Below are 72,089 nucleotides of genomic sequence, written 5' to 3'. Positions count from 1 at the left end.
TACATCTATACATTTTTCCCTAATGGTCTGCTCTAGAAGATCTTGGGCAGCAACACAATGATTTAAGTTAAGCTGCAAAAACCTTAACATTTCATTTTACGAGCAGCTTCACGGTAAGATGGGCACTTGAAGCTGCCTGCTGAATGGTCCGTCTGCTTTTCACCTTTCCGGATGCAGAGGCTACATTTTGGTGGCTTGGTGCATGCTTTGGCACTGTGACCCATCTCTCCACACCTGAAACAGGCGCCCTTTAAGTCACAGTCGCTGCCGCAGTTTGCTGCCATATGACCGTAATCGAGGCACTTGAAACAGCGTTTAGGCTGCTCCACGGCTCGGATACGGCAAACTACCCATCCTATTCTAATTTTGGACAGCTCGAGCAGAGTTTTAGCTTTCCCAATTGGAAGAGCAACCGTAGCTCTTTGCTGTCCACCGAAAGCTGGCCGAAGCGATTTGATAGCCTCAATGGGGAGTGAGCTATCCTTCAACTCCACCCTAACTGCCTCCAAGATCTCCTCTTTGGTCGCTAACTCATCTAGATCGCGAATCTCAACTTGCGCCGATTCGGTAAGTGTTTTAACTACCGCTCGGTCTCCCAAGGCCTTGCCTACAGCTTCGTGCAGAGCCTCAGCGCTATGCTCCGGCTTCCTACTCAATTGCAGTAAAAGGTCCCCCTTAGCTGTCTTCCTAATGCCTTGAACGTCGCTGCTCAGATGCTTCAAATTTGGGTCGTTTTTAACTACACGAAGCATGTCCGCATAGCTGCAACCCCCTACGCCTGAAATCGCAATCGCGTCAGTCCTGGGACGTTTTTGCATAGGCTTTCGCCCTTTGACGACTGTCCAGCTGCTCTGGTTTGTCTGTCGAGCGGCCTGGTTTGAAGTTTCAGTTTCAGCTTCTTTTAGTGACTTGGGTGCCTGGCACTCAGCCACTGGAGCCTGGTTAGAAGTCGACGGCTGCGCCAACACCCTCTGTTGTTGCTGCGGCGATCGCTGCAACGAGGAACGACGCGCAAAAGCTTGCAGCTCGTCCTCCATCATGGCATCCATTTCTGCTCCGACTACCACGGCGTGAAGCCTGTAGTGGGCAATGGCTACTACTATAATCTGAGTTTACAACCCGCAGTAACTTAAACTCAACTTGACTACAGCGAGAGCCCGAAAGTATGCACTACTTTTAATAACTGCAACTTCACTCCAGCAGCTAGGTTGCTGTCTTTGCTAAGGCTTAGCAACTCACCAACGTTAGTGAGCAGCTGATTGCCCGATGCAATTTCCAGCACTACTAACAGCTGTTAGAGTGAATGCACCTGATTTTTCTTATTGCGCAAGTGTGACGCCTAAAGTAACAAAATTTACGCGCTCACAAAAGACAAGGAAAGGAAAGAAGCCCTGACGCCAAAACACTGACGCTATCGCCCCCCCTCTCTTGCACCTCCGAATTATACCGCTTGGGAATTCCACGAACCGCTGCGCAGTAAGTCTCTGGTAGTTTTTTGAGGTCGCTGGGTACGCCGCGCCCACAGCAAACACGTTGACTTCAGTTCTTTCCACTTTCACAGGGGAAAACACAGTTCAAGCTATTGTCTACGATGGACCACGATGACATCGACCGCACTCCGTGAAAACGCAACTCGAACTCCTATGTGTGTGTATGTGTTTGTGTATGTGTGTGTGTATGTGTATGTGTGTGTGTATGCGTTTGTGTATGTATGCGTGTGTGTGTATGTGTGTCTGTATGCGTGTGTGTGTATGTATGCCTGTGTGTGTGTGTGTGCGTGTTTCTTGTGTAAGCTGAAAGACGCGAAAAATTATTGAAATATCTATTGCTCCAAGGGTTCAGGGGATCTCGTAGTCGAGCAGTCTCGACTAGAGCTTTCTTACTTGTGTTAATTTTAATATTATCACGTTTTTTCCTTAGAGCTCTTTCTTCCTAAAATAAAAAGTTTACTATCAGCTTATCTTAGGTAAATCACTCACAATGCCCAGGCATAAGCATTGGCATACGTTTTTGCTGCTAATGATGTGTTAGTGATTTCTCAATTCTATTCTTATTTTCTATTTTTGGCTCTTCCCTTACTCTTTTCTTTTTATACCCTGAACCCATTGAAAATGGGAAATCAGGGTATAATGGTTTTGTTAAAAGTATGTAACAGGCAGAAGGAGGCGTGGCAGACCCCACAAAGTATATATATTCTTGATCAGGGCGACGAGCTGAGTTGATTTGGCCCTGTCCGTCTGTCTGTCCGTCCGTCCGTCCGTATGAGTGCGTCGATCTCAGAAGTTACAAGAGCTAGAGAGCTGAAATTTGGCATGCATACTCGTGAGTACCATACGCAGTACGATCTTGCTTTATTTTTTCGATAAATCGTCCGATAACTTTTTTATCGAGAATAATCGAAAAATTGATTTTGTTTTTTTGGCCTAATTTGAACATTTTTGGACCTGGAGTCTTCAAATTTGCGTTGTATATAAAGTTAATCGGTACAAAGATTTTGTAATTTACAGATTTTGGATACCACGCCCCCTTCACCCCCAATTTGTAAAAGACACATTTCAAGTACTAGAGACTTGGGCTTTGGAATGTACACACATATTCACCATATGATTACGCCCTAAAAGTTTCATTAAGATCGTATGTCTACAAAAGAAGTTATTCAACAAATAAATTCTCATAATATTGCCCACATTGCAACGCAGCCCAAGCGCAGTCGCTGCTTACTGCGCAGTTAGCAGAGCGCAGGCTTATGCGTGCGTGTGGAAGCATGTGTATGTATGTGTGCATAAAAGAAGTGCAGAATGATTAGAATATCAGCTTGGAGGGTTCAGGGTATCTCCTAGTCGAGCAGTCTCGACTGGAGCTTTCTTACTTGTTTATTTGTTATCATCAGGGTATAATGGTTTTGTTGAAATGTATGTAACAGGGAGAAGGAGGCGTGGCAGTCCCCACAAAGTATATATACTCTTGATCAGGGCGACGAGCTGAGTCCATTTGGCCCTGTCCGTCTGTCTGTCCGTCTGTCCGTCTGTCCATATGTATGAACGCGTCGATTTCAGAAGATATAAGAGCTAGAGACTTCAAATTTTTTTTAAATGTCCGTAATTACAGCGCGCATATCAAGTTTATCATTAAAAATCGATAACCCATCCCGATCTTTTTTTATCGATTAAAAACCTCATCGAAAACCAGTTATAAAATTATATCTTCTACACCTTTATTGCTAGAGTCTCCAAATTTTTAGTGTATGCTTATATGCAATTTATACAATTTCGGTTTTTGTTAAAATTTACCCCCCACCCTTAAATTCACCCCCTCATCCTCACTTTTGTAAAAAGCGTATTTCAAATACTAGAGACTTGTGCTTTGGCAATTACATGAATATGTTATAATCATAATCTGGAAGTTTCATGAAGATCGTACGTCCACAAAAAAAGTTATTAAGCAATTAAGTTCTCATAGTAAGCGCTCACTGCCGCCCATGCGTGTTTATGCTTGTGTGTGTATATGTATGTAAATGTTTGTGTATGTGTGCGTGTATGCGTGTGTATGTGTGTCTGTATGCGTGTGTGTGTATGTATGCCTGTGTGTGCGTACGTGTGTGTGTGTGTGCGTGTTTCTTGTGTAAGTAGAAAGACGCGAAAAATTATTGAAATAGTTATTACTCCAAGGGTTTAGGGGATCTCGTAGTCGAGCAGTCTTGACAAGAGCTTTCTTACTTGTTTTTTTTTTTAAGCCAGCGATATCCACCAACATATTCGCATACACGCGCAATAATTGACTCTCGTCTTCATGCACCTCTACATTAGCGTTCACTTGTTCATTCGCTCGCATACTTATATACATGCATATATGCGCAACCATTTATGCGCATATGCGCGTTCATTTGATCGGTTTCTATTCTCACTTCTTCCGCTAATTCGCTAATACACACAGGCCGGCCGTTACAACGGTACCGGCTAACCCACGCTACCATTTCGTCGCGCTTTTGGTACAGCACGCGCCATAAATTTAGAATGTTCGCGTTTTCTCGACCAAACTACGGGGAAGGGTTTTATATGTTAGAATTTTTATATATTAAAATTTTCAACTTTCGACCTCTGACTGTCGGCCATTAGACGCACCGCGCACCGCCCTGGGTACCTGCTCGGGCGCCACTTGCAAGGTAGTAAATTTAAGCCGGGGACAGACTCAGTCTTCCCAGGGTGTACTCACAAGAAATTTATTGTTGAGCCGCTTTATTTTCATTCCTTACTTAGTTTAACCGCACTTAAAAATAACTTTCACAATTTAGTCTTGACCTTTTCCACCGACCCGCAGCTTCCGCTGCTCGATCCCGACTACCTATCCCTTTTCCTTTTGCCTTGCCCAAAGCGCTCGGCATCGGCGACGCAACTCTCCGCTCAAAACTCTCCGCGCAGGGTTGTGCCGCCGATCGCTGATAAATCACCAGCGCTTTGGGCGGCATTTTCAAATTTAAATTTAAATGGCATTTCAAACTTAAACCCTAATCGCCCCACCTAAATCTTAACTTTAACCTTATTTAACTAAAAGCTATATATACATTAAATTCAATATTAACTAAATGCTAAACAATTCAATTCAAGTCATTCAATAATGCATAATAATACTAAACAATAATAATACTAATAATACTAAACAACTCAACTAAAAATCAAATTCAATATCAACTTAACACTAAACAATACAACTAAAAATCAAATTCAATAGTAACTTAATACTAAACAATACAACTAAAACTCAATTTTCACTTGTTATAAAAATCTTGCGAGGCGGTGATTGACGAGCCGCCTCACACTACAAATGCACAATATCAACACTTTGGACAATTGGACGATAAATCACAGAACTACAAAAAATTTTTCACTCATCTTTTTTAATAAAGCTTCCTGAATCATTTCCATAAAAAATATTGTATACTATTTCAAACACCCAAAGATTTACACACGTTAAAAGTAGAGAATCATTTCCTGCGCTTCTTCAATTTACCATGTAACCTTGAATCAGCTACCTTTGACCACTGACCAAACAACACATAGACTAGACATGTAGAGCAACGTTTTTCCGCAACATATGTCTAGCAGGTCCCGGCCAACTTCGTATTCGCTCGGCTTGGTATTGGCTGGCTCGGGTAATGAAAGATAGCACGACGAAATCAGTGCGCTCTAAGCACGCAAACGAAATGGTCATGCATGCGCTTTGCGTTTTTTGTCTTACTCTCTCTCTCTCTCTGAGGGCTCTCAAATCATGAAGCTCAGCAGCGCACAATTTTGTATGATTTGAATCGTAGGGTGACTATCAAATGGGCTATTATGACTTAATTAGAAATTTTTGACAATAATGAGTAAAGCTTGTGTATTTCATATATTGCAAAGCATTTAATAAAGTTAGTAGTGTTTTACGATAATTTTTTCGGTTGAAAATGTGTATAAAATAATTTAAATTATATATAATTATTTACGGATATAAACACAATTATAAACATGATTAGCAATAATAATATATAAATGTACTTATGTACATACATATGTATGTTCATACATAGTACATCTGTGTAATGTGGTTATGACAGTCCGTAAGACCGACCAAATGCAAATGCTAGGCTTTAAAATGGCTACAAGCAGCAAGAGTAACGAACGCAAGTCACAAATGCTCATACATGTGGCAAGGGACTATAAGTGTGTGTGTGCATGCCCGTCGCGAAATCATATTCTTTATGCGTATCAACGCTTTCATACCCTTCCCACGAATAACCATCGAAACGCTTACATGTTGCTTGCATGAGCGTGACAAACGCTTTTATGATTTCGGTATACCCTTCACTCAAAAGGAAAGAGCTGGGATCGTCGCGAACAATTTTCAATTTCTGTGCGCTGCTGCTATTTGAGAGGCCATAGAGAGAGAGATAGAGTGAGAGAGAGAGAGAGTAGGACAAATAGCGCATAGCCGTGCTTCATATAAGAATGGCACCATTTCGTTTGAGCGCTTGCAGCACACTGATTTTGTCGTGCAATATTGAAAAAATTTGTTCTAGATGTCTAGTCCATGTGTTCTCTGGTTAGTGTATGTACAAAGGGTATGATTTTGAAAAGAAAATCAAATCTTTGAATATCGATGCAAGCCTCGAACAAGAAATTCGTGCTCGCTGCTCTTATTTTGTGATTGAACTTATCAAGCAGCTAAAGCAGAGGTAACCAATTTGTCTGATTCTTCTACCGACCATTAAATAATTTTGATTTTATCTGCATTCTCCCCGACAATTTTAAAATTTTAAAAAACATTGACGCTTTTTCCGTTGACAAAATTCTGTCAACTAAAAAAAAGGAATCACAGAATTGTTAGAACACCTCCAAGTAGACAGAATAGCCGACATTGAGCGACAGTACTATGATATTAATCTAGTTAAGTGGGAGAACGTCAATGACAGCTCAAAATTTTGGAATGAAGTCTCTAATTACAAGGATTCTGGCGGCAACCTCAGATTCCTTGACTTGGCAGCTGTTGCCCTGCAAATGTTTTCATTACCATGGTCCAACGCGGAGGTGGAACGCGTCTTTAGCCAGCTTAACTCGGTAAAGTCCAAGTTAAGGAACTCAATGAGCCTAAACACAATAAACAATATTTTTTAGCATAAGGTAATATTTTATTAAGAGTGAAAAGATGATACCGATTTATATATTACTTTTTTATTTAATATAACACACAGATATGGTTTGCGAAGACTGGGCGAATGCTGCTATGAATACAAAGTTCCTCCAAATTATCTTCGCATGATAGGTACTAATAGGTCGTACGATTCTGAAAGCGATGCTAGTCGCAACGAATTAGATAGCATGCTGAAAATCTTGTAAATTAAAAAAAAAAAACAAGTAAGAAAGCTCTAGTCGAGACTGCTCGACTACGAGATCCCCTGAACCCTTGGAGCAATAGATATTTCAATAATTTTTCGCGTCTTTCAGCTTACACAAGAAACACGCACACACACACACACAGGCACGTACGCACACACAGGCATACATACACACACACACACGCATACATACACAAACGCATACACACACACATACACATACACACACACATACACAAACACATACACACACATACACACACAAGCACCCACGCATAAACACGCATGGGCTGCAGTGTGCGCTTACTATGAGAACCTAATTGTTTAATAACTTTTTTTATGGACGTACGATCTTCATGAAACTTTCAGATTATGACTATAACATGGATATGCATGTAATTGCCAAAGCACAAGTCTCTAGTATTTGAAATACGCTTTTTACCAAAGTGATGATCAGGGGGTGAATTTAAGGGTGGGGGGTAAATTTAAACAAAAACCGAAATTGTATAAATTGCATGTAAGCATACATTAAAAATTTGGAGACTCTAGCAATAAAGGTGTAGAAGATATAATTTTATAACTGGTTTTCGATAAGGTTTTTTATCGATAAAAAAAGATCGGGATGAGTTATCGAATTTTAATGATAAACTTGATATGCGCGCTGTAATTACGGACATTTTAAAAAAATTTGAAGTCTCTAGCTCTTATATCTTCTGAAATCGACGCGTTCATACATACGGACAGACGGACAGACGGACGGACGGACAGACGGACAGACAGACGGACAGGGCCAAATCAACTCAGCTCGTCACCCTGATCAAGAATATATATACTTTGTGGGGTCTGCCACGCCTCCTTCTCCCTGTTACATACATTTCAACAAAACCATTATACCCTGATTTCCCATTGAAAATGGGTTCAGGGTATAAAAAACAAACAAACAAAAAAAAATTTTTCAGCTTTTTTTTCTGTTTCTTCCATCTAAAAAAAGCTTTTTTTCTGGTAAAAATTTGGCAGCACTGATTAAGAAAGTTATTTACTTAAAGAGACAGAATTAAACAAGTAAGAAAATTCTAGTCGAGAGTGCTCGACTAGATACTACCCTGAACCCAACAAATAAAAATGATCATTTAGTATGGCTGAAATTTCAATTTCGATGTATTTAAAAATATAAATCAAATACCAAACTCATTTAATAAAATATAAAAATATTTTGAAACAATTAAAAAAGATTAATATCAGTTGCATCGATCGGGATTCGAACCGCGACTTCTCTATCGAGCGTCAAGCAGCTAACACACTAGGCCACCCCACATCTGCTAGTGGCGCTGGCAAAACTCAAATAGATTCACTGCTGCAGCGCCATCTACCAAAATTATACGAAACTAACTGCTGATGTGATTCTAAGAATCTGCTAGAATAACCAAACTATTAAAATACGCACATAAAGTATAGTTAAAATTTCAATTTCGGTGTATTTAAAAATATAAATTAAACAGAAAACTCATTTATGAAAATATAAAAATATTTAGAAACAATTAAAAAAATTAACAACAGTTGCATCGATCGGGATTCGAACCGCAACTTCTCGATCGTGCGTCATGCAGCTAACACACTAGGCCACCCCACATCTGCTAGGGGCGCTGGCAAAACTCAAATAGATTCACTGTTGCTGCGCCATCTACCAAAACTAAACGAAACTAACAGCTGATGTGATTCAGCGAATGTTTTTTTTGTAGCTGCTGCATGTGCGTTTGTTAATTGGCCAAATATTTGATTATTTTTTATTAATTTTTGACTGAACGGAATTTAATGAAACTTTCAGCATATGATCTACATATTATATTGAATATTTGAGAAATTAAAAAAAAAGAAAAATCATTCACAATTAGCTATAGTGGCATCTGAATTGAACTTGAATGTTTTTACTCGATAAAAACATAACGGGATGATTTATCGAATTTTAAAAGCAAACTCGACGTCCGCGCTGTATATACGGTCATTTAAAAAAAAAATTGAAGTCTCTAGCTCTTATATCTTCGGAAATCGACGCTTTCAAACATACGGACAGACGGACGGACGGACAAACGGACAGTCGGACAGGCAGACAGACGGACAGGGCTCGTCGCCCTGATCAAGAATATATATACTTTGTGGGGTCTGCCACGCCTCCTTCTGCCTGTTACATACATTTCAACAAAACCATTATACCCTGATTTCCCATTTTCAATGGGTTCAGGGTATAAAAAAAAAGACACGAGTCGATATGCTGAGAAAAGAAATACGAATTAATTTTGTCCGGGTGAACATGACGTGGTCTACCCAATGGCAGCATGTTGTCTTTTCTGATGAGAAAAATTGAATTTGGAAGGAACTGATGGCTTTAATTACTATTTATATGACCTACGCATAGAAGAACATTACACACGTTTACACGTGCTTAAAACTGCTGTTCCGCATTTACATTTACCTACTGCTACAGTAGCCATTGTTTTTTTATTTTAAAGAGAAATAAATGTAGTATAATACAAAAAAAAAAAATTAAAGATGAAGCTCTGATGGCTTAGCTTTTATTCAGCTTTGAGATTGAGTGTAAAGGGGGCGCTAACCAGATAGCGCGCAGTGTATCTTGCTGTTTACTGGAATGCTTTCACTAATTGGTAATATTTTTGTTACCTCGATCGCTAATTAAACAGTCTGAGGCTATGCGCAGGTAACTGAGCATTGGATAGTCGACCAAAAGTGGAAGTGATGGTATTCTCAAAATTTCAGTGACATCGAAGAACATCAAGGAAGATTGAAGGCGTGATCAGATATTTTATCCAGATACAAGGAGGATTCTTGAGATAAGGATTCTATCAAGAGCAACGGCCTCATAAAAGAATACACGATATACAGTTGCCCCCAAAGAAAGTTAATTGTATCTCGTGTGGAGACTGTGCGAACTAGCACCCGAGAGAATCCAGTCGTTATAAAGGACTATGTTAGATTCAAGTAATGCTCCGCAAATTAAAAATACCCAATGCACTATGCGCGATTCGACGATTTTTTCGGCATAAAGTCTAAAAATAAAGCTAGACTCCTTTTTATACCCTGAACCCATTTTCAATGGGAAATCAGGGTATAATGGTTTTGTTGAAATGTATGTAACAGGGAGAAGGAGGCGTGGCAGACCCCACAAAGTATATATATTCTTGATCAGGGCGACGAGCTGAGTTGATTTGGCCCTGTCCGTCTGTCTGTCCGTCTGTCCGTCTGTCCGTCCGTCCGTCTGTCCGTCTGTCCGTATGTATGAACGCGTCGATTTCAGAAGATATAAGAGCTAGAGACTTCAATTTTTTTTTTAAATGTCCGTAATTACAGCGCGCATATCAAGTTTATCATTAAAAATCGATAACTCATCCCGATCTTTTTTATCGATAAAAAACCTTATCGAAAACCAGTTATTAAATTATATCTTCTACACCTTTATTGCTAGAGTCTCCAAATTTTTAATGTATGTTTACATGCAATTTATACAATTTCGGTTTTTGTTAAAATTAACCCCCCACCTCTAAATTCACCCCCTCACCCTCACTTTTGTAAAAAGCGTATTTCAAATACTAGAGACTTGTGCTTTGGCAATTACATGCATATTCATGTTATAATCATAATCTGAAAGTTTCATGAAGATCGTACGTCCATAAAAAAGTTATTAAACAATTAAGTTCTCATAGTAAGCGCACACTGCAGCCCATGCGTGTTTATGCGTGGGTGCTTGTGTGTGTATGTGTTTGTGTATGTGTGTGTATGTGTATGTGTGTGTGTATGTGCGTGTGTGTATGCGTTTGTGGGTGTATGCGTGTGTGTGTGTGTGTATGTGTGTCTGTATGCGTGCATGTGTATGCCTGTGTGTGCGTAAGCTGAAAGACGCGAAAAATTATTGAAATATCTATTGCTCCAAGGGTTCAGGGGATCTCGTAGTCGAGCAGTCTCGACTAGAGCTTTCTTACTTGTTTTTCATTATATTACTAATATTTTACTTGAATTTTGGATTTTTATACCCTGAACCCATTTTCAATGGGAAATCAGGGTATAATGGTTTTCTTGAAATGTATGTAACAGGGAGAAGGAGGCGTGGCAGACCCCACAAAGTATATATATTCTTGATCAGGATGATGAGCTGAGTTGATTTGGCCCTGTCCGTCTGTCTGTCCGTCTGTCCGTATGTATGAACGCGTCGATTTCAGAAGATATAAGAGCTAGAGACTTCAAATTTTTTTTTTAAATGTCCGTAATTACAGCGCGCATATCAAGTTTATCATTAAAAATCGATAACCCATCCCGATCTTTTTTTATCGATTAAAAACCTCATCGAAAACCAGTTATAAAATTATATCTTCTACACCTTTATTGCTAGAGTCTCCAAATTTTTAGTGTATGCTTATATGCAATTTATACAATTTCGGTTTTTGTTAAAATTTACCCCCCACCCTTAAATTCACCCCCTCATCCTCACTTTTGTAAAAAGCGTATTTCAAATACTAGAGACTTGTGCTTTGGCAATTACATGCATATCCATGTTATAATCATAATCTAAAAGTTTCATGAAGATCGTACGTCCACAAAAAAAGTTATTAAACAATTAAGTTCTCATAGTAAGCGCTCACTGCCGCCCATGCGTGTTTATGCTTGTGTGTGTATATGTATGTAAATGTTTGTGTATGTGTGTGTATGTGTTTGTGTATGTGTGTGTGTATGTGTGTGTGTATGCGTTTGTGTGTGTATGCGTGTGTGTGTGTATGTGTGTCTGTATGCGTGTGTGTATGCCTGTGTGTGCGTACGTGCGTGTGTGTGTGCGTGTTTCTTGTGTAAGCTGAAAGACGCGAAAAGTTATTGAAATATCTATTGCTCCAAGGGTTCAGGGGATCTCGTAGTCGAGCAGTCTCGACTAGAGCTTTCTTACTTGTTTTCTTTTCAATTAGGCCACGCCATTTTTTTAGCCCCCTTTTTAAGCATAAACAAATCCAGATTTTTTTTTTGGAAATTTCTTAATTTATAGAGAAAAAAGTCTTTGCAAAAATGTTGATACTTTTCTGGCTTGATTGACAACTCACACGATATTGCTATTAATATATACTTGAAAGCTTCAACAGATCAGCTGACATTAAGGTATTCCCACAAAGAATAAATTGACCCCGCACAGTGGTTCCGCCAGAGGCCAAAAATAAAAAATATGAAAGTTAAAATTTTCCAAAAAAAACAAGTAAGAAAGCTCTAGTCGAGACTACTCGACTACGAGATCCCCTGAACCCTTGGAGTAATAGCTATGTATTTCAATAATTTTCCGAGTCTTTCAGCTTACACAAGAAACACGCACACACACACACACACACACACACACACACACACACACACACACGCACGCACGCACGCACACACAGGCATACATACACACACATACACACACACACACATACACAAACAATTACATACATATACACACACAAGCATAAACACGCATGGGCTGAGTGTGCGCTTACTATGAGAACTTAATTGTTTAATAACTTTTGTTGTAGACGTACGATCTTCATGACTTCAACTTTTAGATTATGATTATAACATGAATATGCATGTAATTGCCAAAGCAGAAGTCTCTAGTATTTGAAATACGCTTTTTACAAAAGTGAAGGTGAGGGGGTGAATTTAAGGGTGGGGGTAAATTTTAACAAAAACCGAAATTGTATAAATTGCATATAAGCATACATTAAAAATTTGGATACTCTAGCAATAAAGGTGTAGAAGATATAATTTTATAACTGGGTTTCGATAAGGTTTTTTACAAAAGTGAAGGTGAGGGGGTGAATTTAAGGGTGGGGGTAAATTTTAACAAAAACCGAAATTGTATAAATTGCATATAAGCATACATTAAAAATTTGGATACTCTAGCAATAAAGGTGTAGAAGATATAATTTTATAACTGGGTTTCGATAAGGTTTTTTATCGATAAAAAAGATCGGGTTGAGTTATCGATTTTTAATGATAAACTTGATATGCGCGCTGTAATTACGGACATTTAAAAAAAAATTGAAGTCTCTAGCTCTTATATCTTCTGAAATCGACGCGTTCATACATACGGACAGACGGACAGACGGACGGACGGACAGACGGACAGACGGACAGACAGACGGACAGGGCCAAATCAACTCAGCTCGTCGCCCTGATCAAGAATATATATACTTTGTGGGGTCTGCCACGCCTCCTTCTCCCTGTTACATACATTTCAACAAAACATTATACCCTGATTTCCCATTGAAAATGGGTTCAGGGTATAAAAATTGAAGTCACCTCAGAATAAACCATATTTTTTGGTGAACTAGTTAATTTTGCTCGGTTTCAATGGCTCTTTTTGCAAAAATTGTTAAAAGAGCGAAGAACTTGTTGTGCAAATGCACCCTGCATTGAGCTTGAAGTTAAAAGAAAAAGTAAAAGGGTCAATATAAACAAATATTTTAGTAAAACGATTGAAATCAAAATGAATATTGGAAAGAAAGGTATGTTATTTTATTATACGTGTTTAAAAACATTATATTTACTAATAAATCGTTTGTTTTGTCAGTGTCTCCATATGTGTTTTGTCGTCTATATTAATGATTTTCAGGTAAAGTTTTAATTGTGATCCCTCCTTCACCCCCTGTAGCGACTTTTTTTGTGGTATTTTTTTATCTTTTAAGATTATAAAACTTTTAAATTTAGCTGCCAGAATCTGCCAGGCTTCGAGGTAAAATTCGCAGAACATAGCCTCAAATTTAGACTTTTTTAAGCTTATGTGAATGCTTTGTTGTTTTGATTGTGCTGTTGAGTTATAAATGTTTGTAGATATGTTCCGTACTGTCCATTTTGTATTATTTTAACGATGTTTTAATTTGAATCGGATTGTTTTATTTAAATTTATGCGCTAGGCACTTCTGTTCATTGCGAATTTAAACGCATGTATTTGTTTGATTTGTGGTGCGCTGAATCCGGATCAAATGAAGAGAAACGCACAAAGGCTTGCGGTCTGTTTCACCGTAATATTGCAAGCAAAGGGTGCAACTTTGACCCCACTAATTTGAATAATTGCTTAAATTACAACTGCAAAAAAATATCCGGATTAAGGAGAAAATGTAACCGACCAAAAAAGCGTTGTTTTACAGCGACATTCAGAGTGGCTCTCAGCAAAAGAATCAATTTCAATTACAGCAAAGCTGGAAACAAATTTCTATGTTGATCGTGGACGTCCTAAATTACCATTTTCTGCGAGTTCAGCGAGAACCAAACGGCGACGAATGGCTAATCTCAAGAAAATGGATGAAACAGCAACTTCCGCCACATGCAGTGGGCAGCAAACACAAAATGAAGTTCTCTCTCTCCTAATGGAAACAGGCATGATGAAACATCAATACCTAATTGTGCGAAACTTCATCAACAAGAAAATATCCTATGAGTTTTTATCTATCTCTGCAAAAAGTAATTATGGCCGCTGCTTCATACAAGCGGAACCAGTGTGCCCCGGTACGAACAAAAATGTTTCCAAGTGAAGTGTTAACAACTAAGGAATAAACAAATTTTCTTCATATTTCATAATATATTTCTTTTACTTTACGCCACTTATATTGGAAAATCGCCCATAGTGCAATGATGAGAAAATATTCCAGTTTAAATCATAAACATACGGACGATCTATTATGGCGTTAAAATATGTCAAGGTACAATGGATTTCTTGATATTTATTTAAAATATATATAATCTTGTCCGATTGTTCGTATGTTTGAACGCGTCGATCTCAAAATATATAAGAGCTGCAGACTTGAAATTATTTTAATGACCGTACTACAGCGCGAATATCGAGTTTATAATTTACGCCCGTTATTTTGCTATCGATTAGATGCCAGTACAGCTAATTGTATATTGGCTTATTATACCCTGAACCTGAAACCAGGGTATAGTGGTTTTGTGAAGAGTATGTAACAGGCAGAAGGAATCATCGCCGACACCATAAAGTATATACATATATTCTATATTGAGTCGATATAGCTCTGTTCGTCCGTCCATCCGTCCGTATGAATGCCTAGATGTCAGAAGAATAAGAGCTAGAGAGCTGAAATTTGGCAAAAATAAAAGCTACAGGAGCTACACGACTACAAATTTAGCGTTACTGCTTATAAGACTACACATTACAAAACTATTACTGCAACTTATGCTACAAGCCTATGTATTACAAAACTATTGATACAACTTATATACTACAAACCTATATATTACAATACTATTACTACAACTTACATATTACAAATAATGTAAGGCGGTGGGGCCTTTCACCCACTCCTTACTTAACCAGGAGACGACCACGGCTCCTGTGGCCGCCACCGTGATGTTAAAGGTGGTCCCAGCAGCCGAGACCCTGAATCTATTTCAGCGGAGTCGCCGGACGTAAGCGTCGACCTCTCTCCTCAACAGCCTGATGATGTCCACGCTCAGGACCGTACCGGCCGGATGCACCCTCCAATTGAAGAGGACCAATGGGAGCATCCCCCGCTCCGCCGCGTCCTCGCTGCCGAACTAAGACGTCATGTCGGAATCCCAACCGTGGATGACTTCAGCCATTTCGGCCATGAGCTCCGTTCCCCACGACGGGCTCTTCGGCGGCGACGCATCCTTAGTTTCTCGGCCAGCTCGGATGAGTTCCTGGACGCCCGCACGGGGAACGTCCATAGTTCGCTGCCTTGGCCGAGCTGGCAGCGGTCCCGTGCAGTCTCTCATCCTCCGGTTGGTGGGAACTGGCCCTTCCATAATGTAAGGGCGGCGGCGTATGAGTCCCATCACCTGGGCCCGTTCGCCTGGATGCTCCGACGCCGATTTTCCACGGCCCCGGGTGTATACCGCATCGTCACCCGCAGGGAATTGTCGCGATGACCATCTACGGGGCTGGCATCTGCATGACGCAGCGGCGTCGGCTCTGCCTCCCGGTATCTGCGACTAGGCGCGGCTTCCCAGCGCGTCGCCCTGTTGTCGTCTCTCCTCGTCCACAGACCTCCTGGTGATGCTGCTCGCCCACCAACCTCCGCCCGTGCCACGGTTTCCGGGGGTAGGGTAAGGGACAGAGGGACGAAAGGATACCGGCTTCTCCACGTACGGCGGCGTTTTCTGCCCCCGGCCACTTCTACGTACACCGTCGTAAACTCCAGTCGCATAATCATAACAGCTGCTTCCAGTTTCTCGACATTCACAGTGGACTGGTGTACCGTGTGGAGGAAGTTGGTCCGCTGCTGATCCTCCTGTGTGCGGTAGTACTCCCGGTTCATCCTCGTTCTTCGCGCCGCTCTCGCGATCGTCCGTGGGGAATGACTCCGTGGCGTAGCTGCTCGCATCGTCCACGCGCGTCGAACCAGCCTGCGACTCCTCCCACTCCGTGTCTTCGAGCTTGTCGTCTCTGCTTATGATGATCACCTCTTCCATTTCGTGCTTCTGTAAATTAGAATATTAGTGACCGTTCTTCGTGCGCTTTCTTCTGGCTATGGTAGTTCTCAAAGTACGTGATTAGTGGGGGATTCAGAAGAGTAGGGGGACAAGGCTCAAAGTTGTTGAGACTGAGTAACCTCACTGGTACGACGCGGGTATTCATAGTCAATTTCCGAACGAAGCGTCTACGGCTGGCCCGGACCGGGTCTTTACTACCCTCTTCCTCCTTTTGGTGAAAGAGTCTCAGTTGCGTGAGATTGGATACCGTCCTTTTCCGCTCGACTGTCCGAGCGTGGCGGACCACATTGGGGGAAATGAATCGGCTTCCACACACAACAACGCAGGTTGTAGTAGCTGCTCTGATCCTTCGAGGTCTTTCCAGATTGTTGCGGACCACTTCGAAGATCTCTTTCCTCCCTCGCTGATGGGTCGATTTCTCTCGCTGCTGAGCCAGGCGTGACCTCGTCGTGGAGCCACATTGGGGGAAATGAATCGGCTTCCACTCACAACAACGCAGGTTGTAGTAGCTGTTCTGATCCTTCGAGGTCTTTCCAGATTGTTGCGGACCACTTCGAAGATCTCTTTCCTCCCTCGCTGATGGGTCGATTTCTCTCGCTGCTGAGCCAGGCGTGACCTCGTCGTGGAGCCACATTGGGGGAAATGAATCGGCTTCCACTCACAACAACGCAGGTTGTAGTAGCTGCTCTGATCCTTCGAGGTCTTTCCAGATTGTTGCGGACCACTTCGAATATCTCTCCTCCCTCGCTGATGGGTCGATTTCTCTCGCTGTTGAGCCAGGCGTGACCTCGTCGTGAAGCGTGATCCTCTTGGAATCCGCCACGCTGGAATTTTACCGCTATCGATATCTCGGGCAGCAGTTCGTCACACTAACTTCATGGCCTTTATGGTGTGATTTGTCCTTTCGGTGGGATTCTCTTGCGGGAAATATTGAGCTGTAATCTGCATTCCCAGAGACTTCATAACCGATCTGAAACTCCTGCTCACAAACTTTACGCCGTTATCGCAGACAAACATCTTGGGTACCCCGATTCGGCTCAAGATGCGCTCCCTGAACGCCACTTAGCGAACGCGTCATGGAACACTAGTAACAAAGTGTTCCCACGCTTAGACCGAGTCAAGAAACCTCCATTAGCTCTGCTTCCTGTCTCGTCAGCATTTTCCCTGACGACTTTTGTTGTTCATTCTTAAGTTTCTGGCACACCTCGCTACGTGTCACATACATATATGGTTGCATCCCGGAACATTTAATTTTCCTCGGCGATAATAGACGTCTAACTGATACTGCGGCAATTCCAGCGCCCACCACGCGATCCTGCCCGTGGGGCTCTCTATATAATTGAACCATTTTAATGTTAGGTGGTCTGTGACTACGTCAAACTTATTATACCCTGAACTAAGTCGATTTAGCCCTGTCCGTCTGCCCGTCCGTCCGCATGTCCGTATGCTTGAACGCGTCGATCTACGAAGATACAAGAGCTAGAGACTCGAAATGTTTTTTCTTAGATCCATGTATAGCACGCGCATATCGAGTTTTGCTTCAAATATTGATAACTCATCCCGTTATTTGTTTATCGATTAAAAACATTATCGACCAGTAATAAATTTATATCTCCTTGTAGCTAGAATCACCAAATTTTTGAATGCAGCTTCATATGTACTTTATGGAATTTCGTTTTTTACCAAAATTTACCCCCACCCCTAACTCACCCCTCACCCACTCCTTTACGTATTTCAAATACTAGAGACTTGTGCTTTGGAAAATCTATATTATATACGTAATCTAAAAGTTTCACGAAGATAGTCCACCCACAAGAAAAGTTATTAAGCAATTAAATTTTAAATAGTACGTCAAAACTCCAGCCAATGCGTGTTAATGCGTGTGTGCGTATGTCTGTGTGTGTGTCTGCATGTACGAATACTTATTGAAATATTTGTCCATTGGCACTTCTTTCTTACTCGCTAAGCTGTTGCGCGAGCTCTATCTTCTCCACGCGCCTCTGCCTCCATTCGCCTCGACGTATGTTATAATATTGCCCTTGATCCTTCCTTATCGTGAGCAACCGCGAAATAGCTAGCGCTATTTCTAACTCGTCCCATGAGCTTTGGTGACCCCTAATGTATTGCGCTATCATTCTTTCGACCGTGTGATTCGTCCTTTCTGTAGGGTTTTCTTGCGGCGAGTACGGGGCTGTATATTGGAGCTCCACTCCATGAACGACCGGAAACTCCTACTCTTTGGAGCCGGGAAGTCTCGTATCGCCTCGACCTTCGCGGGGTCGGTGCAGACCCCTTCTCCACTTATGACGTGACGTAGGTAAGCAAATTTTTCCCGGAAGAAACGGCACTTCTTTCTGTTGACCCTGAGGTTAGCCGTTCTTAGCGCTAGAAAACCTCCCTCAAATTGGCTGCATGCTCTTATTCCAGTCCCTCCATGGTGAGACACACAAGCAGGAGGAGCCAGCAGAGGAACAGTCCATGTCGTGGGGGCGGGGTGGCGGCAGAGAACGCAGTCCCTCCATCGTGCCTCCCGCCCCAGAGACCGCGGCGTGGAACGAAATGCAGCGACCCTTTACGCCGAACCCCACGTTGTGGACGCGGCCGGATGAGGAAAAGAGAGCGAGAGTCCCACGGTTTGAGGCGGCGATCAGCGACGAGGGGGACGGAACGGGTCCTTCAATCCGACGCCGCGTTAGGCGGAGTCCGTCAAGAAGCCCCGACAACAAGATTCCGAAAGTGACTTGGCGGGCGTGGCGGAGAAGTTGCGGAGGCTAACCGACCTCCGCGGCGGAGAGGAACAACGGGAAACGGCCGAACGCAGGCTACGGCGGCCACGGCAGACACGATCGGAGCCCCCCGGTGAAGCATGGCAAACCCGCGGTCCCGAAAGAGGCCCGCACGAGCCGCAGACGGAAACGGACATCGCGCCTGAAACAGGGGAAAGTGAGGCCCAATCGCTGGGCGGTGCGACCGATGTCTTGGACGGGGGGAATCCAATTTATTCCGCAAGGGCAATCAGAGCCTCGGCGAGCACGACCTCAACCCCGATGAGCACGATCAGGGAGCACGGGAGCTGGAAAGCACGGCGACTACCGCGCAGGAGGACCGAGGGTGTCACGGCCAACGAGACGGTCGCGGCCTCGGGGAGCGTGATCATCGGCTCATCAAACCGCCTCTCATAAATTCGAATTCAAAAAAGGGGACCCGCGCAAAACGCAGCGATCGGCAATGCAACCATGCCCTTCGCGGCGAAAGCTCAAAGGGCCGAAGCATTGCCGAAGCCAAAGGGGATCGCGCGGCCGAGATATGAAGGCGGCTGAAGAGCGCAAATATAATTATTAGCTAGCGAGCGGTCGAAAATGGGCATGCAAACACACACGCACACACACACACGCATACGCACGCACGCCTAAACACGCATTGGCTGCAGTGGTGGCTTACTATGAGAACTTAATTATACCCTGAACCCACTGAAAATTGGGAAATCAGGGTATAATGATTTTGTTGAAATGTATGTAACACGCAGAAGGAGGCATGGCAGTATAAATATTCTTGATCAGGGCGACGAGCTGAGTTGATTTGGCCCTGTTCGTCTGTCTGTCCGTCCGTCTGTCCGTCCGTCTGTCCGTCTTTGGCAAATTTTATTTTATTTTATTTATTTATTTAGCTATTTTAGCTATTGACAAAAACGAGAGTCAATTTTAAATTTAAAAAGCCTATACAAAATACAGGATATAATTTCAATAGTAACACCAACCCGATGGGGGTATTTAATTTGCCAGTCCGGCCGGCTATGCCCACGTCTCACAGCCAAATATGGTCAGTGATACTATTGAAGCTATGAAAAGAAAGTGTTAGTAAGAAAACTAAAAACAAGTAAGAAAGCTCTAGTCGAGACTGCCGAGATCCCCTGAACCCTCGGAGCAATAGATATTTCAATAATTTTTCGCGTCTTTCAGCTTACACAAGAAACACGCACACACGCACGTACGCACACACAGACATACATACACACACACGCATACAGACACAAACACATACACACACTCACATACACACACACATACACAAACACATACATACACATGCACAAACACATACACACACATACACAAACACATACACACACAAGCACCCACGCATAAACACGCATGGGCTGCAGTATGCGCTTACGATCTTCATGAAACTTTCAGATTATGATTATAACATGAATATGCATGTAATTACGCTTCTTACAAAAGTGAGGGTGAGGGGGTGAATTTAGAGGTGGGGGTTAATTTTAACAAAAACCGAAATTGTATAAATTGCATATAAGCATACATTAATAAATTTGGAGGCTCTAGTAATAAAGGTGTAGAAGATATAATTTTATAACTGGTTTTCGATAAGGTTTTTTATCGATAAAAAAAGATCGGGATGAGTTATCGATTTTTAATGATAAACTTGATATGCGCGCTGTAATTACGGACATTTAAAAAAAAAATTGAAGTCTCTAGCTCTTATATCTTCTGAAATCGACGCGTTCATACATACGGACAGACGGACAGACGGACGGACAGACGGACAGACGGACAGACAGACGGACAGGGCCAAATCAACTCAGCTCGTCGCCCTGATCAAGAATATATATACTTTGTGGGGTCTGCCACGCCTCCTTCTGCCTGTTACATACATTTCAACAAAACCATTATACCCTGATTTCCCATTGAAAATGGGTTCAGGGTATAAAAAAAAAAAATATTAAAGTGTAGATTTATTAACTATATCTAACATAATTAAAATAATTCTTAAAATAATAATAAAAAAAAAATAATAATAATAATAAAAAAAATAAATAAATAATAAAACGAGTTAAAAAAAACAATAATAAAAAAAAACAAGTAAGAAAGCTCTAGTCGAGACTGCTCGACTACGAGATCCCCTGAACCCTTGGAGCAATAGATATTTCAGTAATTTTTCGCGTCTTTCAGCTTACACAAGAAACACGCACACACACACGCACGTACGCACACACAGGCATACATACACACACACGCATACAGACACACATACACACGCACACACGCATACACACACACATACACAAACATTTACATACATATACACACACAAACATAAACACGCAAGGGCGGCAGTGAGCGCTTACTATGAGAACTAAATTGCTTAATAACTTTTTTGTGGACGTACGATCTTCATGAAACTTTCAGATTATGATTATAACATGGAACCAGCCTGCGACTCCTCCCACTCCGTGTCTTCGAGCTTGTCGTCTCTGCTTATGATGATCACCTCTTCCATTTCGTGCTTCTGTAAATTAGAATATTAGTGACCGTTCTTCGTGCGCTTTCTTCTGGCTATGGTAGTTCTCAAAGTACGTGATTAGTGGGGGATTCAGAAGAGTAGGGGGACAAGGCTCAAAGTTGTTGAGACTGAGTAACCTCACTGGTACGACGCGGGTATTCATAGTCAATTTCCGAACGAAGCGTCTACGGCTGGCCCGGACCGGGTCTTTACTACCCTCTTCCTCCTTTTGGTGAAAGAGTCTCAGTTGCGTGAGATTGGATACCGTCCTTTTCCGCTCGACTGTCCGAGCGTGGCGGACTACATTGGGGGAAATGAATCGGCTTCCACACACAACAACGCAGGTTGTAGTAGCTGCTCTGATTCTTCGAGGTCTTTCCAGATTGTTGCGGACCACTTCGAAGATCTCTTTCCTCCCTCGCTGATGGGTCGATTTCTCTCGCTGCTGAGCCAGGCGTGACCTCGTCGTGGAGCCACATTGGGGGAAATGAATCGGCTTCCACTCACAACAACGCAGGTTGTAGTAGCTGTTCTGATCCTTCGAGGTCTTTCCAGATTGTTGCGGACCACTTCGAAGATCTCTTTCCTCCCTCGCTGATGGGTCGATTTCTCTCGCTGCTGAGCCAGGCGTGACCTCGTCGTGGAGCCACATTGGGGGAAATGAATCGGCTTCCACTCACAACAACGCAGGTTGTAGTAGCTGCTCTGATCCTTCGAGGTCTTTCCAGATTGTTGCGGACCACTTCGAATATCTCTCCTCCCTCGCTGATGGGTCGATTTCTCTCGCTGTTGAGCCAGGCGTGACCTCGTCGTGAAGCGTGATCCTCTTGGAATCCGCCACGCTGGAATTTTACCGCTATCGATATCTCGGGCAGCAGTTCGTCACACTAACTTCATGGCCTTTATGGTGTGATTTGTCCTTTCGGTGGGATTCTCTTGCGGGAAATATTGAGCTGTAATCTGCATTCCCAGAGACTTCATAACCGATCTGAAACTCCTGCTCACAAACTTTACGCCGTTATCGCAGACAAACATCTTGGGTACCCCGATTCGGCTCAAGATGCGCTCCCTGAACGCCACTTAGCGAACGCGTCATGGAACACTAGTAACAAAGTGTTCCCACGCTTAGACCGAGTCAAGAAACCTCCATTAGCTCTGCTTCCTGTCTCGTCAGCATTTTCCCTGACGACTTTTGTTGTTCATTCTTAAGTTTCTGGCACACCTCGCTACGTGTCACATACATATATGGTTGCATCCCGGAACATTTAATTTTCCTCGGCGATAATAGACGTCTAACTGATACTGCGGCAATTCCAGCGCCCACCACGCGATCCTGCCCGTGGGGCTCTCTATATAATTGAACCATTTTAATGTTAGGTGGTCTGTGACTACGTCAAACTTATTATACCCTGAACTAAGTCGATTTAGCCCTGTCCGTCTGCCCGTCCGTCCGCATGTCCGTATGCTTGAACGCGTCGATCTACGAAGATACAAGAGCTAGAGACTCGAAATGTTTTTTCTTAGATCCATGTATAGCACGCGCATATCGAGTTTTGCTTCAAATATTGATAACTCATCCCGTTATTTGTTTATCGATTAAAAACATTATCGACCAGTAATAAATTTATATCTCCTTGTAGCTAGAATCACCAAATTTTTGAATGCAGCTTCATATGTACTTTATGGAATTTCGTTTTTTACCAAAATTTACCCCCACCCCTAACTCACCCCTCACCCACTCCTTTACGTATTTCAAATACTAGAGACTTGTGCTTTGGAAAATCTATATTATATACGTAATCTAAAAGTTTCACGAAGATAGTCCACCCACAAGAAAAGTTATTAAGCAATTAAATTTTAAATAGTACGTCAAAACTCCAGCCAATGCGTGTTAATGCGTGTGTGCGTATGTCTGTGTGTGTGTCTGCATGTACGAATACTTATTGAAATATTTGTCCATTGGCACTTCTTTCTTACTCGCTAAGCTGTTGCGCGAGCTCTATCTTCTCCACGCGCCTCTGCCTCCATTCGCCTCGACGTATGTTATAATATTGCCCTTGATCCTTCCTTATCGTGAGCAACCGCGAAATAGCTAGCGCTATTTCTAACTCGTCCCATGAGCTTTGGTGACCCCTAATGTATTGCGCTATCATTCTTTCGACCGTGTGATTCGTCCTTTCTGTAGGGTTTTCTTGCGGCGAGTACGAGTACACAAGAAACACGCACACACGCACGTACGCACACACAGACATACATACACACACACGCATACAGACACAAACACATACACACACTCACATACACACACACATACACAAACACATACATACACATGCACAAACACATACACACACATACACAAACACATACACACACAAGCACCCACGCATAAACACGCATGGGCTGCAGTATGCGCTTACTATGAGAACTTAATTGTTTAATAACTTTTTTTATGGACGTACGATCTTCATGAAACTTTCAGATTATGATTATAACATGAATATGCATGTAATTACGCTTCTTACAAAAGTGAGGGTGAGGGGGTGAATTTAGAGGTGGGGGTTAATTTTAACAAAAACCGAAATTGTATAAATTGCATATAAGCATACATTAATAAATTTGGAGACTCTAGTAATAAAGGTGTAGAAGATATAATTTTATAACTGGTTTTCGATAAGGTTTTTTATCGATAAAAAAGATCGGGATGAGCTATCGATTTTTAATGATAAACTTGATATGCGCGCTGTAATTACGGACATTTAAAAAAAAAATTTGAAGTCTCTAGCTCTTATATCTTCTGAAATCGACGCGTTCATACATACGGACAGACGGACAGACGGACGGACGGACAGACGGACAGACGGACAGACAGACGGACAGGGCCAAATCAACTCAGCTCGTCGCCCTGATCAAGAATATATATACTTTGTGGGGTCTGCCACGCCTCCTTCTGCCTGTTACATACATTTCAACAAAACCATTATACCCTGATTTCCCATTGAAAATGGGTTCAGGGTATAAAAAAAAAAAAAATATTAAAGTGTAGATTTATTAACTATATCTAACATAATTAAAATAATTCTTAAAATAATAATAAAAAAAAAAATAATAATAAAAATAATAAAAAAAATAAATAAATAATAAAACGAGTTAAAAAAAAACAATAATAAAAAAAAACAAGTAAGAAAGCTCTAGTCGAGACTGCTCGACTACGAGATCCCCTGAACCCTTGGAGCAATAGATATTTCAGTAATTTTTCGCGTCTTTCAGCTTACACAAGAAACACGCACACACACACGCACGTACGCACACACAGGCATACATACACACACACGCATACAGACACACATACACACGCACACACGCATACACACACACATACACAAACATTTACATACATATACACACACAAACATAAACACGCAAGGGCGGCAGTGAGCGCTTACTATGAGAACTAAATTGCTTAATAACTTTTTTGTGGACGTACGATCTTCATGAAACTTTCAGATTATGATTATAACATGGAACCAGCCTGCGACTCCTCCCACTCCGTGTCTTCGAGCTTGTCGTCTCTGCTTATGATGATCACCTCTTCCATTTCGTGCTTCTGTAAATTAGAATATTAGTGACCGTTCTTCGTGCGCTTTCTTCTGGCTATGGTAGTTCTCAAAGTACGTGATTAGTGGGGGATTCAGAAGAGTAGGGGGACAAGGCTCAAAGTTGTTGAGACTGAGTAACCTCACTGGTACGACGCGGGTATTCATAGTCAATTTCCGAACGAAGCGTCTACGGCTGGCCCGGACCGGGTCTTTACTACCCTCTTCCTCCTTTTGGTGAAAGAGTCTCAGTTGCGTGAGATTGGATACCGTCCTTTTCCGCTCGACTGTCCGAGCGTGGCGGACCACATTGGGGGAAATGAATCGGCTTCCACACACAACAACGCAGGTTGTAGTAGCTGCTCTGATCCTTCGAGGTCTTTCCAGATTGTTGCGGACCACTTCGAAGATCTCTTTCCTCCCTCGCTGATGGGTCGATTTCTCTCGCTGCTGAGCCAGGCGTGACCTCGTCGTGGAGCCACATTGGGGGAAATGAATCGGCTTCCACTCACAACAACGCAGGTTGTAGTAGCTGTTCTGATCCTTCGAGGTCTTTCCAGATTGTTGCGGACCACTTCGAAGATCTCTTTCCTCCCTCGCTGATGGGTCGATTTCTCTCGCTGCTGAGCCAGGCGTGACCTCGTCGTGGAGCCACATTGGGGGAAATGAATCGGCTTCCACTCACAACAACGCAGGTTGTAGTAGCTGCTCTGATCCTTCGAGGTCTTTCCAGATTGTTGCGGACCACTTCGAATATCTCTCCTCCCTCGCTGATGGGTCGATTTCTCTCGCTGTTGAGCCAGGCGTGACCTCGTCGTGAAGCGTGATCCTCTTGGAATCCGCCACGCTGGAATTTTACCGCTATCGATATCTCGGGCAGCAGTTCGTCACACTAACTTCATGGCCTTTATGGTGTGATTTGTCCTTTCGGTGGGATTCTCTTGCGGGAAATATTGAGCTGTAATCTGCATTCCCAGAGACTTCATAACCGATCTGAAACTCCTGCTCACAAACATTACGCCGTTATCGCAGACAAACATCTTGGGTACCCCGATTCGGCTCAAGATGCGCTCCCTGAACGCCACTTAGCGAACGCGTCATGGAACACTAGTAACAAAGTGTTCCCACGCTTAGACCGAGTCAAGAAACCTCCATTAGCTCTGCTTCCTGTCTCGTCAGCATTTTCCCTGACGACTTTTGTTGTTCATTCTTAAGTTTCTGGCACACCTCGCTACGTGTCACACACATATATGGTTGCATCCCGGAACATTTAATTTTCCTCGGCGATAATAGACGTCTAACTGATACTGCGGCAATTCCAGCGCCCACCACGCGATCCTGCCCGTGGGGCTCTCTATATAATTGAACCATTTTAATGTTAGGTGGTCTGTGACTACGTCAAACTTATTATACCCTGAACTAAGTCGATTTAGCCCTGTCCGTCTGCCCGTCCGTCCGCATGTCCGTATGCTTGAACGCGTCGATCTACGAAGATACAAGAGCTAGAGACTCGAAATGTTTTTTCTTAGATCCATGTATAGCACGCGCATATCGAGTTTTGCTTCAAATATTGATAACTCATCCCGTTATTTGTTTATCGATTAAAAACATTATCGACCAGTAATAAATTTATATCTCCTTGTAGCTAGAATCACCAAATTTTTGAATGCAGCTTCATATGTACTTTATGGAATTTCGTTTTTTACCAAAATTTACCCCCACCCCTAACTCACCCCTCACCCACTCCTTTACGTATTTCAAATACTAGAGACTTGTGCTTTGGAAAATCTATATTATATACGTAATCTAAAAGTTTCACGAAGATAGTCCACCCACAAGAAAAGTTATTAAGCAATTAAATTTTAAATAGTACGTCAAAACTCCAGCCAATGCGTGTTAATGCGTGTGTGCGTATGTCTGTGTGTGTGTCTGCATGTACGAATACTTATTGAAATATTTGTCCATTGGCACTTCTTTCTTACTCGCTAAGCTGTTGCGCGAGCTCTATCTTCTCCACGCGCCTCTGCCTCCATTCACCTCGACGTATGTTATAATATTGCCCTTGATCCTTCCTTATCGTGAGCAACCGCGAAATAGCTAGCGCTATTTCTAACTCGTCCCATGAGCTTTGGTGACCCCTAATGTATTGCGCTATCATTCTTTCGACCGTGTGATTCGTCCTTTCTGTAGGGTTTTCTTGCGGCGAGTACGGGGCTGTATATTGGAGCTCCACTCCATGAACGACCGGAAACTCCTACTCTTTGGAGCCGGGAAGTCTCGTATCGCCTCGACCTTCGCGGGGTCGGTGCAGACCCCTTCTCCACTTATGACGTGACGTAGGTAAGCAAATTTTTCCCGGAAGAAACGGCACTTCTTTCTGTTGACCCTGAGGTTAGCCGTTCTTAGCGCTAGAAAACCTCCCTCAAATTGGCCGCATGCTCTTATTCCAGTCCCTCCATGGTGAGACACACAAGCAGGAGGAGCCAGCAGAGGAACAGTCCATGTCGTGGGGGCGGGGTGGCGGCAGAGAACGCAGTCCCTCCATCGTGCCTCCCGCCCCAGAGACCGCGGCGTGGAACGAAATGCAGCGACCCTTTACGCCGAACCCCACGTTGTGGACGCGGCCGGATGAGGAAAAGAGAGCGAGAGTCCCACGGTTTGAGGCGGCGATCAGCGACGAGGGGGACGGAACGGGTCCTTCAATCCGACGCCGCGTTAGGCGGAGTCCGTCAAGAAGCCCCGACAACAAGATTCCGAAAGTGACTTGGCGGGCGTGGCGGAGAAGTTGCGGAGGCTAACCGACCTCCGCGGCGGAGAGGAACAACGGGAAACGGCCGAACGCAGGCTACGGCGGCCACGGCAGACACGATCGGAGCCCCCCGGTGAAGCATGGCAAACCCGCGGTCCCGAAAGAGGCCCGCACGAGCCGCAGACGGAAACGGACATCGCGCCTGAAACAGGGGAAAGTGAGGCCCAATCGCTGGGCGGTGCGACCGATGTCTTGGACGGAGGGGAGTCCAATTTATTCCGCAAGGGCAATCAGAGCCTCGGCGAGCACGACCTCAACCCCGATGAGCACGATCAGGGAGCACGGGAGCTGGAAAGCACGGCGACTACCGCGCAGGAGGACCGAGGGTGTCACGGCCAACGAGACGGTCGCGGCCTCGGGGAGCGTGATCATCGGCTCATCAAACCGCCTCTCATAAATTCGAATTCAAAAAAGGGGACCCGCGCAAAACGCAGCGATCGGCAATGCAACCATGCCCTTCGCGGCGAAAGCTCAAAGGGCCGAAGCATTGCCGAAGCCAAAGGGGATCGCGCGGCCGAGATGTGAAGGCGGCTGAAGAGCGCAAATATAATTATTAGCTAGCGAGCGGTCGAAAATGGGCATGCAAACACACACGCACACACACACACGCATACGCACGCACGCCTAAACACGCATTGGCTGCAGTGGTGGCTTACTATGAGAACTTAATTATACCCTGAACCCACTGAAAATTGGGAAATCAGGGTATAATGATTTTGTTGAAATGTATGTAACACGCAGAAGGAGGCATGGCAGTATAAATATTCTTGATCAGGGCGACGAGCTGAGTTGATTTGGCCCTGTTCGTCTGTCTGTCCGTCCGTCTGTCCGTCCGTCTGTCCGTCTTTGGCAAATTTTATTTTATTTTATTTATTTATTTAGCTATTTTAGCTATTGACAAAAACGAGAGTCAATTTTAAATTTAAAAAGCCTATACAAAATACAGGATATAATTTCAATAGTAACACCAACCCGATGGGGGTATTTAATTTGCCAGTCCGGCCGGCTATGCCCACGTCTCACAGCCAAATATGGTCAGTGATACTATTGAAGCTATGAAAAGAAAGTGTTAGTAAGAAAACTAAAAACAAGTAAGAAAGCTCTAGTCGAGACTGCTCGACTACGAGATCCCCTGAACCCTCGGAGCAATAGATATTTCAATAATTTTTCGCGTCTTTCAGCTTACACAAGAAACACGCACACACGCACGTACGCACACACAGACATACATACACACACACGCATACAGACACAAACACATACACACACTCACATACACACACACATACACAAACACATACATACACATGCACAAACACATACACACACATACACAAACACATACACACACAAGCACCCACGCATAAACACGCATGGGCTGCAGTATGCGCTTACTATGAGAACTTAATTGTTTAATAACTTTTTTTATGGACGTACGATCTTCATGAAACTTTCAGATTATGATTATAACATGAATATGCATGTAATTACGCTTCTTACAAAAGTGAGGGTGAGGGGGTGAATTTAGAGGTGGGGGTTAATTTTAACAAAAACCGAAATTGTATAAATTGCATATAAGCATACATTAATAAATTTGGAGACTCTAGTAATAAAGGTGTAGAAGATATAATTTTATAACTGGTTTTCGATAAGGTTTTTCATCGATAAAAAAAGATCGGGATAAGTTATCGATTTTTAATGATAAACTTGATATGCGCGCTGTAATTACGGACATTTAAAAAAAAATTTGAAGTCTCTAGCTCTTATATCTTCTGAAATCGACGCGTTCATACATACGGACAGACGGACAGACGGACGGACGGACAGACGGACAGACGGACAGACAGACGGACAGGGCCAAATCAACTCAGCTCGTCGCCCTGATCAAGAATATATATACTTTGTGGGGTCTGCCACGCCTCCTTCTGCCTGTTACATACATTTCAACAAAACCATTATACCCTGATTTCCCATTGAAAATGGGTTCAGGGTATAAAAAAAAAAATATTAAAGTGTAGATTTATTAACTATATCTAACATAATTAAAATAATTCTTAAAATAATAATAAAAAAAAAATAATAATAATAATAAAAAAAAATAAATAAATAATAAAACGAGTTAAAAAAAAACAATAATAAACAAGTAAGAAAGCTCTAGTCGAGACTGCTCGACTACGAGATCCCCTGAACCCTTGGAGTGTTAGCTATTTCAATAATTTTTCGCGTCTTTCACACGCACGTACGCACACACAGGCATACATACACACACACGCATACACACACTTACATACACACACACATACACAAACACATACACACATACACAAACACATACACACACAAGCACCCACGCATAAACACTACTATGAGAACTTAATTGTTTAATAACTTTTTTTGTGGACGTACGATCTTCACGAAACTTTCAGATTATGATTATCACATGGATATGCATGTAATTGCCAAAGCACAAGTCTCTAGTATTTGAAATACGCTTTTTACAAAAGTGAGGGTGAGGGGGTGAATTTAAGGGTGGGGGGTTAATTTTAACAAAAACCGAAATTGTATAAATTGCATATAAGCATACGTTATAAATTTGGAGACTCTAGCAATAAAGGTGTAGAAGATATAATTTTATAACTGGTTTTCGATAGGGTTTTTTATCGATAAAAAAAGATTGGGATGAGTTATCGATTTTTAATGATAAACTCGATATCCGCGCTGTAATTACGAACATTTTACAAAAAAATTTAAGTCTCTAGCTCTTATATCTTCGGAAATCGACGCGTTCAAACATACGGACAGACGGACAGACGGACAGACGGACGGACGGACAGACGGACAGACGGACAGACGGACAGACAGACAGACGGACAGGGCCAAATCGACTCAGCTCGTCGCCCTGATCAAGAATATATATACTTTGTGGGGTCTGCCACGCCTCCTTCTGCCTGTTACATACATTTCAACAAAACCATTATACCCTGATTTCCCATTTTTAATGGGTTCAGGGTATAAAAAAAACAAGTAAGAAAGCTCTAGTCGAGACTGCTCGACTACGAGATCCCCTGAACCCTTGGAGCAATAGATATTTCAGTAATTTTTCGCGTCTTTCAGCTTACACAAGAAACACGCACACACACACGCACGTACGCACACACAGGCATACATACACACACACGCATACAGACACACATACCCACGCATACACACACACATACACAAACATTTACATACATATACACACACAAACATAAACACGCAAGGGCGGCAGTGACGTATTTTGTGGACGTACGATCTTCATGAAACTTTCAGATTATGATTATAACATGGATATGCATGTAATTGCCAAAGCACAAGTCTGTAGCATTTGAAATACGCTTTTTACAAAAGTGAGGGTGAGGGGGTGAATTTAAGGGTGGGGGGTAAATTTTAACAAAAATCGAAATTGTATAAATTGCATATAAGCATACATTAAAAATTTGGAGACTCTAGCAATAAAGGTGTAGAAGATATAATTTTATAACTGGTTTTCGATACGATTTTTTATCGATAAAAAAAGATCGGGATGAGTTATCGATTTTTAATGATAAACTTGATATGCGCGCTGTAATTACGGACATTTTAAAAAAAAATTGAAGTGTCTAGCTCTTATATCTTCTGAAATCGACGCGTTCATACATACGGACAGACGGACAGACGGACAGACGGACAGACAGACGGACAGGGGCAAATCAACTCAGCTCGTCGCCCTGATCAAGAATATATATACTTTGTGGGGTCTGCCACGCCTCCTTCTGCCTGTTACATACATTTCAACAAAACCATTATACCCTGATTTCCCATTGAAAATGGGTTCAGGGTATAAAATACATGCATATCTATGTTATATTCATAATCTGAAAGTTTCATGAAGATACTCCATCCACAAGAAAATTTATTGAACGATTAACTTCCCATAGTAAGCCAACACTGCAGCCCATGCGTGTATATGCTGAATCGATGTGAAATGAGTATATTGGTTTTGTGCAATGTCCGTCTTGCTGTCCGTCCGTCTGTCCGTATGAACGCAATCTATTTCGGCACTATTGAAGCTAGAGACTTGAAATTTGGAACACATACTCGTGTATATCTCCGATTTATAAAGTGTTAAAATTTTCCCGATTAGCCCACTAGGGGTGTGGCAAATCGGAAAACGCATTTTCCGATATACCAGAAATCATGTTAGTTGAAAAGCTAGAAAGCTGAAATTTTGTATGTAGGTCTGCATCGACCACCCGCCATGTATCTCCTAAAGTTCTATGTCTAGATTATTGAAATTTTACACGTGAGCGGATGTTTCGATTCAATAAAAATGGGTGAAAATTATATATCTACGCCTACTAGGGGCGTGGCAAATCGGACCTGAAGATATAGTGATTTTTTGAATTCGGTTATATTTTGGACACTATTGATGCTAAACTGAAATTTGGTATATATACGCGGGTTGACTACCCAAGTCCAACGAGCTAGATATATTTCCGCCCACAGGGGGCGTGGCAAACCGCAAAAGTTTATACCTCGTATACGTTTTAAAAGCTAGAAGCTTCAAATTTGAATAGTTACGTTACTTATAGCCTCCTCTATCGATGCCTGAAAAATAATTATGACACCTCTTTAGGGGCGTGGCATATCGAAGAATACCCTGTAATTTTCACATATTTATATGCGTACTGGTACATATTGTTGTAGTGGTGGCGTCTAGATAAAAACACTTGGTATATGGTTTTTAAAATTATTTATTTTGTGCCTTTTTATTGCTATTGCCATTATTGCTATGACGCCATACAAGAAAGAAAAGCCAGTGTAGCGACTTGAAATTCAAAAAAACAAACACAAATGCTAGAATATGGTGGAGTAGGTGTTTATATGTATGTATTCTTTCAGTTTTTAATTCGCTTCAAAGTGAAAAATTAAATTTTTTCGCTGTGTGTAAACACTTTCTTGCCAAACTGTACATATGTATGTACATAATAATGAGTGCGTGTATAAGGCTGGAATGCTTGATGCTATGCGTGCAGACTTATGTATATATTGTACATATATGTACATATGTATTTACATATATAAATATGTATGTATTTATATACGTATATGTATTTGAGGGCTATTTAAGAAGAAACTAATTTAAACATATAAAACAAGTAAAAAAGCTCTAGTCGAGACTGCTCGACTACGAGATCCCCTGAACCCTTGGAGCAATAGATATTTCAATAATTTTTCGCGTCTTTCAGCTTACATAAGAAACACGACACGAACTGCGAACTACGAACTGCGACACACATACACTCACACATGCAAACACACACAAACGCACACACAGGCACACATACACACACACGCATACAGACACACATACACACACACATACACAAACACATACACACACAAGCACCCACGCATAAACACGCATGGGCTGCAGTGTGCGCTTACTATGAGAACTTAATTGTTTAAAAACTTTTTTTATGGACGTACGATCTTCATGAAACTTTCAGATTATGATTATAACATGAATATACATGTAATTGCCAAAGCACAAGTCTCTAGTATTTGAAATACGCTTTTTACAAAAGTGAGGGTGAGGGGGTGAATTAAGAGGTGGGGGGTAAATTTTAACAAAAACCGAAATTGTATAAATTGCATATAAGTATACATTAAAAATTTGGACACTCTAGCAATAAAGGTGTAGAAGATATAATTTTATAACTGGGTTTCGATAAGGATTTTTATCGATAAAAAAAGATCGGGATGAGTTATCGATTTTTAATGATAAAGTTGATATGCGCGCTGTAATTACAGACATTTTAAAAAAAATTTGAAGTCTCTAGCTCTTATATCTTCTGAAATCGACGCGTTCATACATACGGACAGACGGACAGACGGACGGACGGACAGACGGACAGACGGACAGACAGACGGACAGGGCCAAATCAACTCAGCTCGTCGCCCTGATCAAGAATATATATACTTTGTGGGGTCTGCCACGCCTCCTTCTGCCTGTTACATACATTTCAACAAAACTATTATACCCTGATTTCCCAATGAAAATGTGCTCACATGCAGTACATAGTACATGTAGCAAGGGACAGTGTATGTGTGCATGCTCGTCGCGAAAACATTTTCATTATGCGCACCAACGCTTTCATACTCTTCCCACAAATAATAACGCAAACGCATGGCAAACGGTTTGAAAAGTTCGGTATACTCTTCACTCAGAAGGGAAGACATGGGTTCTTGTTGCGAAGAAATTTCAATTTTCGTGAGCTGCTGCTTGTGCTCACAATGTGAGCCTCACATGTATACATACATATACACATTCGAGAGAGCAGAGAACATCGAGAGAGAGAGAGAGAGAGCAAGGGAAACATTGAGCATAGAGGGATCTTTTGTTCAAAAGTTGACCATCTCGGTCGAGCGCATGAAGCGAAATGATTGTGCGTTCGTATATTTTCGTAGCTCGAACCTAAAAGTAAGGAGCCGAGCGAGTCCAAAGCTGTCTGGGGTGCTAAAGCCTCAAAAAAAGCGTGCAAAAAGCTTTCCACTAGTTGTCTAGTCTATGTGTTCTCTGGTTAGTGATACTACCCTGAACCCAACAATTAAAAATGCCCATTTAGTAAGGCTGAAATTTCAATTTCTATGTACCTTTGATTTTCTATTAACAATTCATAAAAACAATTGTTTTAAATAGGAATCTGGGTAATATTATATCACTAATTTAATAAATATAAAAATAGAAAACATTAAATTTAATATAAAGAAATCAATAAAAACAAGGATAATTTAATAAGATTAACAAGATAATTCAATAAATTTATAATTCAATAAATTTTCGATCCCCTGCACACGTTCATATATGTACATACATATACAGGTGCATGCAAGTAAAAAAACGTATCAAAAGTAATGGGAAGTGCACCTGTCACTTTAGTTAGTCCGCTATTTAAATATAAGCGCGCCTCTTCAATTAAAACCCAAAATCGTTCACACCATTAAATGTTGAAGTAGGCACACGCCAATGTTCATGTCCCATGCGTACACACAGTCAAATGTATATACATACATACATACACATACATATGTATGTGAGGACTTCACAATATCGACCAAATGCAAATGCTGGGCTGTAAAATTGCTACAGGCGGCAAGAGCTTCGCACACAGGCATACAAATGCTCATAGTACATGTAGCAAGCGCTACAACGCTTTCATACTCTTCCCACAAATAATAACGAAAACGCATGGCAAACGGTTTGAAAAGTTCGGTATACTCTTCACAGAAGGGAAGACATGGGTTCTTGCTGCGAAGAAATTTCAATTTTCGTGAGCTGCTGCTTGTGCTCACAATGTGAGCCTCACATGTATACATACATATACACATTCGAGAGAGCAGAGAGCATCGAGAGAGAGAGAGCAAGGGAAACATTGAGCATAGAGGGATCTTTTGTTCAAAAGTTGACCATCTCGGTCGAGCGCATGAAGCGAAATGATTGTGCGTTCGTATTTTTTCGTAGCTCGAACCTAAAAGTAAGGAGCCGAGCGAGTCCAAAGCTGTCTGGGGTGCTAAAGCCTCAAAAAAAGCGTGCAAAAAGCTTTCCACTAGTTGTCTAGTCTATGTGTTCTCTGGTTAGTGCTATTACTTAATATCACTGACCAGAGAACACATAGACTAGACATGTAGAACAAATTTTTCTACAGCAGAAAATGTTAAGTTGGTCGACCACTTTACTTCGTATTTGCTCGGCTCGGTCGCTGGAGGTTCGAGCTTGTATTGTTTGAATTGTAGAGTGACTGTCAAATGAGCCTTTATGACTTAATCAGTAATTTTGGCAGTAAAGATCATTGTGCCACTGGTTGGTTGGTTGTAAAGTGGTCGACCAACTTAACATTTTCTGCTGTAGAAAAATTTGTTCTACATGTCTAGTCTATGTGTTCTCTGGTCAGTGTTAATATACTTGGGTAAAAGCAGCTCATTGAGGTGAACCAGCTCACTCGCTCTTTTTTGTGAAGTGAGCCAACTCACTCATATGGCTCATTGGCTCACCTGTTGATAGTGATCGCAAGCAACTTGAAAAAAAAAACTGTCAAAATACGTTACATTTAAACTTAAAAAAAAAAAATGACACATTTAAAATTTGTTTCTTAAAACTAACAGAAAAAACTTAAAAAAGTATATATTTTTTAGCTCCCTTCATTGGGAATATAACAAAATTATGAGATAAAATATAACAGAAAATAATAAAAATACAAAAATAACAAAATTATGAAATAAACTATAACAGAAAATTAAAACAAAAAAATACGCATTCGAGATCCATTCATTGGGAAGTATGAGACATTATACGCATTCGAGATCCATACATTGGGAAGTATGAGAGATTATATATACTATAAAAAAAGGAATCGATTAGGTATACGGTTTGTGAATTAAAAAAATACTTACTCAAAATTTACATGTTGTTATGCAACAACATCAGGCTTTCGACGTTCTTCAGTTTCAGTAAAGACATTCTTTTTCGCACTGTTTCACCTGCGCTCACAGGGCACAGATGTAATGACTATGCAGAGCCGTTTTAACATATATGCGTATAGTAATTAGACTTGGGTAGCTCATGAGTGAGTGAGCTAAAATGAATGGCTCACTGAACTGAGCCAGTGAGCCAGTTCCTTCTATATGGCTCATTTTGGCTCACTAGCTCATTTTGGTTGACATATTTGCTCACTCGCTCATTTTGCGTTCTTCTAAATCACAAAGTTAACGTTTTTTTTCCGCGAATTGTATATTTCATCAAACTTTCAATGTCGGTAATTAGAATGCACAGCGAAATTGGGACTCATTTTGAGGACATGGGAACGCAACAGGCTAAATGCAAGATTTGCAAAAGTGTCTTAAGCTGCAAGTCACAAGGCAATTTGAATAGACATTTAAAAACCAAGCATCCAGCAGCTCTTGAGACCGGTATACGACAAATCGTAGAAGGCTCAGTTGTTCTGGAAAAAACAACAAAAAATCACTTCGTTTGTCCGCAAGCCCATTCCGGCGAGCAAATCTTCGCAGATTGACAGGCAATTGTCAAAATGCCGAGGAATACATTCATTGAAAAGACGACCCCTAAATATGGTGGAACCAGCGAAAATCGCAGTACCCATTACTATACGCATATATGTTAAAACGGCTCTGCATAGTCATTACATCTGTGCCCTGTGAGCGCAGGTGAAACAGTGCGAAAAAGAATGTCTTTACTGAAACTGAAGAACGTCGAAAGCCTGATGTTGTTGCATAACAACATGTAAATTTTGAGTAAGTATTTTTTTAATTCACAAACCGTATACCTAATCGATTCCTTTTTTTATAGTATATATAATCTCTCATACTTCCCAATGTATGGATCTCGAATGCGTATAATGTCTCATACTTCCCAATGAATGGATCTCGAATGCGTATTTTTTTGTTTTAATTTTCTGTTATAGTTTATTTCATAATTTTGTTATTTTTGTATTTGTATTATTTTCTGTTATATTTTATCTCATAATTTTGTTATATTCCCAATGAAGGGAGCTAAAAAATATATACTTTTTTAAGTTTTTTCTGTTAGTTTTAAGAAACAAATTTTAAATGTGTCATTTTTTTTTTTTAAGTTTAAATGTAACGTATTTTGACAGTTTTTTTTTTCAAGTTGCTTGCGATCACTATCAACAGGTGAGCCAATGAGCCATATGAGTGAGTTGGCTCACTTCACAAAAAAGAGCGAGTGAGCTGGTTCACCTCAATGAGCTGCTTTTACCCAAGTATAATAGTAATGGGTACTGCGATTTTCGCTGGTTCCACCATATTTAGGGGTCGTCTTTTCAATGAATGTATTCCTCGGCATTTTGACAATTGCCTGTCAATCTGCGAAGATTTGCTCGCCGGAATGGGCTTGCGGACAAACGAAGTGATTTTTTGTTGTTTTTTCCAGAACAACTGAGCCTTCTACGATTTGTCGTATACCGGTCTCAAGAGCTGCTGGATGCTTGGTTTTTAAATGTCTATTCAAATTGCCTTGTGACTTGCAGCTTAAGACACTTTTGCAAATCTTGCATTTAGCCTGTTGCGTTCCCATGTCCTCAAAATGAGTCCCAATTTCGCTGTGCATTCTAATTACCGACATTGAAAGTTTGATGAAATATACAATTCGCGGAAAAAAAACGTTAACTTTGTGATTTAGAAGAACGCAAAATGAGCGAGTGAGCAAATATGTCAACCAAAATGAGCTAGTGAGCCAAAATGAGCCATATAGAAGGAACTGGCTCACTGGCTCAGTTCAGTGAGCCATTCATTTTAGCTCACTCACTCATGAGCTACCCAAGTCTATTACTTAATCAAGCATAGGAACATTCGTGGACATGCGTACATATTGAAGATAAAAGATAAATTTAATGAATAATATAACATAATATCTGGCCCTAACAAGGTAATTAGTTAAATGCGAAATATGTGCATATCCATACGTACATACATATCTCTTTAAGAACTGTAAAAGAAAGGAACATTACCGGTTTATTATACACTGGGCAGAAAGAAATTTATAAATCATAAAGAAAAGTATTTTGTTTCAAAATTTTATCTTTTTAGTTAATTAAACTAAAGGGAAAAAATAACATGCAGTCGGCTATTAATTATGTATTTGTCATGCTAAGTCACTAAGCAACATACATACATACATAAGTGAAAATTTGTTCGACGTCTTGCTATGTTGGTAAAAATAAAACTAACGCTGACAGTTATGGTGAATGAATAATTTTTCTAAAGACGACTATTTAATTTTCTATTGTCAATTTCTGCGTACGTTTATTTGCCATTTCTAGGACACGATATTTGAATTTGTAAATATCGACAGGCTAAACGAAAACGGTGTAAGATGCGCGAAAATCAACATGCACAGCGATATTAGGGCGACATACAGTAGCGAGCACGTATGGATAGATGTTGCCCAAGTCGACTTTAAATTGCCTGTAAAAACATAAAAAAATCATGAATCTGTCTGAAATTTTGGAATCAGGTTCATTATACCCTGAACCCATTGAAAATGGGAAATCAGGCTATAATGGTTTTGTTTAAATGTATGTAACAGGCAGAAAGAGGCGTGGCAGACCCCACAAAGTATGCATATATATTGATCAGGGCGACGAGCTGAGTTGATTTGGCCCTGTCCGCCTGTCTGTCCGTCCGTCCGTCTGTCCGTATGTATGAACGCGTCGATTTCAGAAGATATAAGATATAGAAGTCTCTAACTTCAAATTTTTTTAAAAATGTCCGTAATTACAGCGCGGATATCGAGTTTATCATTAAAAATCGATAACTTATCCCGATCTTTTTTTTATCGATAAAAAACCTTATCGAAAACCAGTTATAAAATTATATCTTCCACACCTTTATTGTTGGAGTCTCCAAATTTTTAATGTATGTTTACATGCAATTTATACAATTTCGGTTTTTGTTAAAATTAACCCCCCACCTCTAAATTCACCCCCTCACCCTCACTTTTGTAAAAAGCGTATTTTAAATACTAGAGACTTGTGCTTTGGCAATTACATGCATATTCATGTTATAATCATAATCTGAAAGTTTCATGAAGATCGTACGTCCATAAAAAAAAGTTATTCAGCAATAAAGTTCTCATAGTAAGCGCACACTGCAGCCCATGCGTGTTTATGCGTGGGTGCTTCTGTGTGTATGTGTTTGTGTATGTGTGTGTGTATGTATGTGTGTGTGTTTTTTTTTTTTTATACCCTAAACCCATTGAAAATGGGAAATCAGGGTATAATGGTTTTGTGAAAAAGTATGTAACGGGCAGAAGGAGGCGTGGCAGACCCCACAAAGTATATATATTCTTGATCAGCGTGACGAGCTGAGTCGATATAGCCCTGTCCGTCCGTCCGTCCGTCTGTCTGTCCGTCCGTCCGTCCGTCCGTATGAGTGCGTCGATCTCAGAAGTTATAAGAGCTAGAGAGCTGAAATTTGGCATGCATACTCGTGTGTACCATACGCAGTACGAGTTTGCTTTATTTTTTCGATAAATTGTCCGATAACTTTTTTATCGAGAATAATCGAAAAATTGATTTTGTTTTGTTAGCCTAATTTGAACATTTTTAGACCTGGAGTCTTCAAATTTGTGTTGTATATAAAGTTAATCGATACAAAGATTTTGTAATTAACAGATTTTGGATACCACGCCCCCTTCTCCCCCAATTTGTAAAAAACGCATTTCAAGTACTAGAGACTTGTGCTTTGGAATGTACACACATTTTAACCATGATTACACTCTGAAAGTTTCATTAAGATCATATGTTTACAAAAGAAATTATTTGACAAATAAATTCTCATAATATTGCCCACACTGCAGCGCAGCCCAAGCGCAGTCGCTGCTTACTGCGCAGTTAGCAGAGCGCAGGCTTATGCCTGCGTGTGGATGCATGTGTATGTATGTGTGCATAAAAGAGGTGCAGAATAATTAGAATATCAGCTTAGAGGGTTCAGGGTATCTCCTAGTCGAGCAGTCTCGACTGGAGCCTTCTTACTTGTTTTTTTTATATTCATTTATTGACAAAATTATACAAATTGCAAGTTGCGTGGTGGCTAGGATAGCGCGCGGTGCTTGCGGGACGGCCGTAAAGCATTGCTTCGCAAGCACTATGCGCTACCTTAGCCTGGGACAGCTCGTCTTCTCGATCGCTCGACTCTGCGGAGCTCCATCATCACCGTGGCCGCGAAGGTGCTTGTTAGTTCCCAAGCTTCCTCCGATTCCAGCATGGCGTTGACTAAGTTGTCCGCTCTGATGGAGCGGCCCACTGCCTCTTCCAGACGACGCCTCTCCTCCAGGAACCGTCCACATTCGAAAAGAATGTGGTTGGCGTCTTCCACACGCCCTCGCTCGCACCAGGGGCACTCGTCAGATTCCTCGTGGCCAAAGCGCTTCAAATAGCTCCGAAAGCATCCATGACCCGAGAGGATCTGCGTCAGGTAGAAGTTAACCTCGCCATGTTTGCGGTTAACCCATGGTTCAAGCTCCGGGATGAGCTTGTGCGTCCACCGCCCTTTAGCTGAGCTATTCCACCTTCTTTGCCATCGTGCGATGCTGTTCGCCCTGACAGCGTTGAGTCGCGTAGGCCCGTGCGAATTCCGCTCCACGGCTTCGGCGACCAAATACTCCAGTGGCACCATACCGGCTATGACGAGCGCCGCGTCATCGGAGATAGTCCTGAAAGCGCAGCTGACTCTGATTGCGCTCAGCCTGTAGATCGCGCAAATGCCTCGGCTGTAGCTCGGCGTTGCCATCGCTCTTGCCCATATTGGCGCAGCATAGAGGTGTATGTGTGTGTGTGTGTGTATGCGTTTGTGTGTGTATGCGTGTCTGTATGCGTGTGTGTGCATGTGTGCCTGTGTGTGCGTTTGTATGTATATGCATGTGTGAGTGTATGTGTGTCGCAGCTCGCAGTTCGTGTCGTGTTTCTTATGTAAGCTGAAATACGCGAAAAATTATTGAAATATCTAATGCTCCAAGGGTTCAGGGGATCTCGTAGTCGAGCAGTCTCGACTACTACTAGAGCTTTCTTACTTGTTTTTTATACCCTGAACCCATTGAAAATGGGAAATCAGGGTATAATGGTTTTGTTGAAATGTATGTAACAGGCAGAAGGAGGCGTGGCAGACCCCACAAAGTATATATATTCTTGATCAGGGTGACGAGCTGAGTTGATTTGGCCCTGTCCGTCTGTCTGTCTGTCCGTCTGTCCGTCTGTCCGTCTGTCCGTCTGTCCGTATGTTTGAACGCGTCGATTTCCGAAGATATAAGAGCTAGAGACTTCAAATTTGTTGTAAAATGTTCGTAATTACAGCGCGGATATCGAGTTTATCATTAAAATTCGATAACTCATCCCGATCTTTTTTTATCGATGAAAAACCTTATCGAAAACCAGTTATAAAATTATATCTTCTACATCTTTATTGCTAGAGTCTCCAATTTTTTAATGTATGCTTATATGCAATTTATACAATTTCGGTTTTTGTTAAAATTTACCCCGCACCCTTAAATTCACCCCCTCACCCTCACTTTTGTAAAAAGCGTATTTCAAATACTAGAGACTTGTGCTTTGGCAATTACATGCATATTCATGTTATAATCATAATCTGAAAGTTTCATGAAGATCGTACGTCCACAAAAAAAGTTATTAAACAATTAAGTTCTCATAGTAAGCGCACACTGCAGCCCATGCGTGTTTATGCGTGGGTGCTTGTATGTGTATGTGTTTGTGTATGTGTGTGTGTTTCTTGTGTAAGCTGAAAGACGCGAAAAATTATTGAAATAGCTAGCACTCCAAGGGTTCAGGGGATCTCGTAGTCGAGCAGTCTCGACTAGAGCTTTCTTACTTGTTTTAATATAGATATTTTTTTGGGAAGGTGCGAGCTTGAATGAATGGCACTTAATACTCTTCTTTTTCTTAGTCGAATAATTTTATAAGTTTAAATTAGTTTCCTCTTAAATATCCCTCAAATACATATACGCAAATACATATGTATACATATGTATATATATAAGTCTGCACGCATAGCATCAAGCATTCCATCCTTATACACGCGCTCATTTGTATGTGTGTATGTATGTACACATAAATGCGTATATTCTAGGAATCTCGCTGCGATTGATTTGTCTTTGCATAGTTTTTGAATTTCCAGCCGCTACACTGGCTTTTCTTTGCTATGCGGCGTCATAACAATAATGTGATTTCGTTTTAACTACTATTGATCGAAACGACACGGTGGTGCTGTAGGCTGAAGCGCCGGCGATCTTTATTTTAGATATTTTGACATGAACATGCTATTCGGCTTGGGTGCGAGTTCAAATCCCGCGGAAAACTCGATTTTGTAAATTGCAATTTTTTTTGTTATTTTAGCTTTTTTATTGTTGTAGTGGTGGCGTCTTCAATAAGTACAAAAGATCAGGTTGTATATTTCCTAATCTTTATTGGTAGATGAGAGCTGTGTCGCTCGTATAAAAAATGTTTAGAGAATATGTATATATATATATGAACAGAAGTGTCAATACCAGGATAGGCAAGTGACCAGCCGTTAGGGCGAAGAACCCAGAGAACACATGCACACTTTTTTTCGAGCGTTAACACCCAAGACAACTTCGTATTCGCTCGGCTCCTCACTTGTAGGTTTGGGTTACTAAAATATACGAAAGCACAATCATTTCGCTTCATGATCTATGCTCAATGTTTCGCTTGCTCTCTCTCTCGATGCTCTCTGCTCTCTCAAATGTGTATATGTATGGAATGGAAAACCCTTTCAAGAGAAAGAGGGAGATTAATACGCGCCTTTCGCTTAAGCGCTCGCAGCAGCGCACTGATCTTGGCGTGAGACTTTTTTCTCTTCTCGAGCCTCGAGCAACGGAGCGAAGTGTTGACACGAAGATAAATGCAACAACTCGAATGACTCGACGTCTGTATGCTTTGCTTAACTTTTGTATTCCGCTTTAGGTCTTATTCATTCGCACTCATTTTACTGAAGGCAGTGAGAGCGTCTATGAGAGAGAGAACTATGCGAACTCCCACTCTCTCAACATGTTATATGTCCCTCACTCACTCAGTCTCAATTCAAGTGGACTCTATTCTGCTATGTTTTGAGTGTAGCCTTGCAAGCCTCTAATATGTAGTCCACAACGCACGTACCTTAGAAGGCTTGGTTGGAGATGCAATAGTGTATACTTCGGTTTGTGATTTATTTAATTTTGAAGTATCGGCCATCGTTACATACTCTGTCGTATGCTCTTTATGATTCTTCAAAACATTTGAATTCATCTAATATGTGATTGGCTGAATATCTAACTATCTTACTAAACTAATGTTAAAATAACTAAATATCCAAATAATGTATAATAATATATATACGAATATATTTTTTTCGTTTAAGATGACCTTGACGGAATTAATCTCTAATCTTTCGACAAACCCATATTTTGGCGCCGGATTTGGTTTATTTGGAGTTGGTGCAAGCGCAGCAATACTTAGAAAAGGTTTACAAGGAGCCGTAGTGTTATTTCGCCGACACTTAATGATTACGTTAGAAGTGCCATGTAGAGATAAATCTTATCAATGGCTACTAAAATGGATAACCATCAGAGGTGCTAAAAAAACACAGCATTTAAGTGTAGAAACATCTTTTTTACAAAACGATAATGGTCAGATCAAAACAAGTTACGAGTTCATACCTAGTATAGGCAAACATTTATTTCAATATAAAAATAATTGGATTCAAGTTGAGAGGACACGAGAACAACAAACGTTAGATTTACACATGGGCGTGCCTTGGGAAACGGTAACGTTGACAGCGTTTGGTAATGATAAAAAAATATATTTTGATATCTTAGAAGAAGCTCGTGAACTTGCTTTACAGGCTACTGAGGGAAAAACACTGATGTACACAGCAATGGGGTCTGAATGGAGACCCTTTGGACAACCAAGAAGACGTAGACCTACATCTTCAGTGGTATTAGATTTTGGGATATCTGAAAAAATTATTGCTGATTGCAATGATTTTATTCGAAATTCATTATGGTATACAAATAGAGGAATCCCTTACCGTAGAGGTTATCTTTTATATGGACCTCCAGGTTGTGGTAAATCAAGCTTTATTACTGCGTTAGCGGGGGAGTTAGAATATGGAATATGTTTACTTAATTTATCAGAAAGGGGACTTACTGACGATCGATTAAATCATCTTTTAAATGTTGCTCCTGAGCAAACAATAATATTACTTGAAGACATTGATGCTGCATTTGTTTCTCGGGAATCCACACTGCTACAAAAATCTGCGTATGATGGTTTGAACAGAATAACATTTAGTGGACTGCTGAATTGCTTAGATGGTGTAGCATCAACTGAAGCTCGGATTGTTTTTATGACAACAAATTATCTAGATCGCTTAGACCCCGCGTTGATTCGCCCTGGTCGAATTGATATAAAGGAGTACATAGGATATTGCAGTCAATATCAGCTTGAGCAAATGTTTAAAAATTTTTTTGGGGATACTGAAGCTTTAAATTCTGTGATTTTTGCAAAAAAAGTTATCGACTCATCTCGATCAGTTAGTCCAGCTCAAATTCAAGGTTTTTTCATGAAACATAAATCTTCACCGCCCCAACACGTAATAGATTGTTGTCATGACATTTGGGAAGAGTAGATTATAAGTTTTAGTAATTTTCCTTAGAAGGAATTAATTTAAATGAATTAATTGTATTTCAATTGATTGTCAAGCAGACAACATGATAATAAACAATAATATATACTAAATATATAAAAAATATATATAATTAAATAATTAATTGCAAATTAATCTATTCTTGAAATTTGAAGGGTTAAGTCACTTGACTCAAGTGACAGAACCTCGCAACGCACTGACTTTGACGTGCCATATTTTGACCAGTGTTGCCGTTTTTTCCAAAGCTTTCCCATTTCTAATGGGTTCAGGGTATAATAGGCCAGATCTGGCAAGTAAATATGAAGTCAACCAATCCCTTATGGTTATTTTTTCTTCGTAGAAAAAATTTATTTTGCTCAGGGCTGCCAACTTAGCCTTTTACTGGCCAGATCTGGCCTTTTTCAACTGCCAATTGCAGGAAATTTTGTAATCTTTCTGATGCACAGTTGGCGAAACGGCTGATTTACGTCCGATTAATTCAAATTTAAAGCAAATCTGGGTGCCAATTTCTTTTTAATAGTAAAAACATTAATCGCTTGCATTTATTCGCACAGCTGTGAAGCTTAGAAGACAACATTGTTTCATTGGCTGTTGCAATCAGCTTTCCCGCCAAATCAGATTGAATCTACAAAAATTCAATAAAATGTGGATTTACTGTTTCCAATTGAACTTTCCGCTATACTTGAATTACTAAAATTCGACTGGATTCGGTATCAACGTTCTTTTAATAATTAGTCTGTGCATTACGAAGTGTCTTAAAGAGTAATACATAATACATATACACCAATTTTAATGATAATAGTAAATACGATGGCAGCCAATGCGTTAATATTGGAATAAAAATACAAAATTTCATAAAAAGAATTGGCTTGCAAATGGAAAGAAAACCATAGAAACCAAACATATTTGCTCGATTGAATATTAACAATACCCACAGAGCACTTAGACCGGACAAGTAGTGTCCCAGCGTTTTGCCCACTTTTTTCGAGCGTTGCGTCCCACACAACTTTGTATTTGCTCGGCTCCTCAATTTTTCGCTTCAGGCTACGAAAATATTCGAAAGCACAATCATTTCGCTTATTGCGCTCGACCGAGATAGTCGACTGTTGAACAAAATATGCCACTATGCTCAATGTTTCGCTTGCTCTCTCTCGATGCTCTCTGCTCTCTCAAATGTGTATATGTATGTATGCATGTGAGGCTCCCATTGTGAGCACAAGCAGCAGCTCACGAAAATTGAAATTTCTTCGCAGCAAGAACCTATGCCTTCCCTTCTGTGTGAAGAGTCTACCGAACTTTTCAATCCGTTTGCCAAGCTCCTACAAATTATTTGCGTTTTCGTTATTATTTGTGGGAAGAGTATAAAAACGTTGGTGCTCATAATGAAAATGTTTTCGCGATGAGCATGCACACACACCCTTAAAGTATGCTACATGTACTATATGCATTTGTATGCCTGTGTGCGAAGCTCTTGCTGGCTGTAACAATTTTAAATCCCAGCATTTGCATATGGCTGATCTTGTGAAGTACTCACATACATATGTGTGTATATATGGGATGCGATGCTCACAATTATGGGATATCACTTGTAGAGATGTGCGTGTGTGTATGTGTTTGTTTGTATGCATGGGACATTAACATTGGCGTGTGCCTCCCTCAACTTAGAATGGTGTGAAGGGTTTTAGAATCGAGTTGAGGGGCGCGCTTATATTTAAGTACCTGATTTTATGTCAATGATCGTGGGTTTGCCTATCAGAATGAATGTTTTTTTTCCCCAGTGGGCAAAATGAGATGCGATTTTCGAACCCATGCACTTCTGCATACATGCAATTGCAGGTACATTTGACCCCTTTTTAAAAAGATGAATACGTAAACAGGTCAAATTCACCATTTTTATTATACCCTGAACCCATTTTAAAATCAGGGTATAATGGTTTTGTTGAAATGTATGTAACAGGGAGAAGGAGGCGTGGCAGACCCCACAAAGTATTTATATTCTTGATCAGGGTGACGAGCTGTGTTGATTCGGCCCTGTCCGTCTGTCTGTCCATCCGTCTGTCCCTATGTATGAACGCGTTGATTTCAGAAGATATAAGAGCTAGACTTCAATTTTTTTTTAAATGTCCGTAATTACAGGGCGGATATCAAGTTTATCATTAAAAATCGATAACTCATCCCGATATTTTTTATCGATAAAAACCTTATCGAAATCCAGTTATAAAATTATATCTTCTACACCTTTATTGCTAGAGTCTCCAAATTTTTAATGTATGCTTATATGCAATTTATACAATTTCGATTTTTGTTAAAATTTACCCCCCACCTCTAAATTCACCCCCTCACCGTCACTTTTGTAAAAAGCGTATTTCAAATACTAGAGACTTGTGCTTTGGCAATTACATGCATATCCATGTGATAATCATAATCTAAAAGTTTCATGAAGAGCGTATTATTAAGCAATTAAGTTCTCATAGTAAGCGCACACTGCAGCCCATGCGTGTTTATGCGTGTTTATGCTTGTGTGTGTATGTGTATGTGTGTGTATGTTTTTGTGTATGTGTGTGTATGTGTTTGTGTATGTGTGTGTGTGTATGTGTTTGTGTGTGTATGCGTCAGTGCTGCCATTTTAGCCATTAAGTTGCTAGATCTAGCAATTTTGAATTTGAGTTTGCAATTTTTTTTTTAAATTGCTATTAGCCACAAATATAGCTATTTAAAAAAAAAATTATGCAACTTTTAGCAATTTTGTGATTTTTGTGATCTCACAATAACATCATCTTAAAAAGAACTCAACTTGTTCAAAATCATAACAATATCGATAAATGCACAAACTTGTGAACAATAGTTCAATAGTTGTGAACAATAAGTAGTTTACAAATTCATCGAAAGTGATCGAGTGTCATTAGTGCGCTGAGCTTTAAATTGTATGCTGTTTTGTTAGATTCATTAAAAGTTTTATAAAATACGCCAAAAACGTATACCCAAAAATTTCGCGATGTGTGGTTGAGTGGCGAGTTTAAAGAGTGGATTCGCAAGGATGACACAGACTCAACAAGGGCCTATTGCGCCTATTGCAAGTGCACTATTGGCGCGAAGCTTTATGATGTGCGCCACCACGCTGCCACAAAAAAATATATAAGAGCGATGGGTGCGTGTACACAAAAAAACAAGTTGCCTTTTGTTGTAAAAAGTGACAAGACGGAGGAGCATGAGGCTGCACTGTGCCTATACATACATTGCAAAACACGCAGCAATAGTGACAAGCGATCATTTGTCGCAATTATGTGCGCACCAATTTGCAGCTTGCCAATCGGCAGCAAACATAAAATTGGGCAGAACAAAGTGCAGTCATATAATAAAAAATTTTCTTGCCGAGCACTTTGCGGAAAATTTGCGGGCTGATATTGGTGACTCGGCATTCAGTCTTTTGCTAGACGAATTGTTTACATTTTCTTAAATCTTTAGGAGTTGCTATTAACTATTTCAGCAGTAGTAAAGGCACAATTGTCTCAACATTTCTAAGCCTTGAGCTTATTGAAGTGGGCGACGCGATATGCATAGCAGATGCAGCTCCAAATATGCTATTAATGATGAAGATAGTATATTGGAACAATTGGACGACATTTTAACTATCATTTAAAAACTTAATCATAAATAAAAGTAATAAATTTAACATATAAAATTTTAACAAAATTTGGCCATTTCTTTTAGCAATTTTAATAAATTTTTTAGCAATTTTAGCAACTTTTTTTTTAAATTCTAGCAATTCTTGCCTTCAAAATTCTGGCAGCACTGGTATGCGCGTGTATGTGTGTCTCTATGCGTGTGTGTGTATGTATGCTTATGTGTGCGTACGTGCCTGTGTGTGCGTGTGTGTGCGTGATTCTTGTGTAAGCTGAAAGACGTGAAAAAATATTGAAATATCTATTGCTCCAAGGGTTCAGGGGATCTCGTAGTCGAGCAGTCTTGACTAGAGCTTTCTTACTTGTTTATATTGCATCCGTATACAACCCAAACTGGCCCTTTTTAAAGAGAGGCATCCATTAGATGTCATAAATGGTCAAAACACCTATAAAAGTAGTGGTAAGTACAATTGTCACTTTAGTTGACACTCAACTTCCGAAACGAACGTTCAGTGCTATATGCTATAAGCAATAAGGGTGTAGAAGATATAATTTTATAACTGGTTTTCGATAAGGTTTTTTATCGATAAAAAAAGATCGGGATGAGTTAGCGATTTTTATACCCTGAACCCATTGAAAATGGGAAATCAGGGTATAATGGTTTTGTTAAAAGTATGTAACAGGCAGAAGGAGGCGTGGCAGACCCCACAAAGTATATATATTCTTGATCAGGGCGACGAGCTGAGTCGATTTGGCCCTGTCCGTCTGTCTGTCCATCCGTCATTACAGCGCGCATATCAAGTTTATCATTAAAAATCGCTAACTCATCCCGATCTTTTTTTATCGATAAAAAACCTTATCGAAAACCAGTTATAAAATTATATCTTCTACACCCTGATTGCTAGAGTCTCCAAATTTTTAATGTATGCTTATATGCAATTTATACAATTTCGGTTTTTGTTAAAATTTACCCCCCACACTTAAATTCACCCCCTCACCCTCACTTTTGTAAAAAGCGTATTTCAAATACTAGAGACTTGGGCTTTGGAATGTACACACATATTCACCATATGATTACGCTCTAAAAGTTTCATTAAGATCGTATGTCTACAAAAGAAATTATTTAACAAATAAATTCTCATAATATTGCCCACACTGCAGCGCAGCCCAAGCGCAGTCGCTGCTTACTGCGCAGTTAGCAGAGCGCAGGCTTATGCGTGCGTGTGGATGCATGTGTATGTATGTGTGCATAAAAGAAGTGCAGAATGATTAGAATATCAGCTTGGAGGGTTCAGGGTATCTCGTAGTCGAGCAGTCTCGACTGGAGCTTTCTTACTTGTTAATGATAAACTTGATATGCGCGCTGTAATTACGGACATTTTAAAAAAAATTTGAAGGACAGGGCTAAATCAACTCAGCTCGTCACCCTGATCAAGAATATATATACTTTGTGGGGTCTGCCACGCCTCCTTCTCCCTGTTACATACATTTCAACAAAACCATTATACCCTGATTTCCCATTGAAAATGGGTTCAGGGTATGACAAAGAACATGAAACGCACTGTGCAAAGAATAATCCCTAGTGCACACAGGTAAATGAAGCGGACGATAGTGTCTAGTTGCTCGGGACGGAACCGAAAAATTTAGACGACCCAACAAAGAGGACGAATCAATATCACCACTAATCAATTTATGCAGAAAAACAATTCCTAAAACTGTTCTGCGATTGGTTAGCGATGGAAGATCAATTAGCTGGAGCCTACTATGATAAGACGGTAATCGTAAATTACTGTCCCATCTAAGGTCTCTTAAGGCAATGAGGAGAAACTGTTTTCGGACCGATTCGATACGATCCTGATACAGTTTATGCTGCGGAGACCATACATCAGAGCAATACTCTAAGATAGGACGCACAATCGAAGTAAATAAGCACTTGGTAGTAAAAGGATCTTTAAATTCCTTAGACCAACGTTTAATAAAGCCAAGCACACTTTTTTTGGCTTCATTAATGATGGTAGAAATATGAAGATTAAAGTTAAGTTTACAGTCAAAGAACACACCAAGATCTTTGACTGTAAAGATGCGTCGTAAGGAAATATTGCTAATTTTATAATCAACAATTAGAGGAACGGTACGACTGAAGGTCATTGTCATACACTTTGAGCAATTTAAGTCCAGCTGGTTTGCCACACACCACAGTTGAAATGCATATAGGTCATCTTGAAGGTGATGATGTCCATTTGCCCTGGAGTATGGAAGGCAAAGTTTTACATCATCAGCATACATAAATATAGTGGAATACGAGATACAAGTATGAAGGTCATTTATAACAAGTAAGAAAGCTCTAGTCGAGACTACTCGACTACAAGATCCCCTGAACCCTTGGAGTGTTAGCTATTTCAATAATTTTTCGCGTCTTTCAGCTTACACAAGAAACACGCGCACACACACACACGCACGTACGCACACACAGGCATACATACACACACACGCATACAGACAAAAACGCATACACACACTCACATACACACACACATACACAAACACATACACACACAAGCATAACATACATACACACACGCATAAACACGCATGGGCTGCAGTGTGCGCTTACTATGAGAACTTAATTGTTTAATAACTTTTTTTGTGGACGTACGATCTTCATGAAACTTTCAGATTATGATTATAACATGAATATGCATGTAACTGCCGAAGCACAAGTCTCTAGTATTTGAAATACGCGTTTTACAAAAGTGAGGGTGAGGGGGTGAATTTAGAGGTGGGGGGTAAATTTTAACAAAAACTGAAATTGTATAAATTGTATATGAGTATATTTAAAAAATTTGAAGACTCTAGCAGTAAAGGTGTAGAAGATATAATTTTATAACTGGTTTTCGATAAGGGTTTTTATCGATAAAAAAGATCGGGATGAGTTATCGATTTTTAATGATAAACTCGATATCCGCGCTGTAATTACGAACATTTTACAAAAAATTTGAAGTCTGTAGCTCTTATATCTTCGGAAATCGACGCGTTCAAACATACGGACAGACGGACAGGGCCAAATCAACTCAGCTCGTCGCCCTGATCAAGAATATATATACTTTGTGGGGTCTGCCACGCCTCCTTCTGCCTGTTACACACATTTCAACAAAACCATTATACCCTGATTTCCCATTTTCAATGGGTTCGGGGTATAACAAGTATAAAAGCTCTAGTCGAGACTGCTCGACTACGAGATCCCCTGAACCCTTGGAGCAATAGATATTTCAATAATTTTTCGCGTCTTTCAGCTTACACAAGAAACACGCACACACACACGCACGTACGCACACACAGGCATACACACACACTCACGCATACACAGACATACATACACACACATACACACACATACACAAACACATACACACACATACACAAACACATACACAAACATTTACATACATATACACACACAAACATAAACACGCAAGGGCGGCAGTGAGCGCTTACTATGAGAACTAAATTGCTTAATAACTTTTTTTGTGGACGTACGATCTTCATGAAACTTTCAGATAATGATTATAACATGGATATGCATGTAATTGCCAAAGCACAAGTCTCTAGTATTTGAAATGCGCTTTTTACAAAAGTGAGGGTGAGGGGGTGAATTTAAGGGTGGGGGGTAAATTTTAACAAAAACCGAAATTGTATAAATTGCATATAAGCATACATTAAAAATTTGGAGACTCTAGCAATAAAGGTGTAGAAGATATAATTTTATAACTGGTTTTCGATAAGGTTTTTTATCGATAAAAAAAGATCGGGATGAGTTAGCGATTTTTAATGATAAACTTGATATGCGCGCTGTAATTACGGACATTTTAAAAAAAATTTGAAGTCTCTAGCTCTTATATCTTCTGAAATCGACGCGTTCATACATACGGACAGACGGTCAGACAGACGGACAGGGCCAAATCAACTCAGCTCGTCGCCCTGATCAAGAATATATAAACTTTGTGGAGTCTGCCACGCCTCCTTCTGCCTGTTACATACATTTCAACAAAACCATTATACCCTGATTTCCCATTGAAAATGGGTTCAGGGTATAAAAAGAATAAGAAATAATAAAAAGAAAAGATTAAGGGAAGAGCCAAAAATAGAAAATAAGAATAGAATTGAGAAATCACTAACACATCATTAGCAGCAAAAACGTATGCTAATGCTTATGCCTGGGCATTGTGAGTGATTTACCTAAGATGATAGTAAACTTTTTATTTTAGGAAGAGAGAGCTCTAAGGAAAAAACGTGATAATATTTATTAAAATTAACACAAAGAACATGAAACGCACTGTGCAAAGAATAATCCCTAGTGCACACAGGTAAATGAAGCGGACGATAGTGTCTAGTTGCTCGGGACGGAACCGAAAAATTTAGACGACCCAACAAAGAGGACGAATCAATATCACCACTAATCAATTTATGCAGAAAAACAATTCCTAAAACTGTTCTGCGATTGGTTAGCGATGGAAGTTCAATTAGCTGGAGCCTACTATGATAAGACGGTAATCGTAAATTACTGTCCCATCTAAGGTCTCTTAAGGCAATGAGGAGAAACTGTTTTCGGACCGATTCGATACGATCCTGATACAGTTTATGCTGCGGAGACCATACATCAGAGCAATACTCTAAGATAGGACGCACAATATACAATATTATAAATAAGCGCTTGGTAGTAAAAGGATCTTTAAATTCCTTAGACCAACGTTTAATAAAGCCAAGCACACTTTTTTTGGCTTCATTAATGATGGTAGAAATATGAAGATTAAAGTTAAGTTTACAGTCAAAGAACACACCAAGATCTTTGACTGTAAAGATGCGTCGTAAGGAAATATTGCTAATTTTATAATCAACAATTAGAGGAACGGTACGTCTGAAGGTCATTGTCATACACTTTGAGCAATTTAAGTCCAGCTGGTTTGCCACACACCACAGTTGAAATGCATATAGGTCATCTTGAAGGTGATGATGTCCATTTGCCCTGGAGTATGGAAGGCAAAGTTTTACATCATCAGCATACATAAATATAGTGGAATACGAGATACAACTATGAAGGTCATTTATAAAAAGGGAAAAGAGCAATGGGCCCAAATGGCTACCCTGAGGTACACCAGACGAAACAAAGATAAGTTTAGACATAGCTGTTCTCAGCAAGACTCTTTGGGTTCTACCCGTTAAATAGGATGAAATCCAAGAGACAAGACTGGGTGAAAATCCTAAGCGTTCAAGCCTAAGAATTAGTATGCGATGATGTACTGAGTCAAATGCATTACTGAAGTCAGTATAAACAAGTAAGAAAGCTCTAGTCGAGACTACTCGACTACGAGATCCCCTGAACCCTTGGAGTAATAGCTATTTCAATAATTTTTAGCTTACACAAGAAACACGCACACATACACACACACACACACACACACATACACAAACAATTACATACATATACACACACAAGCATAAACACGCATGGGCGGCAGTGAGCGCTTACTATGAGAACTTAATTGCTTAATAACTTTTTTGTGGACGTACGATCTTTATGAAACTTTCAAATTATGATTATAACATGGATATGCACAAGTCTCTAGTATTTGAAATACGCTTTTTACAAAAGTGATGGTGGGGTGGGTGAGAAGGGTGAATTTAAGGGTAAATTTTAACAAAAACCGAAATTGTATAAATTGCATATAAGCATACGTTAAAAATTTGGAGACTCTAGCAATAAAGGTGTAGAAGATATAATTTTATTTTAATGATAAACTCGATATTCGCGCTTTAATTTCGAACATTTTACAAAAAATTTGAAGTCTCTAGCTCTTGTATCTTCGGAAATCGACGCTTTCAAACGTACGGACAGATGGACAGACGGACGGACGGACAGACGGACAGACAGACAGACGGACAGGGCCAAATCGACTCAGCTCGTCGCCCTGATCAAGAATATATATACTTTGTGGGGTCTGCCACGCCTCCTTCAAATCAACTCAGCTCGTCACCCTGATCAAGAATATATATACTTTGTGGGGTCTGCCACGCCTCCTTCTCCCTGTTACATTCATTTCAACAAAACCATTATACCCTGATTTCCCATTGAAAATAGTTTCAGGGTATAACAAATGGATTGAAGCATGCAATTTACCCAATAATTTCAACCGGAAAAGAGCAAAGATATGCAACAGGCATTAAAAGCCAACGCAGTCCCTACCTTGCATTTGGGTGACCCAAACTTTTTGTTCAAATAGAGCAGCTTTCAGTGATCAGGATAATTTAATAGATAATGGAGCAGAGAAAGAGCAGAGTATTAGAGAATTTCTTGACCTTTGACAACAATTTAAACAAGTAAGAAAGCTCTAGTCGAGACTGCTCGACTACGAGATCCCCTGAACCCTTGGAGCAATAGATATTTCAATAATTTTTCGCGTCTTTCAGCTTACACAAGAAACACGCACACACACACGCACGTACGCACACACAGGCATACATACACACACACGCATACAGACACACATACACACGCACACACGCATACACACACACATACACAAACATTTACATACATATACACACACAAGCATAAACACGCATGGGCGGCAGTGAGCGCTTACTATGAGAACTTAATTGCTTAATAACTTTTTTGTGGACGTGCGATCTTCATAAAACTTTCAGATTATGATTATAACATGGATATGCATGTGATTGCCAAAGCACAAGTCTCTAGTATTTGAAATACGCTTTTTACAAAAGTGAGGGTAAGGGGTGAATTTAGAGGTGGGGGGTAAATTTTAACAAAAACCGAAATTGTATAAATTGCATGCAAGCATACATTAAAAATTTGGAGACTCTAGCAATAAAGGTGTAGAAGATATAATTTTATAACTGGTTTTCGATAAGGTTTTTTATCGATAAAAAAAGATCGGGATGAGTTATCGATTTTTAATGATAAACTTGATATGCGCGCTGTAATTACGGACATTAAAAAAAAAATTTGAAGTCTCTAGCTCTTATATCTTCTGAAATCGACGCGTTCATACATACGGACAGACGGACAGACGGACAGACAGACGGACAGGGCCAAATCAACTCAGCTCGTCACCCTGATCAAGAATATATATACTTTGTGGGGTCTGCCACGCCACGCCTCCTTCTCCCTGCTCCCATTTTCAATGGGAAATCAGGGTATAATGGTTTTGTTGAAATGTATGTAACAGGCAGAAGGAGGCGTGGCAGACCCCACAAAGTATATATATTCTTGATCAGGGCGACGAGCTGAGTTGATTTGGCCCTGTCCGTCTGTCTGTCCGTCTGTCCGTCCGTCCGTCTGTCCGTCTGTCCGTATGTATGAACGCGTCGATTTCAGAAGATATAAGAGCTAGAGACTTCAAATTTTTTTTAGAATGTCCGTAATTACAGCGCGCATATCAAGTTTATCATTAAAAATCGATAACTCATCCCGATCTTTTTTTATCGATAAAAAACCTTATCGAAAACCAGTAATAAAATTATATCTTCTACATGCAATTTATACAATTTCGGTTTTTGTCAAAATTAACCCCCCACCACTAAATTCACCCCCTCACCCTCACTTTTGTAAAAAGCGTATTTCAAATACTAGAGACTTGTGCTTTGGCAATTACATGCATATTCATGTTATAATCATAATCTGAAAGTTTCATGAAGATCGTACGTCCATAAAAAAAGTTATTAAACTATTAAGTTCTCATAGTAAGCGCACACTGCAGCCCATGCGTGTTTATGCGTGGGTGCTTGTGTGGGTATGTGTTTGTGTATGTGTGTGTGTATGTGTGTGTGTATGCGTTTGTGTGTGTATGCGTGTGTGTGTGTGTATGTGTGTCTGTATGCGTGTGTGTGTATGTGTGCCTGTGTGTGCGTACGTGCCTGTGTGTGTGTGCGTGTTTCTTGTGTAAGCTGAAAGACGCGAAAAATTATTGAAATATCTATTGCTCCAAGGGTTCAGGAGATCTCGTAGTCGAGCAGTCTCGACTAGAGCTTTCTTACTTGTTATTTTAGGAAGAGAGAGCTCTAAGGAAAAAACGTGATAATATTAAAATTAACACAAAGAACATGAAACGCACTGTGCAAAGAATAATCCCTAGTGCACACAGGTAAATAAAGCGGACGATAGTGTCTAGTTGCTCGGGACGGAACCGAAAAATTTAGACGACCCAACAAAGAGGACGAATCAATATCACAACTAATCAATTTATGCAGAAAAACAATTCCTAAAACTGTTCTGCGATTGGTTAGCGATGGAAGTTCAATTAGCTGGAGCCTACTATGATAAGACGGTAATCGTAAATTACTGTCCCATCTAAGGTCTCTTAAGGCAATGAGGAGAAACTGTTTTCGGACCGATTCGATACGATCCTGATACAGTTTATGCTGCGGAGACCATACATCAGAGCAATACTCTAAGATAGGACGCACAATATACAATATTATAAATAAGCGCTTGGTAGTAAAAGGATCTTTAAATTCCTTAGACCAACGTTTAATAAAGCCAAGCACACTTTTTTTGGCTTCATTAATGATGGTAGAAATATGAAGATTAAAGTTAAGTTTACAGTCAAAGAACACACCAAGATCTTTGACTGTAAAGATGCGTCGTAAGGAAATATTGCTAATTTTATAATCAACAATTAGAGGAACGGTACGTCTGAAGGTCATTGTCATACACTTTGAGCAATTTAAGTCCAGCTGGTTTGCCACACACCACAGTTGAAATGCATATAGGTCATCTTGAAGGTGATGATGTCCATTTGCCCTGGAGTATGGAAGGCAAAGTTTTACATCATCAGCATACATAAATATAGTGGAATACGAGATACAACTATGAAGGTCATTTATAAAAAGGGAAAAGAGCAATGGGCCCAAATGGCTACCCTGAGGTACACCAGACGAAACAAAGATAAGTTTAGACATAGCTGTTCTCAGCAAGACTCTTTGGGTTCTACCCGTTAAATAGGATGAAATCCAAGAGACAAGACTGGGTGAAAATCCTAAGCGTTCAAGCCTAAGAATTAGTATGCGATGATGTACTGAGTCAAATGCATTACTGAAGTCAGTATAAACAAGTAAGAAAGCTCTAGTCGAGACTACTCGACTACGAGATCCCCTGAACCCTTGGAGTAATAGCTATTTCAATAATTTTTAGCTTACACAAGAAACACGCACACACACACACACACGCACGCACGCACACACAGGCATACATACACACACATACACACACACACACACACACACACACACACACACATACACAAATAATTACATACATATACACACACAAGCATAAACACGCATGGGCGGCAGTGAGCGCTTACTATGAGAACTTAATTGCTTAATAACTTTTTTGTGGACGTACGATCTTTATGAAACTTTCAAATTATGATTATAACATGGATATGCACAAGTCTCTAGTATTTGAAATACGCTTTTTACAAAAGTGATGGTGGGGTGGGTGAGAAGGGTGAATTTAAGGGTAAATTTTAACAAAAACCGAAATTGTATAAATTGCATATAAGCATACGTTAAAAATTTGGAGACTCTAGCAATAAAGGTGTAGAAGATATAATTTTATTTTAATGATAAACTCGATATTCGCGCTTTAATTTCGAACATTTTACAAAAAATTTGAAGTCTCTAGCTCTTGTATCTTCGGAAATCGACGCTTTCAAACGTACGGACAGATGGACAGACGGACGGACGGACAGACGGACAGACAGACGGACAGACAGACAGACGGACAGGGCCAAATCGACTCAGCTCGTCGCCCTGATCAAGAATATATATACTTTGTGGGGTCTGCCACGCCTCCTTCAAATCAACTCAGCTCGTCACCCTGATCAAGAATATATATACTTTGTGGGGTCTGCCACGCCTCCTTCTCCCTGTTACATTCATTTCAACAAAACCATTATACCCTGATTTCCCATTGAAAATGGTTTCAGGGTATAACAAATGGATTGAAGCATGCAATTATCCAATAATTTCAACCGGAAAAGAGCAAAGATATGCAACAGGCATTAAAAGCCAACGCATTCCCTACCTTGCATTTGGGTGACCCAAACTTTTTGTTCAAATAGAGCAGCTTTCAGTGATCAGGATAATTTAATAGATAATGGAGCAGAGAAAGAGCAGAGTATTAGAGAATTTCTTGACCTTTGACAACAATTTAAACAAGTAAGAAAGCTCTAGTCGAGACTGCTCGACTACGAGATCCCCTGAACCCTTGGAGCAATAGATATTTCAGTAATTTTTCGCGTCTTTCAGCTTACACAAGAAACACGCACACACACACGCACGTACGCACACACAGGCATATATACACACACACGCATACAGACACACATACACACGCACACACGCATACACACATACATACACAAACATTTACATACATATACACACACAAACATAAACACGCAAGGGCGGCAGTGAGCGCTTACTATGAGAACTAAATTGCTTAATAACTTTTTTTGTGGACGTACGATCTTGATTATGATTATAACATGGATATGCATGTAATTGCCAAAGCACAAGTCTCTAGCATTTGAAATACGCTTTTTAAAAAAGTGAGGGTGAGGGGGTGACTTTAAGGGTGGGGGGTAAATTTTAACAAAAATCGAAATTGTATAAATTGCATATAAGCATACATTAAAAATTTGGAGACTGTAGCAATAAAGGTGTAGAAGATATAATTTTATAACTGGTTTTCGATAAGATTTTTTATCGATAAAAAAGTATCGGGATGAGTTATCGATTTTTAATGATAAACTTGATATGCGCGCAGTAATTACGGACATTTAATCATAATCTGAAAGTTCCATGAAGATCGTACGTCCATAAAAAAAGTTATTAAACAATTAAGTTCTCATAGTAAGCGCACACTGCAGCCCATGCGTGTTTATGCGTGAGTGCTTGTGTGTGTATGTGTTTGTGTATGTGTGTGTATGTGTGTGGGTATGTTTTTTTTTTTTTTTTTATATTTTTTTTTTATATTCATTTATTGACAAAATTATACAAATTGCAAGTTGCGTGGTGGCTAGGATAGCGCGCGGTGCTTGCGGGACGGCCGTAAAGCATTGCTTCGCAAGCACTATGCGCTACCTTAGCCTGGGACAGCTCGTCTTCTCGATCGCTCGACTCTGCGGAGCTCCATCATCACCGTGGCCGCGAAGGTGCTTGTTAGTTCCCAAGCTTTCTCCGATTCCAGCATGGCGTTGACTAAGTTGTCCGCTCTGATGGAGCGGCCCACTGCCTCTTCCAGACGACGCCTCTCCTCCAGGAACCGTCCACATTCGAAAAGAATGTGGTTGGCGTCTTCCACATGCCCTCGCTCGCACCAGGGGCATTCGTCAGATTCCTCGTGGCCAAAGCGCTTCAAATAGCTCCGAAAGCATCCATGACCCGAGAGGATCTGCGTAAGGTAGAAGTTAACCTCGCCATGTTTGCGGTTAACCCATGGTTCAAGCTCCGGGATGAGCTTGTGCGTCCACCGCCCTTTAGCTGAGCTATTCCACCTTCTTTGCCATCGTGCGATGCTGTTCGCCCTGACAGCGTTGAGTCGCGCAGGCGCGTGCGAATTCCGCTCCACGGCTTCGGCGACCAAATACTCCAGTGGCACCATACCGGCTATGACGAGCGCCGCGTCATCGGAGATAGTCCTGAAAGCGCAGCTGACTCTGATTGCGCTCAGCCTGTAGATCGCAGATGTATGTGTGTCTGTATGCGTGTGTGTATGCCTGTGTGTGCGTACGTGCATGTGTGTGTGCGTGTTTCTTGTGTAAGCTGAAAGACGCGAAAAGTTATTGAAATATCTATTGCTCCAAGGGTTCAGGGGATCTCGTAGTCGAGCAGTCTCGACTAGAGCTTTCTTACTTGTTCTATAATTATTTGCATGGAAATTGAAGTCTCTAGCTCTTAAATCTTCTGAAATCGACGCGTTCATACATACGGACAGACGGACAGGGCCAAATCAACTCAGCTCGTCGCCCTAGCTCTTATATCTTCTGAAATCGACGCGTTCATACATACGGACAGACAGACAGGGCCAAATCAACTCAGCTCGTCGCCCTGATCAAGAATATATATACTTTGTGGGGTCTGCCACGCCTCCTTCTGCCTGTTACACACATTTCAACAAAACCATTATACCCTGATTTCCCATTTTCAATGGGTTCGGGGTATAACAAGTATGAAAGCTCTAGTCGAGACTGCTCGACTACGAGATCCCCTGAACCCTTGGAGCAATAGATATTTCAATAATTTTTCGCGTCTTTCAGCTTACACAAGAAACACGCACACACACACGCACGTACGCACACACAGGCATACATACACACACACGCATACAGACACACATACACACACACACACACGCATACACACACATACACAAACATTTACATACATATACACACACAAGCATAAACACGCATGGGCGGCAGTGAGCGTTTACTATGAGAACTTAATTGCTTAATAACTTTTTTTTGTGGACGTACGATCTTCATGAAACTTTCAGATTATGATTATAACATGGATATGCGTGTAATTGCCCAAGCACAAGTCTCTAGTATTTGAAATACGCTTTTTACAAATGTGAGGGTGAGGGGGTGAATTTAAGGGTGGGGGGTTAATTTTAACAAAAACCGAAATTGTATAAATTGCATATAAGCATACATTAAAAATTTTGAGACTCTAGCAATAAAGGTGTAAAAGATATAATTTTATAACTGGATTTCGATAAGGTTTTTATCGATAAGAAAAGATCGGGATGAGTTATCGATTTTTAATGATAAACTTGATATGCGCGCAGTAATTACGGACATTTAAAAAAAAAATTGAAGTCTCTAGCTCTTAAATCTTCTGAAATCGACGCGTTCATACATACGGACAGACGGACAGGGCCAAATCAACTCAGCTCGTCGCCCTAGCTCTTATATCTTCTGAAATCGACGCGTTCATACATACGGACAGACAGACAGGGCCAAATCAACTCAGCTCGTCGCCCTGATCAAGAATATATATACTTTGTGGGGTCTGCCACGCCTCCTTCTGCCTGTTACACACATTTCAACAAAACCATTATACCCTGATTTCCCATTTTCAATGGGTTCGGGGTATAACAAGTATGAAAGCTCTAGTCGAGACTGCTCGACTACGAGATCCCCTGAACCCTTGGAGCAATAGATATTTCAATAATTTTTCGCGTCTTTCAGCTTACACAAGAAACACGCACACACACACGCACGTACGCACACACAGGCATACATACACACACACGCATACAGACACACATACACACACACACACACGCATACACACACATACACAAACATTTACATACATATACACACACAAGCATAAACACGCATGGGCGGCAGTGAGCGTTTACTATGAGAACTTAATTGCTTAATAACTTTTTTTTGTGGACGTACGATCTTCATGAAACTTTCAGATTATGATTATAACATGGATATGCGTGTAATTGCCCAAGCACAAGTCTCTAGTATTTGAAATACGCTTTTTACAAATGTGAGGGTGAGGGGGTGAATTTAAGGGTGGGGGGTTAATTTTAACAAAAACCGAAATTGTATAAATTGCATATAAGCATACATTAAAAATTTGGAGACTCTAGCAATAAAGGTGTAGAAGATATAATTTTATAACTGGTTTTCGATAAGGTTTTTTATCGATAAAAAAAGATTGGGATGAGTTAGCGATTTTTAATGATAAACTTGATATGCGCGCTGTAACTACGGACATTTAAAAAAAAAATTGAAGTCTCTAGCTCTTTTATCTTCTGAAATCGACGCGTTCATACATACGGACAGACGGACAGACGGACGGACGGACAGACGGACAGACGGACAGACGGACAGGGCCAAATCAACTCAGCTCGTCACCCTGATCAAGAATATATATACTTTGTGGGGTCTGCCACGCCTCCTTCTGCCTGTTACATACATTTCAACAAAACCATTATACCCTGATTTCCCATTTTCAATGGGTTCAGGGTATAAAAAAAAAGACACGAGTCGATATGCTGAGAAAAGAAATACGAATTAATTTTGTCCGGGTGAACATGACGTGGTCTACCCAATGGCAGCATGTTGTCTTTTCTGATGAGAAAAATTGAATTTGGAAGGAACTGATGGCTTTAATTACTATTTATATGACCTACGCATAGAAGAACATTACACACGTTTACACGTGCTTAAAACTGCTGTTCCGCATTTACATTTACCTACTGCTACAGTAGCCATTGTTTTTTTATTTTAAAGAGAAATAAATGTAGTATAATACAAAAAAAAAAAATTAAAGATGAAGCTCTGATGGCTTAGCTTTTATTCAGCTTTGAGATTGAGTGTAAAGGGGGCGCTAACCAGATAGCGCGCAGTGTATCTTGCTGTTTACTGGAATGCTTTCACTAATTGGTAATATTTTTGTTACCTCGATCGCTAATTAAACAGTCTGAGGCTATGCGCAGGTAACTGAGCATTGGATAGTCGACCAAAAGTGGAAGTGATGGTATTCTCAAAATTCCAGTGACATCGAAGAACATCAAGGAAGATTGAAGGCGTGATCAGATATTTTATCCAGATACAAGGAGGATTCTTGAGATAAGGATTCTATCAAGAGCAACGGCCTCATAAAAGAATACACGATATACAGTTGCCCCCAAAGAAAGTTAATTGTATCTCGTGTGGAGACTGTGCGAACTAGCACCCGAGAGAATCCAGTCGTTATAAAGGACTATGTTAGATTCAAGTAATGCTCCGCAAATTAAAAATACCCAATGCACTATGCGCGATTCGACGATTTTTTCGGCATAAAGTCTAAAAATAAAGCTAGACTCCTTTTTATACCCTGAACCCATTTTCAATGGGAAATCAGGGTATAATGGTTTTGTTGAAATGTATGTAACAGGGAGAAGGAGGCGTGGCAGACCCCACAAAGTATATATATTCTTGATCAGGGCGACGAGCTGAGTTGATTTGGCCCTGTCCGTCTGTCTGTCCGTCTGTCCGTCTGTCCGTCCGTCCGTCTGTCCGTCTGTCCGTATGTATGAACGCGTCGATTTCAGAAGATATAAGAGCTAGAGACTTCAATTTTTTTTTAAATGTCCGTAATTACAGCGCGCATATCAAGTTTATCATTAAAAATCGATAACTCATCCCGATCTTTTTTATCGATAAAAAACCTTATCGAAAACCAGTTATTAAATTATATCTTCTACACCTTTACTGCTAGAGTCTTCAAATTTTTTATATATGCTTATATGCAATTTATACAATTTCAGTTTTTGTTAAAATTTACCCCCCCACCTTTAAATTCACCCCCTCACCCTCACTTTTGTAAAAAGCGCATTTCAAATACTAGAGACTTGTGCTTGGGCAATTACACGCATATCCATGTTATAATCATAATCTGAAAGTTCCATGAAGATCGTACGTCCATAAAAAAAGTTATTAAACAATTAAGTTCTCATAGTAAGCGCACACTGCAGCCCATGCGTGTTTATGCGTGAGTGCTTGTGTGTGTATGTGTTTGTGTATGTGTGTGTATGTGTGTGTATGTTTTTTTTTTTTTTTTTTATATTTTTTTTTTATATTCATTTATTGACAAAATTATACAAATTGCAAGTTGCGTGGTGGCTAGGATAGCGCGCGGTGCTTGCGGGACGGCCGTAAAGCATTGCTTCGCAAGCACTATGCGCTACCTTAGCCTGGGACAGCTCGTCTTCTCGATCGCTCGACTCTGCGGAGCTCCATCATCACCGTGGCCGCGAAGGTGCTTGTTAGTTCCCAAGCTTTCTCCGATTCCAGCATGGCGTTGACTAAGTTGTCCGCTCTGATGGAGCGGCCCACTGCCTCTTCCAGACGACGCCTCTCCTCCAGGAACCGTCCACATTCGAAAAGAATGTGGTTGGCGTCTTCCACATGCCCTCGCTCGCACCAGGGGCATTCGTCAGATTCCTCGTGGCCAAAGCGCTTCAAATAGCTCCGAAAGCATCCATGACCCGAGAGGATCTGCGTAAGGTAGAAGTTAACCTCGCCATGTTTGCGGTTAACCCATGGTTCAAGCTCCGGGATGAGCTTGTGCGTCCACCGCCCTTTAGCTGAGCTATTCCACCTTCTTTGCCATCGTGCGATGCTGTTCGCCCTGACAGCGTTGAGTCGCGCAGGCGCGTGCGAATTCCGCTCCACGGCTTCGGCGACCAAATACTCCAGTGGCACCATACCGGCTATGACGAGCGCCGCGTCATCGGAGATAGTCCTGAAAGCGCAGCTGACTCTGATTGCGCTCAGCCTGTAGATCGCAGATGTATGTGTGTCTGTATGCGTGTGTGTATGCCTGTGTGTGCGTACGTGCATGTGTGTGTGCGTGTTTCTTGTGTAAGCTGAAAGACGCGAAAAGTTATTGAAATATCTATTGCTCCAAGGGTTCAGGGGATCTCGTAGTCGAGCAGTCTCGACTAGAGCTTTCTTACTTGTTTTTTAATGATTTCACTTAATCACGTTGTTTGCCCATAAGTTACCGAAAACTATTATCAAATAATGGCTATTATTAAAGAGGACACCAAAAATAACTTAAAAGGACAAAATATGTATTTTTGAATCCAAGCAAATTACCGAAAATAAATTTGAAAGGGAATGTCAAAATACTTTTGTCCACCTAAATAATGATAATCCGCCATGCAAATAATTATAGAACAAGTAAGAAAGCTCTAGTCAAGACTGCTCGACTACGAGATCCCCTGAACCCTTGGAGTGCTAGCTATTTCAATAATTTTTCGCGTCTTTCAGCTTACACAAGAAACACACACACATACACAAACACATACACACACAAGCACCCACGCATAAACACGCATGGGCTGCAGTGTGCGCTTACTATGAGAACTTAATTGTTTAATAACTTTTTTTGTGGACGTACGATCTTCATGCAACTTTCAGATTATGATTATAACATGAATATGCATGTAATTGCCAAAGCACAAGTCTCTAGTATTTGAAATACGCGTTTTACAAAAGTGAGGGTGAGGGGGTGAATTTAGAGGTGGGGGGTTAATTTTGACAAAAACCGAAATTGTATAAATTGCATGTAGAAGATATAATTTTATAACTGGTTTTCGAAAAGGTTTTTTATCGATAAAAAAGATCGGGATGAGTTATCGAATTTTAATGATAAACTTGATATGCGCGCTGTAATTACGGACATTTTAAAAAAAATTTGAAGTCTCTAGCTCTTATATCTTCTGAAATCGACGCGTTCATACATACGGACAGACGGACAGACAGACGGACAGGGCTAAATCAACTCAGCTCGTCATCCTGATCAAGAATATATATACTTTGTGGGGTCTGCCACGCCTCCTTCTCCCTGTTACATACATTTCAACAAAACCATTATACCCTGATTTCCCATTGAAAATGGGTTCAGGGTATAATTAGTCGCAAACGAAGAATTGTGCAGGTATTTCCGTGGAAAACCTTACAGCCTTATAAAATGCACCTCTATGCGCAATTTACAACTAAATTAACAAAAAATAAAAAACTGATTCACTCAAACAAGAAGGCCAGATCGGAAAATTCATTCAAAACAAGTAAGAAAGCTCTGGTCGAGACTACTCGACTACGAGATCCCCTGAACCCTTGGAGTAATAGCTATTTCAATAATTTTTCGCGACTTTCAGCTTACACAGGAAACACGCACACACACACACACACACACACACACACACACATACACAAACAATTACATACATATACACACACAAGCATAAACACGCATGGGCGGCAGTGAGCGCTTACTATGAGAACTTAATTGCTTAATAACTTTTTTGTGGACGTACGATCTTTATGAAACTTTCAAATTATGATTATAACATGGATATGCACAAGTCTCTAGTATTTGAAATACGCTTTTTACAAAAGTGAGGATGAGGGGGTGAATTTAAGGGTGGGGGGTTAATTTTAACAAATACCGAAATTGTATAAATTGCATATAAGCATACATTAAAAATTTGGAGACTCTAGCAATAAAGGTGTTGAAGATATAATTTTATAACTGGCTTTCGATAAAGTTTTTTATCGATAAAAAAAGATCGGGATGAGTTATCGATTTTTAATGATAAACTTGATATGCGCGCTGTAATTACGGACATTTTAAAAAAAATTTGAAGTCTCTAGCTCTTATATCTTCTGAAATCGACGCGTTCATACATACGGACAGACGGACAGACGGACGGACGGACAGACGGACAGACAGACGGACAGGGCCAAATCAACTCAGCTCGTCACCCTGATCAAGAATATATATACTTTGTGGGGTCTGCCACGCCTCCTTCTCCCTGTTACATACATTTCAACAAAACCATTATACCCTGATTTCCCATTGAAAATGGGTTCAGGGTATAAAAACCTGTAGAAGGTCGCATCATATTAACAAATCTTAAAGAAAATGTGCGCATTTTCATAAAAGTCATGTCGATTAAGCCCAAAAATAATCATAAATTATCAATAAGCAGAAATACTATCACAAGTCGGCGAAAGAAGGCAAATTTTTCAACGTTATAGATGTTCCAATACTCTTAATATCACTATAAAATAAACTAAAAAGGTATCGATTTGCTAAAACCTTCATAGGCAAGCCGCAATTCTTCTGGGGAAAAGTATTAAGGATGGACGATAGTTCCTTTGGGTATCCTGGATTTAAAAAAAGCGATTTATAACAGGTTGCCAAAGAATATTCGCAAAAAAAGAGGCGTATGTACCCACGTGCTGAAGAATCGGTAATGCTCTGGGGGCTCGCATGTGTCAATAGCCTGCCCAATTTGATATTAATTAATGAAAAAATGAAGAGGGATAATTATTTACGTGTCCTGAATGACCACTCATCGAATTCCGGTTACCGGCTCATTGGAAAATCATGCATACTGCAGCATGGCAATGCTCCATGCCACAAGGTCCATATTTTAACTGAATTTTCTGGGAATATTGAAGTCAATACATATGATTGGCCACCTCAGCGCTCTGATCTCAATATTATAGAGAATGTGTAGGCTTACGCAAAAGTAAAACGTAGCTTAGACTTATCAAGAACGCCCAAGGAGACGGATTGCTGAGGTTTGAGGACCTTAGCAGGATTTTTCAATAGAAACATTACAAAATTTGGTTAGATCGATCCCTAGACGCTTGCAGATAGTAAAGGAGGGTTTAATTCTAATTAATATTTTAGTTACTATTACCATTGTTAAGTTTTTGTCTCACTTTATTTAATAAATATTAATGTCAAAATACTTTTGTCCACCCAAATAATGACAATCTGCCATGCATATAATTATAGAAAAATAATGAGTTATGTTATCACTGCAATATTTTGGTCATTTATAGCTTTTTATGTTTGCTCTCTCTGAAAAATATAATGGGTACCGTTACCTCTCTCAGCACGCATAAATAAGCGGTTAGAGTGTTTGCAATGCGTTGTCAAAATACTTTTGTCCTCCATTGTAATGTTAAGTTGGTGGACGACTATACTTCGTAAACATACATATGTACGTACATACTTATGTATGTACGTCTTCTCGAAGGGGATATGACACTGCGAGTGTACAGAGTCGTTTACAGCTCTACGCAGGACTCGCATGTGTTCCTCGAGAGTCTCTGCCACAACCATGTCATCCAGGTAAGCGAAGGCGTAGGGCTCCATTTCGGGTCCGATGATGCTGTCCAGTGCGCGCTGGAAGGTGGCTGGAGCGGAGTGTAAGCCGAACGGCATTACTTTCCCGGTGTAAAAGTCCTCGCCCCGGTACCGGTACCGGTAGCGGGATCGTGGCTCCCCGAGTTCCCAGCCTTATTTTCGCTGTAACGGTTCGGTCGATTTCGTGTGAAGTCCCATCTGCCAACACGGCTCGAGTACAAACACCACCCGCAACATACGCTAACTTCAATCTCTTCGCCGTGTCCGCTCCGACGAAGCTCCTCGTCGCCCCTGTGTCGATGGTGCCATCCAGCAGGTGTCCATCGACCACCGTCGCGACAATTCGACCGTTCCGTACTCGTATTAGTTCATCCGGTTTTGGGAATCGGTGTGACTCGCCTCCGCCACATCCCCTGATCGTAGGCAGGGTTCGTTTCTCGGTGGGGCAATTCTGTAACAATTCTGGGTCCTGATTTCCTCCGGCCACAGTCCCAACAGAAGAGTACTTGGGCCCTTTGGCATTCCCGCTGGAAAGGTCCTATCTCGCCGCATCGACGACACGCCCTCCGTATGTCCACTGGTGCCCCGTCTCCGTGTGTCACCGATCGGTTTATCGCGCTGTTCCCTGGAGCCGTGGCGGTGTGATTCGGGGTGTTCCTGAAAGGATTCACGTGACAACGTGACGCAAGAGCTGTGGGCGGACGTCTCCCAGACGACTCTCTCTGGCCTTCCAGCTCTCGAAGCTCCTCGTACGTGACCGCTGATCGTGACAGTTCCGTTATTGTCCGGCACTCGTCCCGCTTTGTGTAGAGTTGATAAGTGGGCAACATGTTGTCGTACGCCCGATCCAATTGTTCTGCATCTGTCAGCCCGGCGCTCTGCATCATTACCCGTAAGTCAATAAGGCTATTTTGAAAAGGTTCGCCACAGGGCCCACAGTCCCAACAGAAGAGTACTTGGGCCCTTTGGCATTCCCGCTGGAAATGTCCTATCTCCCCGCATCGACGACACGCCCTCCGTATGTCCACTGGTGCCCCGTCTCCGTGTGTCACCGATCGATTTATCGCGCTGTTCCCTGGAGCCATGGCGGTGTGATTCGGGGTGTTCCGGAAAGGATTCACGTGACAACGTGACGCAAGAGCTGTGGGCGGACGTCTCCCAGGCGACTCTCTCTGGCCTTCCAGCTCTCGAAGCTCCTCGTACGTGACCGCTGATCGTGACAGTTCCGTTATTGTCCGGCACTCGTCCCGCTTTGTGTAGAGTTGATAAGTGGGCAACATGTTGTCGTATGCCCGATCCAATTGCTCTGCATCTGTCAGCCCGGCGCTCTGCATCATTACCCGTAAGTCAATAAGGCTATCTTGAAAAGGTTCGCCTACGTGCTGCATGCGGGCCCGTATTTCATCTCCGAGTCGCTTAAAACATGGCGGCGGGAGGAAAAATTGTAAAAGCTCGTTTTTAAATGTTCCCCACGTCGCTCTCTAGAGTCCGCTTCCCCGTAGCCAATCCTCGGCCCGTTCAGTCAATTATTCCGGCATCGCCCGCGCCTATCGCTCGTTCCTCCAGTTGTTCGATGAAACGCAAGAGGTCGGTGCGGCCATTAAATGTCACTCCCCATTTCCTTGGTTGCACCATCTGTCGGGTTGGTGGGTCATCCCCTCTACTTGGTCCTTGCGCTGTTTGCTAGTTTCGATGCCATGGCTGGTCTTGTCCGAGTGTTTTCCAAGGGCGGGATGAGGAGCTGCGTAGGCCCACTCGGCCTTCGATTCGTAGTCTCGGCTTCGAAGGAGAACAAATGTCAAAGCTGCATAGCTTTTGTGCATGAGCTTTAAGTGCTTGATTCAATCTGGAAACTTGAGTCTGCACAGATTTTGAACTTGATTTTGCGGAATAGTCGCTCAGAAATGAAAGTTGCTTTGGATCCTGAGTCGACTAAAGCACGGTCGGGATAGATTGCTCCGGAATGGCATATGTTGATCACAGCCGTGCCGAGGAGGACACCTCGCGTGTTGGCAGTCAGATACGTTTGGACGTTGGACATAACTTGCTTACGAATTGGGACTCTAGCTGTTGCGGATGCAGCAACAGTCCGAGGAGTATTGTCCCTATGGAGTAGGGTGTTATGTCGACCATTACACTTAAAACAGTTGTGCGTACTGGTACACTCTCGTAACTGGTGACCCTTAGCGAAGCAGTTCAGGCAAAGATTCTTTGCTTTGATGTATGCCTCTCGTTCATGGATAGACAGCTGGAGAAACCGAGGGCAAAATCGGATTGGATGGTTCTGTTTTGAACACAGATCGCACAAATTCACTTGCGTTGTGAAGGAGTTGACTAGTTTGGGAGGGGCAGAGCTCGCGCATCTTGGAACTGAGATTGGAACTGTTGGTGCAGACCGTTCACCTTCCATAGCCTCAAGAGCAAGAGCACGCTCGCTAATAAAGTGACTAACGTCCTGCCAGGCTGGAATGTATGTTTTTTGTGACAGTGAATGCTCCCAGATAGATCGAGTGTGATCTGGCAATTTGGATGTGCACACGAACACAAGGATACAGTCCCGATTCTCCGGAGAGATTTGAGAGAGAGAGATCTGAGAGCTGAGCCTGATTCCTTGGTGACTTTGGAGAGGTTGAGCAGGATTTTAAGCTGGCTGTTGACTAACAGCCGCCTATTCTCGAACCGATCACACAAGGAGCCCCAAGCCAATGCAAAGCCGTCGTTTGTGAGAGGATACTCTGCGACTAAGGCATTTGCATTTGCGAATTGAGGTGAAATAACTTTTCCACCGGAGTCAAGCGCGGATTCTGAATATAAATCGCAGTAAAAAGGTCGTGGAATGTTGGCCAGCGCAAGTAGTCGACATGGAACACTTTCGTATCAACGGGTGGAAAGCGACAGCCTCCAGACGAGGCGAAAGGAGCGGACATAGGAGCGGGCGGAAAGTGCGTCGATTTGCACCCCCAGATGCGTATTACATCGCTCATACACAGTATAGCAGTTATCGAATTTAGTCTCCATGGCTTAAACTTCGCCACTGCTCGCCCCTTGGCTCAACGCTCTGGCACAGACCTTATACTGCTGCTCAGCATCATCCCATAATGCCTTGACACGATCTCGGCGGATCTCGAAGGCCCGGAGCTGAGCAGCATGGGTGGCGTTATAATCTCCGGGACCGTCGATGCGAGTTTCGAATTTAATGAGCCTATCCGCAGCCGCGATGAAATGGAACAGAGACATATTGACTGAAATGGCGGGCTTCGGACTGGACCGGGTAACGACCAGACCGCGCTTGAAAGTTCTTGTGGTCTGTGGTTTCCCGGACGGAATGGGAGATGCGGAAGTACAGCGCTTGAACA

The 72,089-nt window shown here is 41.1% G+C and overlaps 1 protein-coding gene and 2 long non-coding RNA genes across 6 annotated transcripts; 2 read left to right on the top strand and 1 right to left on the bottom strand.

Annotated features, from left to right (window-relative positions):
- Positions 1 to 6,054: 6,054 nt before the first annotated feature.
- Positions 6,055 to 14,158, top strand: LOC149270126 (uncharacterized). 2 transcript variants are annotated; one of them, XR_016269276.1, is made up of 4 exons: positions 6,055 to 6,795; positions 13,228 to 13,401; positions 13,467 to 13,508; positions 14,090 to 14,158. It is a non-coding gene; the product is annotated as an uncharacterized LOC149270126 (long non-coding RNA). The 2 variants fall into 2 exon arrangements; XR_016269277.1 differs by lacking the exon at positions 14,090 to 14,158 and adding an exon at positions 13,582 to 13,975.
- Positions 14,159 to 36,238: 22,080 nt separating this feature from the next.
- LOC149270125 (uncharacterized) lies at positions 36,239 to 39,407 on the bottom strand. Of its 2 annotated transcripts, XR_016269274.1 has the most exons (3): positions 38,809 to 39,407; positions 36,548 to 38,241; positions 36,239 to 36,492 (listed from the first exon to the last, which is right to left on the bottom strand). It is a non-coding gene; the product is annotated as an uncharacterized LOC149270125 (long non-coding RNA). The 2 variants fall into 2 exon arrangements; XR_016269273.1 differs by lacking the exon at positions 38,809 to 39,407 and having other exon boundaries at positions 36,548 to 38,318.
- On the top strand, positions 38,403 to 45,477 carry Bcs1 (mitochondrial chaperone BCS1). 2 transcript variants are annotated; one of them, XM_089464761.1, is made up of 3 exons: positions 38,403 to 38,558; positions 44,060 to 44,464; positions 44,543 to 45,477. In XM_089464761.1, exons 2-3 carry the CDS (start codon positions 44,060 to 44,062, stop codon positions 45,326 to 45,328), a joined length of 1,191 nt encoding a protein of 396 aa, XP_089320887.1. In that variant the 5' UTR covers positions 38,403 to 38,558; the 3' UTR covers positions 45,329 to 45,477. The 2 variants fall into 2 exon arrangements, with proteins under 2 accessions (XP_089320887.1, XP_089320886.1); XM_089464760.1 differs by having other exon boundaries at positions 44,060 to 45,477.
- Positions 45,478 to 72,089: the final 26,612 nt, after the last annotated feature.

This window comes from Drosophila arizonae, chromosome 3 (genome assembly GCF_054131065.1).
Source record: "Drosophila arizonae isolate 15081-1271.41 chromosome 3, UAZ_ARI_1.0, whole genome shotgun sequence".
Classification (NCBI taxonomy): Eukaryota; Metazoa; Arthropoda; class Insecta; order Diptera; family Drosophilidae; genus Drosophila; species Drosophila arizonae.
The sequence above is the reverse complement of the archived record's forward strand: the minus strand, read 5'-3'. Positions and strand labels throughout refer to the sequence as shown.

Coding starts and splice junctions, on each gene's coding strand:
- Bcs1 (XM_089464760.1), top strand. CDS start 44,060: ATGACCTTGACGGAATTAATCTCTAATCTTTCGACAAACCCATATTTT.